Genomic DNA, 72,089 nt, shown 5'->3' with positions numbered 1-72,089 from the left:
TCAATGCTTCTAATACCAAACCTGAGATCCTTCCTATAACATGAAATGTGATATCCAACTCCTTCCCATTCCAATCCTGAGACCCTTCCTATAGCATGAGATGTGATATCTCAATGCTTCTAATACCAAACCTGAGATCCTTCCGATAGCATGAGTTGTGATATCTCAATGCTTCTAATACCAAACCTGAGATCCTTCCTATAACATGAGATGTGATATCCAAATCCTTCCCCTTCCAAACCTGAGACCCATCCTTTAGCATGAGATGTGATATCCAACTCCTTCCCATTCCAATCCTGATACCCTTCTGATAGCATGAGATGTGATATCTCAATGCCTCTAATACCAAACCTGAGATCCTACCTCTAACATGAAATGTGATAGCCCACTCCTTCCCTTTCCAAACCTGAGAGCCTTCCTACAGCATGAGATGTGATATCCAAGTCCTTCCCATTCCAATCCTGAGACCCTTCCTATAACATGAGATGTGATATCCAACTCCTTCCCATTCCAACCTTAGACCCTTCCTATAGCATGAGATGGGATATCCAACTCCTTCCAAATCCAATCCTGATACCCTTCCGATAGCATGAGATGTGATAGCCCAATGCTTCTACAAAACCTGAGACCCATACCATGGCATGAGATGTGATATCAAACTCCTTCCCATTCCAATCCTGAGACTCATCCTGTAGCTTGAGATGTGATATCCAACTCCTTCCCATTCCAATCCTGAGACCCTTCCTATAGCTTGAGATGGGATATCCAACTCCTTCCCATTCCAATTCTGAGGCCCGTCCTATACCATGAGACTTGATATCTCAATGCTTCTAATACCAAACCTGAGACCCTTCCTATAACATGTCGATGTGATATCCAAGTCCTTCCCATTACAATCCTGAGACCCTTCCCATAGCTTGAGATGTGATATCCAACTCCTTCCCATTCCAATTCTGAGACCCGTCCTATACCATGAGACTTGATATCTCAATGCTTCTAATGCCAAACCTGAGACCGGTCCTACACCATGAGATGTGATATACAAATCCTTCCCCTTCCAAACCTTAGACCCTTCCTATAGCATGAGATGTGATATCGCAATGCTTCTAATACCAAACCTGAGACCCTTCTTATAACGAGATGGGATATCCAACTCCTTCCCATTCCAATCCTGAGACCCTTCCTATAGCAGAGATGTGATATCTCAATGCTTATACCAAACCTGAGACCCTTCCTATGGCATGAGATGTCATATACAACTCCTTCCGATTCCAATCCTGAGACCCTTCCTATAGCATGAGATGGGATATCTCAATGCTTATACCAAACCTGAGACCCTTCCTATAGCATGAGATGTGATATCCAACTCCTTCCCGTTCCAAACCTGTTACCCTTCCTATAGCATGAGATGTGATATCCAACTCCTTCCCATCCCAATCCTGAGACACCTCCGATAGCAGAGATGTGATATCTCAATGCTTATACCAAACCTGAGACTCTTCCTATGACATGAGATGTGATATCCAACTCCTTCCCGTTCCAAACCTGATACCCTTCCTATAGCATGAGATGTGATATCCAACTCCTTCCCATTCCAATCCTGAGACCTTTCCGATAGCATGAGATGTGATATCTCAATGCTTCTAATACCAAACCTGTGATCCTTCCTATAACATGAGATGTGATATCCAAATCCTTCCCCTTCCAAACCTGAGACCCTCCCTTTAGCATGAGATGTGATATCCAACTCCTTCCCATTCCAATCCTGAGACCCTTCTGATAGCATGAGATGTGATATCTCAATGCCTCTAATAGCAAACCTGAGATCCTTCCGATAGCATGAGATGTGATATCTCAATGCTTCTAATACCAAACCTGAGATCCTTCCTATAACATGAGATGTGATATCCAAATCCTTCCCCTTCCAAACCTGAGACCCTCCCTTTAGCATGAGATGTGATATCCAACTCCTTCCCATTCCAATCCTGAGACCCTTCTGATAGCATGAGATGTGATATCTCAATGACTCTAATACCAAACCTGAGATCCTTCCGATAGCATGAGATGTGATATCTCAATGCTTCTAATACCAAACCTGAGATCCTTCCTATAACATGAGATGGGATATCCAACTCCTTCCCATTCCAATCCTGAGACCCTTCTGATAGCAGAGATGTGATATCTCAATGCTTATACCAAACCTGAGACCCTTCCTATGGCATGAGATGTCATATACAACTCCTTCCCATTCCAATCCTGAGACCCTTCCTATAGCATGAGATGTGATATACCAATGCTTATACCAAACCTGAGACCATTCCTATAGCATAAGATGTGATATCCAACTCCTTCCCATTACAATCCTGAGACCCTTCCTATAACATGAGATGTGATGTCTCAATGCTTCTAATACCAAACCTGAGATCCTTCCTATGGCATGAGATGTCATATAAAACTCCTTCCCATTCCAAACCTGAGACCCTTCCTACGGCATGAGATGTCATATACAACTCCTTCCCATTCCAATCCTGAGACCCTTTCTATAGCATGAGATGTGATATCTCAATGCTTATACCAAACCTGAGACTCTTCCTATAACATGAGATGTGATATCCAATTCCTTCCAATTCCAAACCTGAGACCCTTCCTATAGCATGAGATGTGATATCCAACTCCTTCCCATTCCAATCCTGAGACCCTTCCTATAGCATGAGATTTGATATCTCAATGCTTCTAAGACCAAACCTGAGATCCTTCCTATAACATGAGATGTGATATCCAAATCCGTCCCCTTCCAAACCTGAGACCCTCTCTTTAGCATGAGATGTGATATCCAACTCCTTCCCATTCCAATCCTGAGACCGTTCTGATAGCATGAGATGTGATATTTCAATGCCTCTAATACCAAACCTGAGATCCTTCCGATAGCATGAGATGTGCTATCTCAATTCTTCTAATACCAAACCTGAGATCATTCCTATAACACGAGATGTGATATCCAAATCCTTCCCCTTCCAAAACTGAGACCCTCCCTTTAGCATGAGATGTGATATCAAACTCCTTCCCATTCCAATCCTGAGACCCTTCTGATAGCATGAGATGTGATATCTCAATGCCTCTAATACCAAACCTGAGATCCTACCTCTAACATGAAATGTGATACCCAACTCCTTCCCCTTCCAAACCTGAGAGCCTTCCTATAGCATGAGATGTGATATCGAAGTATTTCCCATTCCAATCCTGAGACCTTTCCTATAACATGAGATGTGATATCCAACTCCTTCCCATTCCAACCTGAGACCCTTCCTATAGCATGAGATGGGATATCCAACTACTTCCAAATCCAATCCTGATACCCTTCCGATAGCATGAGATGTGATATCTCAATCCCTCTAATACCAAACCTGAGATCCTTCGGATAGCATGAGATGTGATATCTCAATGCTTCTAATACCAAACCTGAGATCCTTCCTATAACATGAGATGTGATATCAAAATTCTTCAACTTCCAAACCTGAGACCCTCCCTTTAGCATGAGATGTGATATCCAAATCCTTCCAATTCCAATCCTGAGACCCTTCTCATAGCATGAGATGTGATATCTCAATGCCTCTAATACCAAACCTGAGATCCTACCTCTAACATGAAATGTGATATCCAACTCCTTCCCTTTCCAAATGTGAGACCCTCCCTATAGCATGAGATGTGATATCCAAGTCCTTCCCATTCCAATCCTGAGACCCTTCCTATAGCATGAGATGTGATATCTCAATGCTTCCAATACCAAACCTGACACCCTTCCTATAACATAAGATGGGATATCCAACTCCTTCCCATTACAATCCTGAGACCCTTCCAATAGCAGAGATGTGATATCTCAATGCTTATACCAAACCTGAGACCCTTCCTGTGGCATGAGATGTCATATACAACTCCTTCCCATTCCAATCCTGAGACCCTTCCTATAGCATGAGATGTGATATCTCAATGCTTATACCAAACCTGAGACCCTTCCTATAGCATGAGATGTGATATCCAACTCCTTCCCATTCCAATCCTGAGACCCTTCCTATAACATGAGATGGTATGTCTCAATGCTTCTAATACGAAACCTGAGATCCTTCCTATGGCATGAGATGTCATATAAAACTCCTTCCCATTCCATTCCTGAGACCCTTCCTATAGCATGAGATGTGATATCCAACTCCTTCCCATTCCAATCCTGAGAACCTTCCTATAGCATAAGATTTGATATCTCAATGCTTCTAAGACCAAACCTGAGATCCTTCCTATAACATGAGATGTGATATCCAAATCCTTCCCCTTCCAAACCTGAGACCCTCCCTTTAGCATGAGATGTGATATCCAACTCCATCCCATTCCAATCCTGAGACCGTTCTGATAGCATGAGATGTGATATTCCAATGCTTCTAATACCAAACCTGAGATCCTTCCGATAGCATGAGATGTGATATCTCAATTCTTCTAATACCAAACTTGAGATCCTTCCTATAACACGAGATGGGATATCCAAATCCTTCCTCTTCCAAACCTGAGACCCTCCCTTTAGCATGAGATGTGATAACCAACTCCTTCCCATTCCAATCCTGAGACCCTTCTGATAGCATGAGATGTTATATCTCAATGCCTCTAATACCAAACCTGAGATCCTACCTCTAACATGAAATGTGATATCCAAATCCTTCCCCTTCCAAACCTGGGAGCGTTCCTATAACATGAGATTTGATATCGAAGTCCTTCCCATTCCAATCCTGAGACCCTTCCTATAACATGAGATGTGATATCCAACTCCTTCCCATTCCAATCCTGAGACCCTTCCTATAGCATGAGATGTGATGTCTCAATGCTTCTAATACCAAATCTGAGATCCTTCCTATAACATGAGATGTGATATCCAACTCCTTCCCATTCCAATCCTGAGACCCTTCCTATAGCATGAGATGTGATATCTCAATGCTTATACCAAACCTGAGACCCTTCCTATTGCATGAGATGTGATATCCAAATCCTTCCCATTCCAATCCTGAGACCCTTACTATAGCATGAGATGTGATATCTCAATGCCTCTAATACCAAACCTGAGATCCTTCCTCTAACATGAAATGTGATATCCAACTCCTTCCCTTTCCAAACCTGAGAGCCTACCTATAACATGAGATGTGATATCCAACTCCTTCCCATTCCAACCTGAGACCCTTCCTATAGCATGAGATGGGATATCCAACTACTTCCAAATCCAATCCTGATACCCTTCCAATAGCATGAGATGTGATATCTCAATCCCTCTAATACCAAACCTGAGATCCTTCGGATAGCATGAGATGCGATATCTCAATGCTTCTAATACCAAACCTGAGATCCTTCCTATAACATGAGATGTGATATCAAAATCCTTCCCCTTCCAAACCTGAGACCCTCCCTTTAGCATGAGATGTGATATCCAACTCCTTCCAATTCCAATCCTGAGACCCTTCTCATAGCATGAGATGTGATATCTCAATGCCTCTAATACCAAACCTGAGATCCTACCTCTAACATGAAATCTGATATCCAACTCCTTCCCTTTCCAAACGTGAGACCCTCCGTATAGCATGAGATGTGATATCCAAGTCCTTCCCATTCCAATCGTGAGACCCTTCCTATAGCATGAGATGTGATATCTCAATGCTTCTAATACCAAACCTGAGACCCTTCCTATAACATAAGATGGGATATCCAACCCATTCCCATTACAATCCTGAGACCCTTCCAATAGCAGAGATGTGATATCCCAATGCTTATACCAAACCTGAGACCTTCCTGTGGCATGAGATGTCATATACAACTCCTTCCCATTCCAATCCTGAGACCCTTCGTATAGCATGAGATGTGATATCTCAATGCTTATACCAAACCTGAGACCCTTCCGATAGCATGAGATGTGATATCCAACTCCTTCCCATTCCAATCCTGAAACCCTTCCTATAACATGAGATGGTATGTCTCAATGCTTCTACTACCAAACCTGAGATCCTCCCTATGGCATGAGATGTCATATAAAACTCCTTCCTATTCCATTCCTGAGACCCTTCCTATAGCATGAGATGTGATATCCAACTCCTTCCCATTCCAATCCTGAGACCCTTCCTATAGCATGAGGTGTGATATCTCAATGCTTCTAAGACCAAACCTGAGTTCCTTCCTATAACATGAGATGTGATATCCAAATCCTTCCCCTTCCAAAACTGAGACCCTCCCTTTACCATGAGATGTGATATCCAACTCCTTCCCATTCCAATCCTGAGACCGTTCTGATAGCATGAGATGTGATATTTCAATGCTTCTAATACCAAACCTGAGATCCTTCCGATAGCATGAGATGTGATATCTCAATTCTTCTAATACCAAGCCTGAGATCCTTCCTATAACACGAGATGTGATATCCAAATCCTTCCCCTTCCAAACCTGAGACCCTCCCTTTAGCATGAGATGTGATATCCAAGTCCTTCCCATTCCAATCCTGAGACCCTTCCTATAGCATGAGATGTGATATCTCAATGCTTCTAATACCAAACCTGAGACCCTTCCTATAACATAAGATGGGATATCCAACTCCTTCCCATTACAATCCTGAGACCCTTCCAATAGCAGAGATGTGATATCTCAATGCTTATACCAAACCTGAGACCCTTCCTATGGCATGAGATGTCATATACAACTCCTTCCCATTCCAATCCTGAGACCCTTCCTATAGCATGAGATGTGATGTCTCAATGCTTATACCAAACCTGAGACCCTTCCTATAGCATGAGATGTGATATCCAACTCCTTCCCATTCCAATCCTGAGACCGCTCTGATAGCATGAGATGTGATATTTCAATGCTTCTAATACCAAACAAGAGACCCTTCCTATACCATGAGATGTGATATCTCAATGCTGCTAATACCAAACCTGGGACCCGTCCTATAACATGAGATATGATATCCAAATCCTTCCCCTTCCAAACCTGAGACCCTTCCTTTAGCATGAGATGTGATATCCAACTCCTTCCCATTCCAATCCTGAGACCCTTCCTATAGCATGAGGTGTGATATCTCAATGCTTCTAAGACCAAACCTGAGATCCTTCATATAACATGAGATGTGATATCCAAATCCTTCCCCTTCCAAACCTGAGACCCTCCCTTTAGCATGAGATGTGATATCCAACTCCATCCCATTCCAATCCTGAGACCGTTCTGATAGCATGAGATGTGATATTTCAATGCTTCTAATACCAAACCTGAGATCCTTCCGATAGCATGAGATGTGATATCTCAATTCTTCTAATACCAAACTTGAGATCCTTCCTATAACACGAGATGGGATATCCAAATCCTTCCTCTTCCAAACCTGAGACCCTCCCTTTAGCATGAGATGTGATAACCAACTCCTTCCCATTCCAATCCTGAGACCCTTCTGATAGCATGAGATGTTATATCTCAATGCCTCTAATACCAAACCTGAGATCCTACCTCTAACATGAAATGTGATATCCAAATCCTTCCCCTTCCAAACCTGGGAGCGTTCCTATAACATGAGATTTGATATCGAAGTCCTTCCCATTCCAATCCTGAGACCCTTCCTATAACATGAGATGTGATATCCAACTCCTTCCCATTCCAATCCTGAGACCCTTCCTATAGCATGAGATGTGATGTCTCAATGCTTCTAATACCAAATCTGAGATCCTTCCTATAACATGAGATGTGATATCCAACTCCTTCCCATTCCAATCCTGAGACCCTTCCTATAGCATGAGATGTGATATCTCAATGCTTATACCAAACCTGAGACCCTTCCTATTGCATGAGATGTGATATCCAAATCCTTCCCATTCCAATCCTGAGACCCTTACTATAGCATGAGATGTGATATCTCAATGCCTCTAATACCAAACCTGAGATCCTTCCTCTAACATGAAATGTGATATCCAACTCCTTCCCTTTCCAAACCTGAGAGCCTACCTATAACATGAGATGTGATATCCAACTCCTTCCCATTCCAACCTGAGACCCTTCCTATAGCATGAGATGGGATATCCAACTACTTCCAAATCCAATCCTGATACCCTTCCAATAGCATGAGATGTGATATCTCAATCCCTCTAATACCAAACCTGAGATCCTTCGGATAGCATGAGATGTGATATCTCAATGCTTCTAATACCAAACCTGAGATCCTTCCTATAACATGAGATGTGATATCAAAATCCTTCCCCTTCCAAACCTGAGACCCTCCCTTTAGCATGAGATGTGATATCCAACTCCTTCCAATTCCAATCCTGAGACCCTTCTCATAGCATGAGATGTGATATCTCAATGCCTCTAATACCAAACCTGAGATCCTACCTCTAACATGAAATCTGATATCCAACTCCTTCCCTTTCCAAACGTGAGACCCTCCGTATAGCATGAGATGTGATATCCAAGTCCTTCCCATTCCAATCGTGAGACCCTTCCTATAGCATGAGATGTGATATCTCAATGCTTCTAATACCAAACCTGAGACCCTTCATATAACATAAGATGGGATATCCAACTCATTCCCATTACAATCCTGAGACCCTTCCAATAGCAGAGATGTGATATCCCAATGCTTATACCAAACCTGAGACCTTCCTGTGGCATGAGATGTCATATACAACTCCTTCCCATTCCAATCCTGAGACCCTTCGTATAGCATGAGATGTGATATCTCAATGCTTATACCAAACCTGAGACCCTTCCGATAGCATGAGATGTGATATCCAACTCCTTCCCATTCCAATCCTGAAACCCTTCCTATAACATGAGATGGTATGTCTCAATGCTTCTACTACCAAACCTGAGATCCTCCCTATGGCATGAGATGTCATATAAAACTCCTTCCCATTCCATTCCTGAGACCCTTCCTATAGCATGAGATGTGATATCCAACTCCTTCCCATTCCAATCCTGAGACCCTTCCTATAGCATGAGGTATGATATCTCAATGCTTCTAAGACCAAACCTGAGATCCTTCCTATAACATGAGATGTGATATCCAAATCCTTCCCCTTCCAAAACTGAGACCCTCCCTTTACCATGAGATGTGATATCCAACTCCTTCCCATTCCAATCCAGAGACCGTTCTGATAGCATGAGATGTGATATTTCAATGCTTCTAATACCAAACCTGAGATCCTTCCGATAGCATGAGATGTGATATCTCAATTCTTCTAATACCAAGCCTGAGATCCTTCCTATAACACGAGATGTGATATCCAAATCCTTCCCCTTCCAAACCTGAGACCCTCCCTTTAGCATGAGATGTGATATCCAAGTCCTTCCCATTCCAATCCTGAGACCCTTCCTATAGCATGAGATGTGATATCTCAATGCTTCTAATACCAAACCTGAGACCCTTCCTATAACATAAGATGGGATATCCAACTCCTTCCCATTACAATCCTGAGACCCTTCCAATAGCAGCGATGTGATATCTCAATGCTTATACCAAACCTGAGACCCTTCCTATGGCATGAGATGTCATATACAACTCCTTCCCATTCCAATCCTGAGACCCTTCCTATAGCATGAGATGTGATGTCTCAATGCTTATACCAAACCTGAGACCCTTCCTATAGCATGAGATGTGATATCCAACTCCTTCCCATTCCAATCCTGAGACCGTTCTGATAGCATGAGATGTGATATTTCAATGCTTCTAATACCAAACCTGAGACCCTTCCTATACCATGAGATGTGATATCTCAATGCTGCTAATACCAAACCTGGGACCCGTCCTATAACATGAGATATGATATCCAAATCCTTCCCCTTCCAAACCTGAGACCCTTCCTTTAGCATGAGATGTGATATCCAACTCCTTCCCATTCCAATCCTGAGACCCTTCCTATAGCATGAGGTGTGATATCTCAATGCTTCTAAGACCAACCCTGAGATCCTTCCTATAACATGAGATGTGATATCCAAATCCTTCCCCTTCCAAACCTGAGACCCTCCCTTTAGCATGAGATGTGATATCCAACTCCTTCCCATTCCAATCCTGAGACCGTTCTGATAGCATGAGATGTGATATTTCAATGCTTCTAATACCAAACCTGAGATCCTTCCGATAGCATGAGATGTGATATCTCAATTCTTCTAATACCAAGCCTGAGATCCTTCCTATAACACGAGATGTGATATCCAAATCCTTCCCCTTCCAAACCTGAGACCCTCCCTTTAGCATGAGATGTGATATCCAAGTCCTTCCCATTCCAATCCTGAGAAACTTCCTATAGCATGAGATGTGATATCTCAATGCTTCTAATACCAAACCTGAGACCCTTCCTATAACATAAGATGGGATATCCAACTCCTTCCCATTCCAATCCTGAGACCCTTCCTATAGCATGAGATGTGATGTCTCAATGCTTATACCAAACCTGAGACCCTTCCTATAGCATGAGATGTGATATCCAACTCCTTCCCATTCCAATCCTGAGACCGTTCTGATAGCATGAGATGTGATATTTCAATGCTTCTAATACCAAACCTGAGATCCTTCTGATAGCATGAGATGTGATATCTCAATTCTTCTAATACCAAACCTGAGATCCTTCCTATAACACGAGATGTGATATCCAAATCCTTCCCCTTCCAAACCTGAGACCCTCCCTTTAGCATGAGATGTGATATCCAACTCCTTCCCATTCCAATCCTGAGACTCTTCTGATAGCATGAGATGTTATATCCCAATGCCTCTAATAACAAACCTGAGATCCTACCTCTAACATGAAATGTGATATCCAACTCCTTCCCCTTCCAAACCTGGGAGCGTTCCTATAACATGAGATTTGATATCGAAGTCCTTCCCATTCCAATCCTGAGACCCTTCCTATAACATGAGATGTGATATCCAACTCCTTCCCATTCCAATCCTGAGACCCTTCCTATAGCATGAGATGTGATATCTCAATGCTTCTAATACCAAACCTGAGACCCGTCCTATAACATGAGATGGGATATCCAACTCCTTCCCGTTCCAAACCTGATACCCTTCCTATAGCATGAGATGTGATATCCAACTCCTTCCCATCCCAATCCTGAGACACCTCCGATAGCAGAGATGTGATATCTCAATGCTTATACCAAACCTGAGACTCTTCCTATGACATGAGATGTGATATCCAACTCCTTCCAGTTCCAAACCTGAGACCCTTCCTATGGCATGAGATGTGATATCCAACTCCTTCCCATTCCAATCCTGAGACCCTTCCGATAGCATGAGATGTGATATCTCAATGCTTCTAATACCAAACCTGAGACCCGTCCTATAACATGAGATGGGATATCCAACTCCTTCCCGTTCCAAACCTGATACCCTTCCTATAGCATGAGATGTGATATCCAACTCCTTCCCATCCCAATCCTGAGACACCTCCGATAGCAGAGGTGTGATATCTCAATGCTTATACCAAACCTGAGACTCTTCCTATGACATGAGATGTGATATCCAACTCCTTCCCGTTCCAAACCTGATACCCTTCCTATAGCATGAGATGTGATATCCAACTCCTTCCCATTCCAATCCCGAGACCCTTCCGATAGCATGAGATGTGATATCTCAATCCTTCTAATACCAAACCTGTGATCCTTCCTATAACATGAGATGTGATATCCAAATCCTTCCCCTTCCAAACCTGAGACCCTCCCTTTAGCATGAGATGTGATATCCAACTCCTTCCCATTCCAATCCTGAGACCCTTCTGATAGCATGAGATGTGATATCTCAATGCCTCTAATACCAAACCTGAGATCCTACCTCTAACATGAAATGTGATATCCAACTCCTTCCCTTTCCAAACGTGAGACCCTCCCTATAGCATGAGATGTGATATCCAAGTCCTTCCCATTCCAGTCCTGAGACCCTTCCTATAACATGAGATGTGATATCTCAATGCTTCTAATATCAAACCTGAGACCCTTCCTATAACATAAGATGGGATATCCAACTCCTTCCCATTCCAATCCTGAGACCCTTCTGATAGCATAGATGTGATATCTCAATGCTTATACCAAACCTGAGACCCTTCCTATGGCATGAGATGTCATATACAACTCCTTCCCATTCCAATCCTGAGACCCTTCCTATAGCATGAGATCTGATATATCAATGCTTATACCAAACCTGAGACCATTCCTATAGCATAAGATGTGATATCCAACTCCTTCCCATTCCAATCCTGAGACCCTTCCTATAACATGAGATGTGATGTCTCAATGCTTCTAATACCAAACCTGAGATCCTTCCTATGGCATGAGATGTCATATAAAACTCCTTCCCATTCCAAACCTGAGACCCTTCCTACGGCATGAGATGTCATATACAACTCCTTCCCATTCCAATCCTGAGACCCTTTATATAGCATGAGATGTGATATCTCAGTGCTTATACCAAACCTGAGACTCTTCCTATAACATGAGATGTGATATCCAACTCCTTCCAGTTCCAAACCTGAGACCCTCCCTTTAGCATGAGATGTATTATCCAACTCCTTCCCATTCCAATCCTGAGACCGTTCTGATAGCATGAGATGTGATATTTCAATGCTTCTAATACCAAACCTGAGATCCTTCCGATAGCATGAGATGTGATATCTCAATTCTTCTAATACCAAACCTGAGATCCTTCCTATAACACGAGATGTGATATCCAAATCCTTCCCCTTCCAAACCTGAGACCCTCCCTTTAGCATGAGATGTGATATCCAACTCCTTCCCATTCCAATCCTGAGACTCTTCTGATAGCATGAGATGTTATATCCCAATGCCTCTAATAACAAACCTGAGATCCTACCTCTAACATGAAATGTGATATCCAACTCCTTCCCCTTCCAAACCTGGGGGCGTTCCTATAACATGAGATTTGATATCGAAGTCCTTCCCATTCCAATCATGAGACCCTTCCTATAACATGAGATGTGATATCCAACTCCTTCCCATTCCAATCCTGAGACCCTTCCTATAGCATGAGATGTGATATCTCAATGCTTCTAATACCAAACCTGAGACCCGTCCTATAACATGAGATGGGATATCCAACTCCTTCCCGTTCCAAACCTGATACCCTTCCTATAGCATGAGATGTGATATCCAACTCCTTCCCATCCCAATCCTGAGACACCTCCGATAGCAGAGATGTGATATCTCAATGCTTATACCAAACCTGAGACTCTTCCTATGACATGAGATGTGATATCCAACTCCTTCCAGTTCCAAACCTGAGACCCTTCCTATGGCATGAGATGTGATATCCAACTCCTTCCCATTCCAATCCTGAGACCCTTCCGATAGCATGAGATGTGATATCTCAATGCTTCTAATACCAAACCTGAGACCCGTCCTATAACATGAGATGGGATATCCAACTCCTTCCCGTTCCAAACCTGATACCCTTCCTATAGCATGAGATGTGATATCCAACTCCTTCCCATCCCAATCCTGAGACACCTCCGATAGCAGAGGTGTGATATCTCAATGCTTATACCAAACCTGAGACTCTTCCTATGACATGAGATGTGATATCCAACTCCTTCCCGTTCCAAACCTGATACCCTTCCTATAGCATGAGATGTGATATCCAACTCCTTCCCATTCCAATCCTGAGACCCTTCCGATAGCATGAGATGTGATATCTCAATCCTTCTAATACCAAACCTGTGATCCTTCCTATAACATGAGATGTGATATCCAAATCCTTCCCCTTCCAAACCTGAGACACTCCCTTTAGCATGAGATGTGATATCCAACTCCTTCCCATTCCAATCCTGAGACCCTTCTGATAGCATGAGATGTGATATCTCAATGCCTCTAATACCAAACCTGAGATCCTTCCGATAGCATGAGATGTGATATCTCAATGCTTCTAATACCAAACCTGAGATCCTTCCTATAACATGAGATGTGATATCCAAATCCTTCCCCTTCCAAACCTGAGACCCTCCCTTTAGCATGAGATGTGATATCCAACTCCTTCCCATTCCAATCCTGAGACCCTTCTGATAGCATGAGATGTGATATCTCAATGCCTCTAATACCAAACCTGAGATCCTACCTCTAACATGAAATGTGATATCCAACTCCTTCCCTTTCCAAACGTGAGACCCTCCTTATAGCATGAGATGTGATATCCAAGTCCTTCCCATTCCAGTCCTGAGACCCTTCCTATAACATGAGATGTGATATCTCAATGCTTCTAATATCAAACCTGAGACCCTTCCTATAACATAAGATGGGATATCCAACTCCTTCCCATTCCAATCCTGAGACCCTTCTGATAGCATAGATGTGATATCTCAATGCTTATAATAAACCTGAGACCCTTCCTATGGCATGAGATGTCATATACAACTCCTTCCCATTCCAATCCTGAGACCCTTCCTATAGCATGAGATCTGATATATCAATGCTTATACCAAACCTGAGACCATTCCTATAGCATAAGATGTGATATCCAACTCCTTCCCATTCCAATCCTGAGACCCTTCCTATAACATGAGATGTGATGTCTCAATGCTTCTAATACCAAACCTGAGATCCTTCCTATGGCATGAGATGTCATATAAAACTCCTTCCCATTCCAAACCTGAGACCCTTCCTACGGCATGAGATGTCATATACAACTCCTTCCCATTCCAATCCTGAGACCCTTTATATAGCATGAGATGTGATATCTCAGTGCTTATACCAAACCTGAGACTCTTCCTATGACATGAGATGTGATATCCAACTCCTTCCAGTTCCAAACCTGAGACCCTTCCTATAGCATGAGATGTGATATCCAACTCCTTCCCATTCCAATCCTGAGACCCTTCCGATAGCATGAGATGTGATATCTCAATGCTTCTAATACCAAACCTGTGATCCTTCCTATAACATGAGATGTGATATCCAAATCCTTCCCCTTGCAAACCTGAGACCCTCCATTTAGCATGAGATGTGATATCCAACTCCTTCCCATTCCAATCCTGAGACCCTTCTGATAGCATGAGATGTGATATCTCAATGCCTCTAATACCAAACCTGAGATCCTTCCGATAGCATGAGATGTGATATCTCAATGCTTCTAATACCGAACCTGAGATCCTTCCTATAACACGAGATGTGATATCCAAATCCTTCCCCTTCCAAACCTGAGACCCTCCCTTTAGCATGATATGTGATATCCAACTCCTTCCCATTCCAATCCTGAGACTCTTCTGATAGCATGAGATGTTATATCCCAATGCCTCTAACAACAAACCTGAGATCCTACCTCTAACATGAAATGTGATATCCTACTCCTTCCCCTTCCAAACCTGGGAGCGTTCCTATAACATGAGATTTGATATCGAAGTCCGTCCCATTCCAATCCTGAGACCCTTCCTATAACATGAGATGTGATATCCAACTCCTTCCCATTCCAATCCTGAGACCCTTCCTATAGCATGAGATGTGATATCTCAATGCTTCTAATACCAAACCTGAGACGGTCCTATAACATGAGATGGGATATCCAACTCCTTCCCGTTCCAAACCTGATACCCTTCCTATAGCATGAGATGTGATATCCAACTCCTTCCCATCCCAATCCTGAGACACCTCCGATAGCAGAGATGTGATATCTCAATGCTTATACCAAACCTGAGACTCTTCGTATGACATGAGATGTGATATCAAACTCCTTCCAGTTCCAAACCTGAGACCCTTCCTATAGCATGAGATGTGATATCCAACTCCTTCCCATTCCAATCCTGAGACCCTTCCGATAGAATGAGATGTGATATCTCAATGCTTCTAATACCAAACCTGAGACCCGTCCTATAACATGAGATGGGATATCCAACTCCTTCCCGTTCCAAACCTGATACCCTTCCTATAGCATGAGATGTGATATCCAACTCCTTCCCATCCCAATCCTGAGACACCTCCGATAGCAGAGATGTGATATCTCAATGCTTATACCAAACCTGAGACTCTTCCTATGACATGAGATGTGATATCCAACTCCTTCCCGTTCCAAACCTGATACCCTTCCTATAGCATGAGATGTGATATCCAACTCCTTCCCATTCCAATCCTGAGACCCTTCCGATAGCATGAGATGTGATATCTCAATGCTTCTAATACCAAACCTGTGATCCTTCCTATAACATGAGATGTGATATCCAAATCCTTCCCCTTCCAAACCTGAGACCCTCCCTTTAGCATGAGATGTGATATCCAACTCCTTCCCATTCCAATCCTCAGACCCTTCTGATAGCATGAGATGTGATATCTCAATGCCTCTAATACCAAACCTAAGATCCTTCCAATAGCATGAGATGTGATATCTCAATGCTTCTAATACCAAACCTGAGATCCTACCTCTAACATGAAATGTGATATCCAACTCCTTCCCTTTCCAAACGTGAGACCCTCCCTATAGCATGAAATGTGATATCCAAGTCCTTCCCATTCCAGTCCTGAGACCCTTCCTATAACATGAGATGTGATATCTCAATGCTTCTAATATTAAACCTGAGACCCTTCCTATAACATAAGATGGGATATCCAACTCCTTCCCATTCCAATCCTGAGACCCTTCTGATAGCAGAGATGTGATATCTCAATGCTTATACCAAACCTGAGACCCTTCCTATGGCATGAGATGTCATATACAACTCCTTCCCATTCCAATCCTGAGACCCTTCCTATAGCATGAGATCTGATATATCAATGCTTATACCAAACCTGAGACCATTCCTATAGCATAAGATGTGATATCCAACTCCTTCCCATTCCAATCCTGAGACCCTTCCTATAACATGAGATGTGATGTCTCAATGCTTCTAATACCAAACCTGAGATCCTTCCTATGGCATGAGATGTCATATAAAACTCCTTCCCATTCCAAACCTGAGACCCTTCCTACGGCATGAGATGTCATATACAACTCCTTCCCATTCCAATCCTGAGACCCTTTCTATAGCATGAGATGTGATATCTCAATGCTTATACCAAACCTGAGACTCTTCCTATAACATGAGATGTGATATCCAACTCCTTCCAGTTCCAAACCTGAGACCCTTCCTATAGCATGAGATGTGATATCCAACTCCTTCCCATTCCAATCCTGAGACCCTTCCGATAGCATGAGATGTGATATCTCAATGCTTCTAATACCAAACCTGTGATCCTTCCTATAACATGAGATGTGATATCCAAATCCTTCCCCTTCCAAACCTGAGACCCTCCCTTTAGCATGAGATGTGATATCCAACTCCTTCCCATTCCAATCCTGAGACCCTTCTGATAGCATGAGATGTGATATCTCAATGCCTCTAATACCAAACCTGAGATCCTACCTCTAACATGAATTGTGATACCCAACTCCTTCCCTTTCCAAACGTTAGACCCTCCCTATAGCATGAGATGTGATATCTAAGTCCTTCCCATTCCAGTCCTGAGACCCTTCCTATAACATGAGATGTGATATCTCAATGCTTCTAATATCAAACCTGAGACCCTTCCTATAACATAAGATGGGATATCCATCTCCTTCCCATTCCAATCCTGAGACCCTTCCGATAGCAGAGATGTGATATCTCAATGCTTATACCAAACCTGAGACCCTTCCTATGGCATGATATGTCATATAAAACTCCTTCCCATTCCAATCCTGAGACCCTTCCTATAGCATGAGATGTGATATATCAATGCTTATACCAAACCTGAGACCATTCCTATAGCATAAGATGTGATATCCAACTCCTTCCCATTCCAATCCTGAGACCCTTCCTATAACATGAGATGTGATGTCTCAGTGCTTCTAATACCAAACCTGAGATCCTTCCTATGGCATGAGATGTCATATAAAACTCCTTCCCATTCCAATCCTGAGACCGTTCTGATAGCATGAGATGTGATATTTCAATGCTTCTAATACCAAACCTGAGATCCTTCCGATAGCATGAGATGTGATATCTCAATTCTTCTAATACCAAACCTGAGATCATTCCTATAACACGAGATGTGATATCCAAATCCTTCCCCTTCCAAAACTGAGACCCTCCCTTTAGCATGAGATGTGATATCAAACTCCTTCCCATTCCAATCCTGAGACCCTTCTGATAGCATGAGATGTGATATCTCAATGCCTCTAATACCAAACCTGAGATCCTACCTCTAACATGAAATGTGATACCCAACTCCTTCCCCTTCCAAACCTGAGAGCCTTCCTATAGCATGAGATATGATATCGAAGTATTTTTCCATTCCAATCCTGAGACCTTTCCTATAACATGAGATGTGATATCCAACTCCTTCCCATTCCAACCTGAGACCCTTCCTATAGCATGAGATGGGATATCCAACTACTTCCAAATCCAATCCTGATAGCCTTCCGATAGCATGAGATGTGATATCTCAATCCCTCTAATACCAAACCTGAGATCCTTCGGATAGCATGAGATGTGATATCTCAATGCTTCTAATACCAAACCTGAGATCCTTCCTATAACATGAGATGTGATATCAAAATCATCCCCCTTCCAAACCTGAGACCCTCCCTTTAGCATGAGATGTGATATCCAAATCCTTCCTATTCCAATCCTGAGACCCTTCTCATAGCATGAGATGTGATATCTCAATGCCTCTAATACCAAACCTGAGATCCTACCTCTAACATGAAATGTGATATCCAACTCCTTCCCTTTCCAAATGTGAGACCCTCCCTATAGCATGAGATGTGATATCCAAGTCCTTCCCATTCCAATCCTGAGACCCTTCCTATAGCATGAGATGTGATATCTTAATGCTTCTAATGCCAAACCTGACACCCTTCCTATAACATAAGATGGGATATCCAACTCCTTCCCATTACAATCCTGAGACCCTTCCTATAACATGAGATGGTATGTCTCAATGCTTCTAATACCAAACCTGAGACCCTTCCTATGGCATGAGATGTCATATACAACTCCTTCCCATTCCAATCCTGAGACCCTTCCTATAGCATGAGATGTGATATCTCAATGCTTATACCAAACCTGAGACTCTTCCTATAACATGAGATGTGATATCCAACTCCTTCCAGTTCCAAACCTGAGACCCTTCCTATAGCATGAGATGTGATATCCAACTCCTTCCCATTCCAATCCTGAGACCCTTCCGATAGCATGAGATGTGATATCTCAATGCTTCTAATACCAAACCTGTGATCCTTCCTATAACATGAGATGTGATATCCAAATCCTTCCCCTTCCAAACCTGAGACCCTACCTTTAGCATGAGATGTGATATCCAACTCCTTCCCATTCCAATCCTGAGACCCTTCTGATAGCATGAGATGTGATATCTCAATGCCTCTAATACCAAACCTGAGATCCTTCCGATAGCATGAGATGTGATATCTCAATGCTTCTAATACCGAACCTGAGATCCTTCCTATAACATGAGATGTGATATCCAAATCCTTCACCTTCCAAACCTGAGACCCTCCCTTTAGCATGAGATGTGATATCCAAGTCCTTCCCATTCCAGTCCTGAGACCCTTCCTATAGCATGAGATGTGATATCTCAATGCTTATACCAAACCTGAGACTCTTCCTATAACATGAGATGTGATATCCAACTCCTTCCAGTTCCAAACCTGAGACCCTTCCTATAGTATGAGATGTGATATCCAACTCCTTCCCATTCCAATCCTGAGACCCTTCCGATAGCATGAGATGTGATATCTCAATGCTTCTAATACCAAACCTGTGATCGTTCCTATAACATGAGATGTGATATCCAAATCCTTCCCCTTCCAAACCTGAGACCCTCCCTTTAGCATGGGATGTGATATCCAACTCCTTCCCATTCCAATCCTGAGACCCTTCTGATAGCATGAGATGTGATATCTCAATGCCTCTAATACCAAACCTGAGATCCTTCCGATAGCATGAGATGTGATATCTCAATGCTTCTAATACCGAACCTGAGATCCTTCCTATAACATGAGATGTGATATCCAAATCCTTCACCTTCCAAACCTGAGACCCTCCCTTTAGCATGAGATGTGATATCCAAGTCCTTCCCATTCCAGTCCTGAGACCCTTCCTATAACATGAGATGTGATATCTCAATGCTTCTAATATCAAAACTGAGACCCTTCCTATAACATAAGATGGGATATCCAACTCCTTCCCATTTCAATCCTGAGACCCTTCCGATAGCAGAGATGTGATATGTCAATGCTTATACCAAACCTGAGACCCTTCCTATGGCATGAGATGTCATATAGAACTCCTTCCCATTCCAATCCTGAGACCCTTCCTATAGCATGAGATGTGATATATCAATGCTTATACCAAACCTGAGACCATTCCTATAGCATAAGATGTGATAATCAACTTCTTCCCATTCCAATCCTGAGACCCTTCCTATAACATGAGATGTGATGTCTCAATGCTTCTAATACCAAACCTGAGATCCTTCCTATGGCATGAAATGTCATATAAAACTCCTTCCCATTCCAATCCTGAGACCGTTCTGATAGCATGAGATGTGATATTTCAATGCTTCTAATACCAAACCTGAGATCCTTCCGATAGCATGAGATGTGATATCTCAATTCTTCTAATACCAAACCTGAGATCATTCCTATAACACGAGATGTGATATCCAAATCCTTCCCCTTCCAAAACTGAGACCCTCTCTTTAGCATGAGACGTGATATCAAACTCCTTCCCATTCCAATCCTGAGACCCTTCTGATAGCATGAGATGTGATATCTCAATGCCTCTAATACCAAACCTGAGATCCTACCTCTAACATGAAATGTGATACCCAACTCCTTCCCCTTCCAAACCTGAGAGCCTTCCTATAGCATGAGATGTGATATCGAAGTATTTCCCATTCCAATCCTGAGACCTTTCCTATAACATGAGATGTGATATCCAACTCCTTCCCATTCCAACCTGAGACCCTTCCTATAGCATGAGATGGGATATCCAACTACTTCCAAATCCAATCCTGATACCCTTCCGATAGCATGAGATGTGATATCTCAATCCCTCTAATACCAAACCTGAGATCCTTCGGATAGCATGAGATGTGATATCTCAATGCTTCTAATACCAAACCTGAGATCCTTCCTATAACATGAGATGCAATATCAAAATCCTTCCCCTTCCAACCCTGAGACCCTCCCATTAGCATGAGATGTGATATCCAAATCCTTCCAATTCCAATCCTGAGACCCTTCTCATAGCATGAGATGTGATATCTCAATGCCTCTAATACCAAACCTAAGATCCTACCTCTAACATGAAATGTGATATCCAACTCCTTCCCTTTCCAAACGTGAGACCCTCCCTATAGCATGAGATGTGATATCCAAGTCCTTCCCATTCCAATCCTGAGACCCTTCCGATAGCAGAGATGTGATATCTCAATGCTTCTAATACCAAACCTGACACCCTTCCTATAACATAAGATGGGATATCCAACTCCTTCCCATTACAATCCTGAGACCCTTCCAATAGCAGAGATGTGATATCTCAATGCTTATACCAAACCCGAGACCCTTTCTATGGCATGAGATGTCATATACAACTCCTTCCCATTCCAATCCTGAGACCCTTCCTATAGCATGAGATGTGATATCTCAATGCTTATACCAAACCTGAGACCCTTCCTATAGCATGAGATTTGATATCCAACTCCTTCCCATTCCAATCCTGAGACCCTTCCTATAACATGAGATGGTATGTCTCAATGCTTTTAATACCAAACCTGAGATTCTTCCTATGGCATGAGATGTCATATAAAACTCCTTCCCATTCCATTCCTGAGACCCTTCCTATAGCATGAGATGTGATATCCAACTCCTTCCCATTCCAATCCTGAGAACCTTCCTATAGCATGAGATGTGATATCTCAATGCTTCTAAGACCAAACCTGAGATCCTTCCTATAACATGAGATGTGATATCCAAATCCTTCCCCTTCCAACCCTGAGACCCTTCCTATACCATGAGATGTGATATCTCAATGCTTCTAATACCAAACCTGGGACCCGTCCTATAACATGAGATATGATATCCAAATCCTTCCCCTTCCAAACCTGAGACCCTTCCTTTAGCATGAGATGTGATATCCAAATCCTTCCCATTCCAATCCTAAAACCCTTCCTATAGCATGAGATGTGATATCTCAATGTTTCTAATAAAAAACCTTAGACCCTTCCTATAGCAAGAGATGTGATATCCAAATCCTTCCCATTCCAATCCTGAGACCCTTCCTATAACATGAGATGTGATATCCAACTCCTTCCCATTCCAATCCTGAGACCCTTCTGATAGCATGAGATGTGATATCTCAATGCCTCTAATACCAAACCTGAGATCCTTCCGATAGCATGAGATGTGATATCTCAATGCTTCTAATACCGAACCTGAGAACCTTCCTATAACATGAGATGTGATATCCAAATCCTTCACCTTCCAAACCTGAGACCCTCCCTTTAGCATGAGATGTGATATCCAAGTCCTTCCCATTCCAGTCCTGAGACCCTTCCTATAACATGAGATGTGATATCTCAATGCTTCTAATATCAAAACTGAGACCCTTCCTATAACATAAGATGGGATATCCAACTCCTTCCCATTTCAATCCTGAGACCCTTCCGATAGCAGAGATGTGATATCTCAATGCTTATACCAAACCTGAGACCCTTCCTATGGCATGAGATGTCATATACAACTCCTTCCCATTCCAATCCTGAGACCCTTCCTATAGCATGAGATGTGATATATCAATGCTTATACCAAACCTGAGACCATTCCTATAGCATAAGATGTGATAATCAACTTCTTCCCATTCCAATCCTGAGACCCTTCCTATAACATGAGATGTGATGTCTCAATGCTTCTAATACCAAACCTGAGATCCTTCCTATGGCATGAAATGTCATATAAAACTCCTTCCCATTCCAATCCTGAGACCGTTCTGATAGCATGAGATGTGATATTTCAATGCTTCTAATACCAAACCTGAGATCCTTCCGATAGCATGAGATGTGATATCTCAATTCTTCTAATACCAAACCTGAGATCATTCCTATAACACGAGATGTGATATCCAAATCCTTACCCTTCCAAAACTGAGACCCTCTCTTTAGCATGAGACGTGATATCAAACTCCTTCCCATTCCAATCCTGAGACCCTTCTGATAGCATGAGATGTGATATCTCAATGCCTCTAATACCAAACCTGAGATCCTACCTCTCACATGAAATGTGATACCCAACTCCTTCCCCTTCCAAACCTGAGAGCCTTCCTATAGCATGAGATGTGATATCGAAGTATTTCCCATTCCAATCCTGAGACCTTTCCTATAACATGAGATGTGATATCCAACTCCTTCCCTTTCCAACCTGAGACCCTTCCTATAGCATGAGATGGGATATCCAACTACTTCCAAATCCAATCCTGATACCCTTCCGATAGCATGAGATGTGATATCTCAATCCCTCTAATACCAAACCTGAGATCCTTCGGATAGCATGAGATGTGATATCTCAATGCTTCTAATACCAAACCTGAGATCCTTCCTATAACATGAGATGCAATATCAAAATCCTTCCCCTTCCAACCCTGAGACCCTCCCATTAGCATGAGATGTGATATCCAAATCCTTCCAATTCCAATCCTGAGACCCTTCTCATAGCATGAGATGTGATATCTCAATGCCTCTAATACCAAACCTAAGATCCTACCTCTAACATGAAATGTGATATCCAACTCCTTCCCTTTCCAAACGTGAGACCCTCCCTATAGCATGAGATGTGATATCCAAGTCCTTCCCATTCCAATCCTGAGACCCTTCCGATAGCAGAGATGTGATATCTCAATGCTTCTAATACCAAACCTGACACCCTTCCTATAACATAAGATGGGATATCCAACTCCTTCCCATTACAATCCTGAGACCCTTCCAATAGCAGAGATGTGATATCTCAATGCTTATACCAAACCTGAGACCCTTCCTATGGCATGAGATGTCATATACAACTCCTTCCCATTCCAATCCTGAGACCCTTCCTATAGCATGAGATGTGATATCTCAATGCTTATACCAAACCTGAGACCCTTCCTATAGCATGAGATTTGATATCCAACTCCTTCCCATTCCAATCCTGAGACCCTTCCTATAACATGAGATGGTATGTCTCAATGCTTCTAATACCAAACCTGAGATTCTTCCTATGGCATGAGATGTCATATAAAACTCCTTCCCATTCCATTCCTGAGACCCTTCCTATAGCATGAGATGTGATATCCAACTCCTTCCCATTCCAATCCTGAGAACCTTCCTATAGCATGAGATGTGATATCTCAATGCTTCTAAGACCAAACCTGAGATCCTTCCTATAACATGAGGTGTGATATCCAAATCCTTCCCCTTCCAACCCTGAGACCCTTCCTATACCATGAGATGTGATATCTCAATGCTTCTAATACCAAACCTGGGACCCGTCCTATAACATGAGATATGATATCCAAATCCTTCCCCTTCCAAACCTGAGACCCTTCCTTTAGCATGAGATGTGATATCCAAATCCTTCCCATTCCAATCCTAAAACCCTTCCTATAGCATGAGATGTGATATCTCAATGTTTCTAATAAAAAACCTTAGACCCTTCCTATAGCAAGAGATGTGATATCCAAATCCTTCCCATTCCAATCCTGAGACCCTTCCTATAACATGAGATGTGATATCCAACTCCTTCCCATTCCAATCCTGAGACCCTTCCGATAGCAGAGATGTGATATCTCAATGCTTATACCAAACCTGAGACCCTTCCTATGGCATGAGATGTGATATCCAAATCCTTCACATTCCAATCCTGAGACCCTTCCTATAGCATAAGATGTGATATCTCAATGCTTCAAAAACCAAACATGAGAACCATCCTATAACATGAGATGTGAAATCCAAATCCTTCCCTTCCCAAACCTGAGACTCTTCCTATAGCATGAGATGTGATATCTCAATGCTTCTACCAAACCTGAAACCCTTCCTATAGCATGAGATGTGATATCCAACTCCTTCCCATTCCAATCCTGACACACTTCTTATAGCATGAGATGTGATATCTCAATGCTTCTAATACCAAACCTGAGACCCGTCCTATAACATGAGATGTGATATCCAGCTCCTCCCATTCCAATCCTGAGACCCTTCCTTTAGCATGAGATGTGATATCCAGCTCCTCCCATTCCAATCCTGAGACCCTTCCGATAGCATGAGATGTGATATCTCAATGCTTCTAATATCAAAACTGAGACCCTCCATATAGCATGAGATGTGATATCTAAGTCCTTCCCATTCCAATCCTGAGACCCTTCCGATAGCAGAGATGTGATATCTCAATGCTTATACCAAACCTGAGACCCTTCCTATAGCATGAGATGTGATATCCAACTCCTTCCCATTCCAATCCTGAGACCCTTCCTATAGCATGAGATGTGATATCTCAATGCTTCTACCAAAACCGAGACCCTTCCTATAGCATGAGATGTGATATCCAACTCCTTCCCATTCCAATCCTGAGACCCTTCCGATAGCATGAGATGTGATATCTCAATGCTTCTAATACCAAACCTGAGACCCGTCCTATAACATGAAATGGGATATCCAACTCCTTCCCGTTCCAAACCTGATACCCTTCCTATAGCATGAGATGTGATATCCAACTCCTTCCCATGCCAATCCTGAGACACCTCCGATAGCAGAGATGTGATGTCTCAATGCTTATACCAAACCTGAGACTCTTCCTATGACATGAGATGTGATATCCAACTCCTTCCCGTTCCAAACCTGATACCCTTCCTATAGCATGAGATGTGATATCCAACTCCTTCCCATTCCAATCCTGAGACCCTTCCGATAGCATGAGATGTGATATCTCAATGCTTCTAATACCAAACCTGAGATCCTTCCGATAGCATGAGATGTGATATCTCAATGCATCTAATACCAAACCTGAGATCCTACCTCTAACATGAAATGTGATATCCAACTCCTTCCCTTTCCAAACGTGAGACCCTCCCTATAGCATGAGATGTGATATCCAAGTCCTTCCCATTCCAGTCCTGAGACCCTTCCTATAACATGAGATGTGAAATCTCAATGCTTCTAATATCAAACCTGAGACCCTTCCTATAACATAAGATGGCATATCCAACTCCTTCCCATTCCAATCGTGAGACCCTTCTGATAGCAGAGATGTGATATCTCAATGCTTATACCAAACCTGAGACCCTTCCTATGGCATGAGATGTCATATCCAACTCCTTCCCATTCCAATCCTGAGACCCTTCCTATAACATGAAATGTGATGTCTCAATGCTTCTAATACCAAACCTGAGATCCTTCCTATGGCATGAGATGTCATATAAAACTCCTTCCCATTCCAAACCTGAGACCCGTCCTACGGCATGAGATGTCATATACAACTCCTTCCCATTCCAATCCTGAGACCCTTTCTATAGCATGAGATGTGATATCTCAATGCTTATACCAAACCTGAGACTCTTCCTATAACATGAGATGTGATATCCAACTCCTTCCAGTTCCAAACCTGAGACCCTTCTTATAGCATGAGATGTGATATCCAACTCCTTCCCATTCCAATCCTGAGACCCTTCCGATAGCATGAGATGTGATATCTCAATGCTTCTAATACCAAACCTGTGATCCTTCCTATAACATGAGATGTGATATCCAAATCCTTCCCCTTCCAAACCTGAGACCCTCCCTTTAGCATGAGATGTGATATCCAACTCCTTCCCATTCCAATCCTGAGACCCTTCTGATAGCATGAGATGTGATATCTCAATGCCTCTAATACCAAACCTGAGAACCTTCCTATAGCATAAGATGTGATATCTCCATGCTTCTAATACCAAACCTGAGATCCTTCCTATAACATGAGATGTGATATCCAACTACTTCCCATTCCAAACCTGAGACCCTTCCGATAGCATGAGATGTGATATCTCAATGCTTCAAAAACCAAACATGAGAACCATCCTATAACATGAGATGTGAAATCCAAATCCTTCCCTTCCCAAACCTGAGACTCTTCCTATAGCATGAGATGTGATATCTCAATGCTTCTACCAAACCTGAAACCCTTCCTATAGCATGAGATGTGATATCCAACTCCTTCCCATTCCAATCCTGACACACTTCTTATAGCATGAGATGTGATATCTCAATGCTTCTAATACCAAACCTGAGACCCGTCCTATAACATGAGATGTGATATCCAAATCCTTCCCTTTCCAAACCTGAGACCCTTCCTTTAGCATGAGATGTGATATCCAGCTCCTCCCATTCCAATCCTGAGACCCTTCCGATAGCATGAGATGTGATATCTCAATGCTTCTAATATCAAAACTGAGACCCTCCATATAGCATGAGATGTGATATCTAAGTCCTTCCCATTCCAATCCTGAGACCCTTCCGATAGCAGAGATGTGATATCTCAATGCTTATACCAAACCTGAGACCCTTCCTATAGCATGAGATGTGATATCCAACTCCTTCCCATTCCAATCCTGAGACCCTTCCTATAGCATGAGATGTGATATCTCAATGCTTCTACCAAAACTGAGACCCTTCCTATAGCATCAGATGTGATATCCAACTCCTTCCCATTCCAATCCTGAGACCCTTCCGATAGCATGAGATGTGATATCTCAATGCTTCTAATACCAAACCTGAGACCCGTCCTATAACATGAGATGGGATATCCAACTCCTTCCCGTTCCAAACCTGATACCCTTCCTATAGCATGAGATGTGATATCCAACTCCTTCCCATGCCAATCCTGAGACACCTCCGATAGCAGAGATGTGATATCTCAATGCTTATACCAAACCTGAGACTCTTCCTATGACATGAGATGTGATATCCAACTCCTTCCCGTTCCAAACCTGATACCCTTCCTATAGCATGAGATGTGATATCCAACTCCTTCCCATTCCAATCCTGAGACCCTTCCGATAGCATGAGATGTGATATCTCAATGCTTCTATTACCAAACCTGAGATCCTACCTCTAACATGAAATGTGATATCCAACTCCTTCCCTTTCCAAACGTGAGACCCTCCCTATAGCATGAGATGTGATATCCAAGTCCTTCCCATTCCAGTCCTGAGACCCTTCCTATAACATAAGATGTGAAATCTCAATGCTTCTAATATCAAACCTGAGACCCTTCCTATAACATAAGATGGCATATCCAACTCCTTCCCATTCCAATCGTGAGACCCTTCTGATAGCAGAGATGTGATATCTCAATGCTTATACCAAACCTGAGACCCTTCCTATGGCATGAGATGTCATATACAACTCCTTCCCATTCCAATCCTGAGACCCTTCCTATAACATGAGATGTGATGTCTCAATGCTTCTAATACCAAACCTGAGATCCTTCCTATGGCATGAGATGTCATATAAAACTCCTTCCCATTCCAAACCTGAGACCCTTCCTACGGCATGAGATGTCATATACAACTCCTTCCCATTCCAATCCTGAGACCCTTTCTATAGCATGAGATGTGATATCTCAATGCTTATACCAAACCTGAGACTCTTCCTATAACATGAGATGTGATATCCAACGCCTTCCAGTTCCAAACCTGAGACCCTTCCTATAGCATGAGATGTGATATCCAACTCCTTCCCATTCCAATCCTGAGACCCTTCCGATAGCATGAGATGTGATATCTCAATGCTTCTAATACCAAACCTGTGATCCTTCCTATAACATGAGATGTGATATCCAAATCCTTCCCCTTCCAAACCTGAGACCCTCCCTTTAGCATGAGATGTGATATCCAACTCCTTCCCATTCCAATCCTGAGACCCTTCTGATAGCATGAGATGTGATATCTCAATGCCTCTAATACCAAACCTGAGATCCTTCCGATAGCATGAGATGTGATATCTCAATGCTTCTAATACCGAACCTGAGATCCTTCCTATAACATGAGATGTGATATCCAAATCCTTCCCCTTCCAAACCTGAGACCCTCCCTTTAGCATGAGATGTGATATCCAACTCCTTCCCATTCCAATCCTGAGACCCTTCTGATAGCATGAGATGTGATATCTCAGTGCCTCTAATACCAAACCTGATATCCTACCTCTAACATGAAATGTGATATCCAACTCCTTACCTTTCCAAACGTTAGACCCTCCCTATAGCATGAGATGTGATATCCAAGTCCTTCCCATTCCAGTCCTGAGACCCTTCCTATAACATGAGATGTGATATCTCAATGCTTCTAATACCAAACCTGGGACCCTTCCTATAACATAAGATGGGATATCCAACTCCTTCCCATTCCAATCCTGAGACCCTTCCGATAGCAGAGATGTGATATCTCAATGCTTATACCAAACCTGAGACCCTTCCTATGGCATGAGATGTCATATAAAACTCCTTCCCATTCCAATCCTGAGACCCTTCCTATAACATGAGATGTGATGTCTCAGTGCATCTAATACCAAACCTGAGATCCTTCCTATGGCATGAGATGTCATATAAAACTCCTTCCCATTCCAATCCTGAGACCGTTCTGATAGCATGAGATGTGATATTTCAATGCATCTAATACCAAACCTGAGATCCTTCCGATAGCATGAGATGTGATATCTCAATTCTTCTAATACCAAACCTGAGATCATTCCTATAACACGAGATGTGATATCCAAATCCTTCCCCTTCCAAAACTGAGACCCTCCCTTTAGCATGAGATGTGATATCAAACTCCTTCCCATTCCAATCCTGAGACCCTTCTGATAGCATGAGATGTGATATCTCAATGCCTCTAATACCAAACCTGAGATCCTACCTCTAACATGAAATGTGATACCCAACTCCTTCCCCTTCCAAACCTGAGAGCCTTCCTATAGCATGAGATGTGATATCGAAGTATTTCCCATTCCAATCCTGAGACCTTTCCTATAACATGAGATGTGACATCCAACTCCTTCCCATTCCAACCTGAGACCCTTCCTATAGCATGAGATGGGATATCCAACTACTTTCAAATCCAATCCTGATACCCTTCCGATCGCATGAGATGTGATATCTCAATCCCTCTAATACCAAACCTGAGATCCTTGGGATAGCATGAGATGTGATATCTCAATGCTTCTAATACCAAACCTGAGATCCTTCCTATAACATGAGATGTGATATCAAAATCCTTCCCCTTCCAAACATGAGACCCTCCCTTTAGCATGAGATGTGATATCCAAATCCTTCCAATTCCAATCCTGAGACCCTTCTCATAGCATGAGATGTGATATCTCAATGCCTCTAATACCAAACCTGAGATCCTACCTCTAACATGAAATGTGATATCCAACTCCTTCCCTTCCCAAACGTGAGACCCTCCCTATAGCATGAGATGTGATATCCAAGTCCTTCCCATTCCAATCCTGAGACCCTTCCTATAGCATGAGATGTGATATCTCAATGCTTCTAATACCAAACCTGACACCCTTCCTATAACATAAGATGGGATATCCAACTCCTTCCCATTACAACCCTGAGACCCTTCCAATAGCAGAGATGTGATATCTCAATGCTTATACCAAACCTGAGACCCTTCCTATGGCATGAGATGTCATATACAACTCCTTCCCATTCCAATCCTGAGACCCTTCCTATAGCATGAGATGTGATATCTCAATGCTTATACCAAACCTGAGACCCTTCCTATAGCATAAGATGTGATATCCAACTCCTTCCCATTCCAATCTTGATACCCTTCCTATAACATGAGATGGTATGTCTCAATGCTTCTAATACCAAACCTGAGACCCTTCCTATGGCATGAGATGTCATATACAACTCCTTCCCATTCCAATCCTGAGACCCTTCCTATAGCATGAGATGTGATATCTCAATGCTTATACCAAACCTGAGACTCTTCCTATAACATGAGATATGATATCCAACTCCTTCCAGTTCCAAACCTGAGACCCTTCCTATAGCATGAGATGTGATATCCAACTACTTCCCATTCCAATCCTGAGACCCTTCATATAGCATGAGATGTGATATCTCAATGCTTCTAATACCGAACCTGAGATCCTTCCTATAACATGAGATGTTATATCCAAATCTTTCACCTTCCAAACCTGAGACCCTCCCTTTAGCATGAGATGTGATATCCAAGTCCTTCCCATTCCAGTCCTGAGACCCTTCCTATAACATGAGATGGTATGTCTCAATGCTTCTAATACCAAACCTGAGACCCTTCCTATGGCATGAGATGTCATATACAACTCCTTCCCATTCCAATCCTGAGACCCTTCCTATAGCATGAGATGTGATATCTCAATGCTTATACCAAACCTGAGACTCTTCCTATAACATGAGATGTGATATCCAACTCCTTCCAGTTCCAAACCTGAGACCCTTCCTATAGCATGAGATGTGATATCCAACTCCTTCCCATTCCAATCCTGAGGGACTTCCGATAGCATGAGATGTGATATCTCAATGCTTCTAATACCAAACCTGTGATCCTTCCTATAACATGAGATGTGATATCCAAATCCTTCCCCTTCCAAACCTGAGACCCTCCCTTTAGCATGAGATGTGATATCCAACTCCTTCCCATTCCAATCCTGAGACCCTTCTGATAGCATGAGATGTGATATCTCAATGCCTCTAATACCAAACCTGAGATCCTTCCGATAGCATGAGATGTGATATCTCAATGCTTCTAATACCGAACCTGAGATCCTTCCTATAACATGAGATGTGATATCCAAATCCTTCACCTTCCAAACCTGAGACCCTCCCTTTAGCATGAGATGTGATATCCAAGTCCTTCCCATTCCAGTCCTGAGACCCTTCCTATAGCATGAGATGTGATATCTCAATGCTTATACCAAACCTGAGACTCTTCCTATAACATGAGATGTGATATCCAACTCCTTCCAGTTCCAAACCTGAGACCCTTCCTATAGTATGAGATGTGATATCCAACTCCTTCCCATTCCAATCCTGAGACCCTTCCGATAGCATGAGATGTGATATCTCAATGCTTCTAATACCAAACCTGTGATCCTTCCTATAACATGAGATGTGATATCCAAATCCTTCCCCTTCCAAACCTGAGACCCTCCCTTAAGCATGGGATGTGATATCCAACTCCTTCCCATTCCAATCCTGAGACCCTTCTGATAGCATGAGATGTGATATCTCAATGCCTCTAATACCAAACCTGAGATCCTTCCGATAGCATGAGATGTGATATCTCAATGCTTCTAATACCGAACCTGAGATCCTTCCTATAACATGAGATGTGATATCCAAATCCTTCACCTTCCAAACCTGAGACCCTCCCTTTAGCATGAGATGTGATATCCAAGACCTTCCCATTCCAGTCCTGAGACCCTTCCTATAACATGAGATGTGATATCTCAATGCTTCTAATATCAAAACTGAGACCCTTCCTATAACATAAGATGGGATATCCAACTCCTTCCCATTCCAATCCTGAGACCCTTCCGATAGCAGAGATGTGATATCTCAATGCTTATACCAAACCTGAGACCCTTCCTATGGCATGAGATGTCATATACAACTCCTTCCCATTCCAATCCTGAGACCCTTCTGATAGCATGAGATGTGATATCTCAATGCCTCTAATACCAAACCTGAGATCCTACCTCTGACATGAAATGTGATATCCAACTCCTTCCCTTTCCAAACGTGAGACCCTCCCTATAGCATGAGATGTGATATCCAAGTCTTTACCATTCCAGTCCTGAGACCCTTCCTATAACATGAGATGTGATATCTCAATGCTTCTAATATCAAACCTGAGACCCTTCCTATAACATAAGATGGGATATCCAACTCCTTCCCATTCCAATCCTGAGACCCTTCCGATAGCAGAGATGTGATGTCTCAATGCTTATACCAAACCTGAGACCCTTCCTATGGCATGAGATGTCATATACAACTCCTTCCCATTCCAATCCTGAGACCCTTCCTATAGCATGAGATGTGATATGTCAATGCTTATACCAAACCTGAGACCCTTCCTATAGCATGAGATTTGATATCCAACTCCTTCCCATTCCAATCCTGAGACCCTTCATATAACATGAGATGGTATGTCTCAATGCTTCTAATACCAAACCTGAGATTCTTCCTATGGCATGAGATGTCATATAAAACTCCTTCCCATTCCATTCCTGAGACCCTTCCTATAGCATGAGATGTGATATCCAAATCCTTCCCATTCCAATCCTGAGACCCTTCCTATAACATGAGATGTGATGTCTCAATGCTTCTAATACCAAACCTGAGATCCTTCCTATGGCATGAGATGTCATATAAAACTCCTTCCCATTCCCATCATGAGACCGTTCTGATAGCATGAGATGTGATATTTCAATGCTTCTAATACCAAACCTGAGATCCTTCCGATAGCATGAGATGTGATATCTCAATTCTTCTAATACCAAACCTGAGATCATTCCTATAACACGAGATGTGATATCCAAATCCTTCCCCTTCCAAAACTGAGACCCTCTCTTTAGCATGAGACGTGATATCAAACTCCTTCCCATTCCAATCCTGAGACCCTTCTGATAGCATGAGATGTGATATCTCAATGCCTCTAATACCAAACCTGAGATCCTACCTCTAACATGAAATGTGATACCCAACTCCTTCCCCTTCCAAACCTGAGAGCCTTCCTATAGCATGAGATGTGATATCGAAGTATTTCCCATTCCAATCCTGAGACCTTTCCTATAACATGAGATGTGATATCCAACTCCTTCCCATTCCAACCTGAGACCCTTCCTATAGCATGAGATGGGATATCCAACTACTTCCAAATCCAATCCTGATACCCTTCCGATAGCATGAGATGTGATATCTCAATCCCTCTAATACCAAACCTGAGATCCTTCGGATAGCATGAGATGTGATATCTCAATGCTTCTAATACCAAACCTGAGATCCTTCCTATAACATGAGATGCAATATCAAAATCCTTCCCCTTCCAAACCTGAGACCCTCCCTTTAGCATGAGATGTGATATCCAAATCCTTCCAATTCCAATCCTGAGACCCTTCTCATAGCATGAGATGTGATATCTCAATGCCTCTAATACCAAACCTAAGATCCTACCTCTAACATGAAATGTGATATCCAACTCCTTCCCTTTCCAAACGTGAGACCCTCCCTATAGCATGAGATGTGATATCCAAGTCCTTCCCATTCCAATCCTGAGACCCTTCCGATAGCAGAGATGTGATATCTCAATGCTTCTAATACCAAACCTGACACCCTTCCTATAACATAAGATGGGATATCCAACTCCTTCCCATTACAATCCTGAGACCCTTCCAATAGCAGAGATGTGATATCTCAATGCGTATACCAATCCTGAGACCCTTCCTATAGCATGAGATGTGATATCTCAATGCTTATACCAAACCTGAGACCCTTCCTATAGCATGAGATTTGATATCCAACTCCTTCCCATTCCAATCCTGAGACCCTTCATATAACATGAGATGGTATGTCTCAATGCTTCTAATACCAAACCTGAGATTCTTCCTATGGCATGAGATGTCATATAAAACTCCTTCCCATTCCATTCCTGAGACCCTTCCTATAGCATGAGATGTGATATCCAAATCCTTCCCATTCCAATCCTGAGAACCTTCCTATAGCATGAGATGTGATATCTCAATGCTTCTAAGACCAAATCTGAGATCCTTCCTATAACATGAGATGTTATATCCAAATCTTTCACCTTCCAAACCTGAGACCCTCCCTTTAGCATGAGATGTGATATCCAAGTCCTTCCCATTCCAGTCCTGAGACCCTTCCTATAACATGAGATGGTATGTCTCAATGCTTCTAATACCAAACCTGAGACCCTTCCTATGGCATGAGATGTCATATACAACTCCTTCCCATTCCAATCCTGAGACCCTTCCTATAGCATGAGATGTGATATCTCAATGCTTATACCAAACCTGAGACTCTTCCTATAACATGAGATGTGATATCCAACTCCTTCCAGTTCCAAACCTGAGACCCTTCCTATAGCATGAGATGTGATATCCAACTCCTTCCCATTCCAATCCTGAGGGACTTCCGATAGCATGAGATGTGATATCTCAATGCTTCTAATACCAAACCTGTGATCCTTCCTATAACATGAGATGTGATATCCAACTCCTTCCCATTCCAATCCTGAGACCCTTCTGATAGCATGAGATGTGATATCTCAATGCCTCTAATACCAAACCTGAGATCCTTCCGATAGCATGAGATGTGATATCTCAATGCTTCTAATACCGAACCTGAGATCCTTCCTATAACATGAGATGTGATATCCAAATCCTTCACCTTCCAAACCTGAGACCCTCCCTTTAGCATGAGATGTGATATCCAAGTCCTTCCCATTCCAGTCCTGAGACCCTTCCTATAGCATGAGATGTGATATCTCAATGCTTATACCAAACCTGAGACTCTTCCTATAACATGAGATGTGATATCCAACTCCTTCCAGTTCCAAACCTGAGACCCTTCCTATAGTATGAGATGTGATATCCAACTCCTTCCCATTCCAATCCTGAGACCCTTCCGATAGCATGAGATGTGATATCTCAATGCTTCTAATACCAAACCTGTGATCCTTCCTATAACATGAGATGTGATATCCAAATCCTTCCCCTTCCAAACCTGAGACCCTCCCTTTAGCATGGGATGTGATATCCAACTCCTTCCCATTCCAATCCTGAGACCCTTCTGATAGCATGAGATATGATATCTCAATGCCTCTAATACCAAACCTGAGATCCTTCCGATAGCATGAGATGTGATATCTCAATGCTTCTAATACCGAACCTGAGATCCTTCCTATAACATGAGATGTGATATCCAAATCCTTCACCTTCCAAACCTGAGACCCTCCCTTTAGCATGAGATGTGATATCCAAGACCTTCCCATTCCAGTCCTGAGACCCTTCCTATAACATGAGATGTGATATCTCAATGCTTCTAATATCAAAACTGAGACCCTTCCTATAACATAAGATGGGATATCCAACTCCTTCCCATTCCAATCCTGAGACCCTTCCGATAGCAGAGATGTGATATCTCAATGCTTATACCAAACCTGAGACCCTTCCTATGGCATGAGATGTCATATACAACTCCTTCCCATTCCAATCCTGAGACCCTTCTGATAGCATGAGATGTGATATCTCAATGCCTCTAATACCAAACCTGAGATCCTACCTCTGACATGAAATGTGATATCCAACTCCTTCCCTTTCCAAACGTGAGACCCTCCCTATAGCATGAGATGTGATATCCAAGTCCTTACCATTCCAGTCCTGAGACCCTTCCTATAACATGAGATGTGATATCTCAATGCTTCTAATATCAAACCTGAGACCCTTCCTATAACATAAGATGGGATATCCAACTCCTTCCCATTCCAATCCTGAGACCCTTCCGATAGCAGAGATGTGATGTCTCAATGCTTATACCAAACCTGAGACCCTTCCTATGGCATGAGATGTCATATACAACTCCTTCCCATTCCAATCCTGAGACCCTTCCTATAGCATGAGATGTGATATGTCAATGCTTATACCAAACCTGAGACCCTTCCTATAGCATGAGATTTGATATCCAACTCCTTCCCATTCCAATCCTGAGACCCTTCATATAACATGAGATGGTATGTCTCAATGCTTCTAATACCAAACCTGAGATTCTTCCTATGGCATGAGATGTCATATAAAACTCCTTCCCATTCCATTCCTGAGACCCTTCCTATAGCATGAGATGTGATATCCAAATCCTTCCCATTCCAATCCTGAGACCCTTCCTATAACATGAGATGTGATGTCTCAATGCTTCTAATACCAAACCTGAGATCCTTCCTATGGCATGAGATGTCATATAAAACTCCTTCCCATTCCCATCCTGAGACCCTTCCTATAACATGAGATGTGATATTTCAATGCTTCTAATACCAAACCTGAGATCCTTCCGATAGCATGAGATGTGATATCTCAATTCTTCTAATACCAAACCTGAGATCATTCCTATAACACGAGATGTGATATCCAAATCCTTCCCCTTCCAAAACTGAGACCCTCTCTTTAGCATGAGACGTGATATCAAACTCCTTCCCATTCCAATCCTGAGACCCTTCTGATAGCATGAGATGTGATATCTCAATGCCTCTAATACCAAACCTGAGATCCTACCTCTAACATGAAATGTGATACCCAACTCCTTCCCCTTCCAAACCTGAGAGCCTTCCTATAGCATGAGATGTGATATCGAAGTATTTCCCATTCCAATCCTGAGACCTTTCCTATAACATGAGATGTGATATCCAACTCCTTCCCATTCCAACCTGAAACCCTTCCTATAGCATGAGATGGGATATCCAACTACTTCCAAATCCAATCCTGATACCCTTCCGATAGCATGAGATGTGATATCTCAATCCCTCTAATACCAAACCTGAGATCCTTCGGATAGCATGAGATGTGATATCTCAATGCTTCTAATACCAAACCTGAGATCCTTCCTATAACATGAGATGCAATATCAAAATCCTTCCCCTTCCAAACCTGAGACCCTCCCTTTAGCATGAGATGTGATATCCAAATCCTTCCAATTCCAATCCTGAGACCCTTCTCATAGCATGAGATGTGATATCTCAATGCCTCTAATACCAAACCTAAGATCCTACCTCTAACATGAAATGTGATATCCAACTCCTTCCCTTTCCAAACGTGAGACCCTCCCTATAGCATGAGATGTGATATCCAAGTCCTTCCCATTCCAATCCTGAGACCCTTCCGATAGCAGAGATGTGATATCTCAATGCTTCTAATACCAAACCTGACACCCTTCCTATAACATAAGATGGGATATCCAACTCCTTCCCATTACAATCCTGAGACCCTTCCAATAGCAGAGATGTGATATCTCAATGCTTATACCAATCCTGAGACCCTTCCTATAGCATGAGATGTGATATCTCAATGCTTATACCAAACCTGAGACCCTTCCTATAGCATGAGATTTGATATCCAACTCCTTCCCATTCCAATCCTGAGACCCTTCATATAACATGAGATGGTATGTCTCAATGCTTCTAATACCAAACCTGAGATTCTTCCTATGGCATGAGATGTCATATAAAACTCCTTCCCATTCCATTCCTGAGACCCTTCCTATAGCATGAGATGTGATATCCAAATCCTTCCCATTCCAATCCTGAGAACCTTCCTATAGCATGAGATGTGATATCTCAATGCTTCTAAGACCAAATCTGAGATCCTTCCTATAACATGAGATGTGATATCCAAATCCTTCCCCTTCCAACCCTGAGACCCTTCCTATACCATGAGATGTGATATCTCATTGCTTCTAATACCAAACCTGGGACCCGTCCTATAACATGAGATATGATATCCAAATCCTTCCCCTTCCAAACCTGAGACCCTTCCTTTAGCATGAGATGTGATATCCAAATCCATCCCATTCCAATCCTAAAACCCTTCCTATAGCATGAGATGTGATATCTCAATGTTTCTAATAAAAAACCTTAGACCCTTCCTATAGCAAGAGATGTGATATCCAAATCCTTCCCATTCCAATCCTGAGACCCTTCCTATAACATGAGATGTGATATCCAACTCCTTCCCATTCCAATCCTGAGACCCTTCCGATAGCAGAGATGTGATATCTCAATGCTTATACCAAACCTGAGACCCTTCCTATGGCATGAGATGTGATTTCCAAATCCTTCACATTCTAATCCTGAGACCCTTCCGAAAGCATAAGATGTGATATCTCATTGCTTCTAATACCAAACCTGAGATCCTTCCTATAACATGAGATGTGATATCCAACTACTTCCCATTCCAAACCTGAGACCCTTCCGATAGCATGAGATGTGATATCTCAATGCTTCAAAAACCAAACATGAGAACCATCCTATAACATGAGATGTGAAATCCAAATCCTTCCCTTCCCAAACCTGAGACTCTTCCTATAGCATGAGATGTGATATCTCAATGCTTCTACCAAACCTGAAACCCTTCCTATAGCATGAGATGTGATATCCAACTCCTTCCCATTCCAATCCTGACACACTTCTTATAGCATGAGATGTGATATCTCAATGCTTCTAATACCAAACCTGAGACCCGTCCTATAACATGAGATGTGATATCCAAATCCTTCCCCTTCCAAACCTGAGACCCTTCCTTTAGCATGAGATGTGATATCCAGCTCCTCCCATTCCAATCCTGAGACCCTTCCGATAGCATGAGATGTGATATCTCAATGCTTCTAATATCAAAACTGAGACCCTCCATATAGCATGAGATGTGATATCTAAGTCCTTCCCATTCCAATCCTGAGACCCTTCCGATAGCAGAGATGTGATATCTCAATGCTTATAGCAAACCTGAGACCCTTCCTATAGCATGAGATGTGATATCCAACTCCTTCCCATTCCAATCCTGAGACCCTTCCTATAGCATGAGATGTGATATCTCAATGCTTCTACCAAAACTGAGACCCTTCCTTTAGCATGAGATGTGATATCCAACTCCTTCCCATTCCAATCCTGAGACCCTTCCGATAGCATGAGATGTGATATCTCAATGCTTCTAATACCAAACCTGAGACCCGTCCTATAACATGAGATGGGATATCCAACTCCTTCCCGTTCCAAACCTGATACCCTTCCTATAGCATGAGATGTGATATCCAACTCCTTCCCATGCCAATCCTGAGACACCTCCGATAGCAGAGATGTGATATCTCAATGCTTATACCAAACCTGAGACTCTTCCTATGACATGAGATGTGATATCCAACTCCTTCCCGTTCCAAACCTGATACCCTTCCTATAGCATGAGATGTGATATCCAACTCCTTCCCATTCCAATCCTGAGACCCTTCCGATAGCATGAGATGTGATATCTCAATGCTTCTAATACCAAACCTGAGATCCTTCCGATAGCATGAGATGTGATATCTCAATGCTTCTAATACCAAACCTGAGATCCTACCTCTAACATGAAATGTGATATCCAACTCCTTCCCTTTCCAAACGTGAGACCCTCCCTATAGCATGAGATGTGATATCCAAGTCCTTCCCATTCCAGTCCTGAGACCCTTCCTATAACATGAGATGTGAAATCTCAATGCTTCTAATATCAAACCTGAGACCCTTCCTATAACATAAGATGGCATATCCAACTCCTTCCCATTCCAATCGTGAGACCCTTCTGATAGCAGAGATGTGATATCTCAATGCTTATACCAAACCTGAGACCCTTCCTATGGCATGAGATGTCATATCCAACTCCTTCCAATTCCAATCCTGAGACCCTTCCTATAACATGAGATGTGATGTCTCAATGCTTCTAATACCAAACCTGAGATCCTTCCTATGGCATGAGATGTCATATAAAACTCCTTCCCATTCCAAACCTGAGACCCTTCCTACGGCATGAGATGTCATATACAACTCCTTCCCATTCCAATCCTGAGACCCTTTCTATAGCATGAGATGTGATATCTCAATGCTTATACCAAACCTGAGACTCTTCCTATAACATGAGATGTGATATCCAACTCCTTCCAGTTCCAAACCTGAGACCCTTCCTATAGCATGAGATGTGATATCCAACTCCTTCCCATTCCAATCCTGAGACCCTTCCGATAGCATGAGATGTGATATCTCAATGCTTCTAATACCAAACCTGTGATCCTTCCTATAACATGAGATGTGATATCCAAATCCTTCCCCTTCCAAACCTGAGACCCTCCCTTTAGCATGAGATGTGATATCCAACTCCTTCCCATTCCAATCCTGAGACCCTTCTGATAGCATGAGATGTGATATCTCAATGCCTCTAAAACCAAACCTGAGATCCTTCCGATAGCATGAGATGTGATATCTCAATGCTTCTAATACCGAACCTGAGATCCTTCCTATAACATGAGATGTGATATCCAAATCCTTCCCCTTCCAAACCTGAGACCCTCCCTTTAGCATGAGATGTGATATCCAACTCCTTCCCATTCCAATCCTGAGACCCTTCTGATAGCATGAGATGTGATATCTCAATGCCTCTAATACCAAACCTGATATCCTACCTCTAACATGAAATGTGATATCCAACTCCTTCCCTTTCCAAACGTTAGACCCTCCCTATAGCATGAGATGTGATATCCAAGTCCTTCCCATTCCAGTCCTGAGACCCTTCCTATAACATGAGATGTGATATCTCAATGCTTCTAATATCAAACCTGAGACCCTTCCTATAACATAAGATGGGATATCCAACTCCTTCCCATTCCAATCCTGAGACCCTTCCGATAGCAGAGATGTGATATCTCAATGCTTATACCAAACTTGAGACCCTTCCTATGGCATGAGATGTCATATAAAACTCCTTCCCATTCCAATCCTGAGACCCTTCCTATAACATGAGATGTGATGTCTCAGTGCTTCTAATACCAAACCTGAGATCCTTCCTATGGCATGAGATGTCATATAAAACTCCTTCCCATTCCAATCCTGAGACCGTTCTGATAGCATGAGATGTGATATTTCAATGCTTCTAATACCAAACCTGAGATCCTTCCGATAGCATGAGATGTGATATCTCAATTCTTCTAATACCAAACCTGAGATCATTCCTATAACACGAGATGTGATATCCAAATCCTTCCCCTTCCAAAACTGAGACCCTCCCTTTAGCATGAGATGTGATATCAAACTCCTTCCCATTCCAATCCTGAGACCCTTCTGATAGCATGAGATGTGATATCTCAATGCCTCTAATACCAAACCTGTGATCCTACCTCTAACATGAAATGTGATACCCAACTCCTTCCCCTTCCAAACCTGAGAGCCTTCCTATAGCATGAGATGTGATATCGAAGTATTTCCCATTCCAATCCTGAGACCTTTCCTATAACATGAGATGTGATATCCAACTCCTTCCCATTCCAACCTGAGACCCTTCCTATAGCATGAGATGGGATATCCAACTACTTTTAAATCCAATCCTCATACCCTTCCGATCGCATGAGATGTGATATCTCAATCCCTCTAATACCAAACCTGAGATCCTTCGGATAGCATGAGATGTGATATCTCAATGCTTCTAATACCAAACCTGAGATCCTTCCTATAACATGAGATGTGATATCAAAATCCTTCCCCTTCCAAACCTGAGACCCTTCCTTTAGCATGAGATGTGATATCCAAATCCTTCCAATTCCAATCCTGAGACCCTTCTCATAGCATGAGATGTGATATCTCAATGCCTCTAATACCAAACCTGAGATCCTACCTCTAACATGAAATGTGATATCCAACTCCTTCCCTTTCCAAATGTGAGACCCTCCCTATAGCATGAGATGTGATATCCAAGTCCTTCCCATTCCAATCCTGAGACCCTTCCTATAGCATGAGATGTGATATCTCAATGCTTCTAATACCAAACCTGACACCCTTCCTATAACATAAGATGGGATATCCAACTCCTTCCCATTACAACCCTGAGACCCTTCCAATAGCAGAGATGTGATATCTCAATGCTTATACCAAACCTGAGACCCTTCCTATGGCATGAGATGTCATATACAACTCCTTCCCATTCCAATCCTGAGACCCTTCCTATAGCATGAGATGTGATATCTCAATGCTTATACCAAACCTGAGACCCTTCCTATAGCATAAGATGTGATATCCAACTCCTTCCCATTCCAATCTTGATACCCTTCCTATAACATGAGATGGTATGTCTCAATGCTTCTAATACCAAACCTGAGACCCTTCCTATGGCATGAGATGTCATATACAACTCCTTCCCATTCCAATCCTGAGACCCTTCCTATAGCATGAGATGTGATATCTCAATGCTTATACCAAACCTGAGACTCTTCCTATAACATGAGATATGATATCCAACTCCTTCCAGTTCCAAACCTGAGACCCTTCCTATAGCATGAGATGTGATATCCAACTACTTCCCATTCCAATCCTGAGACCCTTCATATAGCATGAGATGTGATATCTCAATGCTTCTAATACCGAACCTGAGATCCTTCCTATAACATGAGATGTTATATCCAAATCTTTCACCTTCCAAACCTGAGACCCTCCCTTTAGCATGAGATGTGATATCCAAGTCCTTCCCATTCCAGTCCTGAGACCCTTCCTATAACATGAGATGGTATGTCTCAATGCTTCTAATACCAAACCTGAGACCCTTCCTATGGCATGAGATGTCATATACAACTCCTTCCCATTCCAATCCTGAGACCCTTCCTATAGCATGAGATGTGATATCTCAATGCTTATACCAAACCTGAGACTCTTCCTATAACATGAGATGTGATATCCAACTCCTTCCAGTTCCAAACCTGAGACCCTTCCTATAGCATGAGATGTGATATCCAACTCCTTCCCATTCCAATCCTGAGGGACTTCCGATAGCATGAGATGTGATATCTCAATGCTTCTAATACCAAACCTGTGATCCTTCCTATAACATGAGATGTGATATCCAAATCCTTCCCCTTCCAAACCTGAGACCCTCCCTTTAGCATGAGATGTGATATCCAACTCCTTCCCATTCCAATCCTGAGACCCTTCTGATAGCATGAGATGTGATATCTCAATGCCTCTAATACCAAACCTGAGATCCTTCCGATAGCATGAGATGTGATATCTCAATGCTTCTAATACCGAACCTGAGATCCTTCCTATAACATGAGATGTGATATCCAAATCCTTCACCTTCCAAACCTGAGACCCTCCCTTTAGCATGAGATGTGATATCCAAGTCCTTCCCATTCCAGTCCTGAGACCCTTCCTATAGCATGAGATGTGATATCTCAATGCTTATACCAAACCTGAGACTCTTCCTATAACATGAGATGTGATATCCAACTCCTTCCAGTTCCAAACCTGAGACCCTTCCTATAGTATGAGATGTGATATCCAACTCCTTCCCATTCCAATCCTGAGACCCTTCCGATAGCATGAGATGTGATATCTCAATGCTTCTAATACCAAACCTGTGATCCTTCCTATAACATGAGATGTGATATCCAAATCCTTCCCCTTCCAAACCTGAGACCCTCCCTTAAGCATGGGATGTGATATCCAACTCCTTCCCATTCCAATCCTGAGACCCTTCTGATAGCATGAGATGTGATATCTCAATGCCTCTAATACCAAACCTGAGATCCTTCCGATAGCATGAGATGTGATATCTCAATGCTTCTAATACCGAACCTGAGATCCTTCCTATAACATGAGATGTGATATCCAAATCCTTCACCTTCCAAACCTGAGACCCTCCCTTTAGCATGAGATGTGATATCCAAGACCTTCCCATTCCAGTCCTGAGACCCTTCCTATAACATGAGATGTGATATCTCAATGCTTCTAATATCAAAACTGAGACCCTTCCTATAACATAAGATGGGATATCCAACTCCTTCCCATTCCAATCCTGAGACCCTTCCGATAGCAGAGATGTGATATCTCAATGCTTATACCAAACCTGAGACCCTTCCTATGGCATGAGATGTCATATACAACTCCTTCCCATTCCAATCCTGAGACCCTTCTGATAGCATGAGATGTGATATCTCAATGCCTCTAATACCAAACCTGAGATCCTACCTCTGACATGAAATGTGATATCCAACTCCTTCCCTTTCCAAACGTGAGACCCTCCCTATAGCATGAGATGTGATATCCAAGTCTTTACCATTCCAGTCCTGAGACCCTTCCTATAACATGAGATGTGATATCTCAATGCTTCTAATATCAAACCTGAGACCCTTCCTATAACATAAGATGGGATATCCAACTCCTTCCCATTCCAATCCTGAGACCCTTCCGATAGCAGAGATGTGATGTCTCAATGCTTATACCAAACCTGAGACCCTTCCTATGGCATGAGATGTCATATACAACTCCTTCCCATTCCAATCCTGAGACCCTTCCTATAGCATGAGATGTGATATGTCAATGCTTATACCAAACCTGAGACCCTTCCTATAGCATGAGATTTGATATCCAACTCCTTCCCATTCCAATCCTGAGACCCTTCATATAACATGAGATGGTATGTCTCAATGCTTCTAATACCAAACCTGAGATTCTTCCTATGGCATGAGATGTCATATAAAACTCCTTCCCATTCCATTCCTGAGACCCTTCCTATAGCATGAGATGTGATATCCAAATCCTTCCCATTCCAATCCTGAGACCCTTCCTATAACATGAGATGTGATGTCTCAATGCTTCTAATACCAAACCTGAGATCCTTCCTATGGCATGAGATGTCATATAAAACTCCTTCCCATTCCCATCATGAGACCGTTCTGATAGCATGAGATGTGATATTTCAATGCTTCTAATACCAAACCTGAGATCCTTCCGATAGCATGAGATGTGATATCTCAATTCTTCTAATACCAAACCTGAGATCATTCCTATAACACGAGATGTGATATCCAAATCCTTCCCCTTCCAAAACTGAGACCCTCTCTTTAGCATGAGACGTGATATCAAACTCCTTCCCATTCCAATCCTGAGACCCTTCTGATAGCATGAGATGTGATATCTCAATGCCTCTAATACCAAACCTGAGATCCTACCTCTAACATGAAATGTGATACCCAACTCCTTCCCCTTCCAAACCTGAGAGCCTTCCTATAGCATGAGATGTGATATCGAAGTATTTCCCATTCCAATCCTGAGACCTTTCCTATAACATGAGATGTGATATCCAACTCCTTCCCATTCCAACCTGAGACCCTTCCTATAGCATGAGATGGGATATCCAACTACTTCCAAATCCAATCCTGATACCCTTCCGATAGCATGAGATGTGATATCTCAATCCCTCTAATACCAAACCTGAGATCCTTCGGATAGCATGAGATGTGATATCTCAATGCTTCTAATACCAAACCTGAGATCCTTCCTATAACATGAGATGCAATATCAAAATCCTTCCCCTTCCAAACCTGAGACCCTCCCTTTAGCATGAGATGTGATATCCAAATCCTTCCAATTCCAATCCTGAGACCCTTCTCATAGCATGAGATGTGATATCTCAATGCCTCTAATACCAAACCTAAGATCCTACCTCTAACATGAAATGTGATATCCAACTCCTTCCCTTTCCAAACGTGAGACCCTCCCTATAGCATGAGATGTGATATCCAAGTCCTTCCCATTCCAATCCTGAGACCCTTCCGATAGCAGAGATGTGATATCTCAATGCTTCTAATACCAAACCTGACACCCTTCCTATAACATAAGATGGGATATCCAACTCCTTCCCATTACAATCCTGAGACCCTTCCAATAGCAGAGATGTGATATCTCAATGCGTATACCAATCCTGAGACCCTTCCTATAGCATGAGATGTGATATCTCAATGCTTATACCAAACCTGAGACCCTTCCTATAGCATGAGATTTGATATCCAACTCCTTCCCATTCCAATCCTGAGACCCTTCATATAACATGAGATGGTATGTCTCAATGCTTCTAATACCAAACCTGAGATTCTTCCTATGGCATGAGATGTCATATAAAACTCCTTCCCATTCCATTCCTGAGACCCTTCCTATAGCATGAGATGTGATATCCAAATCCTTCCCATTCCAATCCTGAGAACCTTCCTATAGCATGAGATGTGATATCTCAATGCTTCTAAGACCAAATCTGAGATCCTTCCTATAACATGAGATGTTATATCCAAATCTTTCACCTTCCAAACCTGAGACCCTCCCTTTAGCATGAGATGTGATATCCAAGTCCTTCCCATTCCAGTCCTGAGACCCTTCCTATAACATGAGATGGTATGTCTCAATGCTTCTAATACCAAACCTGAGACCCTTCCTATGGCATGAGATGTCATATACAACTCCTTCCCATTCCAATCCTGAGACCCTTCCTATAGCATGAGATGTGATATCTCAATGCTTATACCAAACCTGAGACTCTTCCTATAACATGAGATGTGATATCCAACTCCTTCCAGTTCCAAACCTGAGACCCTTCCTATAGCATGAGATGTGATATCCAACTCCTTCCCATTCCAATCCTGAGGGACTTCCGATAGCATGAGATGTGATATCTCAATGCTTCTAATACCAAACCTGTGATCCTTCCTATAACATGAGATGTGATATCCAACTCCTTCCCATTCCAATCCTGAGACCCTTCTGATAGCATGAGATGTGATATCTCAATGCCTCTAATACCAAACCTGAGATCCTTCCGATAGCATGAGATGTGATATCTCAATGCTTCTAATACCGAACCTGAGATCCTTCCTATAACATGAGATGTGATATCCAAATCCTTCACCTTCCAAACCTGAGACCCTCCCTTTAGCATGAGATGTGATATCCAAGTCCTTCCCATTCCAGTCCTGAGACCCTTCCTATAGCATGAGATGTGATATCTCAATGCTTATACCAAACCTGAGACTCTTCCTATAACATGAGATGTGATATCCAACTCCTTCCAGTTCCAAACCTGAGACCCTTCCTATAGTATGAGATGTGATATCCAACTCCTTCCCATTCCAATCCTGAGACCCTTCCGATAGCATGAGATGTGATATCTCAATGCTTCTAATACCAAACCTGTGATCCTTCCTATAACATGAGATGTGATATCCAAATCCTTCCCCTTCCAAACCTGAGACCCTCCCTTTAGCATGGGATGTGATATCCAACTCCTTCCCATTCCAATCCTGAGACCCTTCTGATAGCATGAGATATGATATCTCAATGCCTCTAATACCAAACCTGAGATCCTTCCGATAGCATGAGATGTGATATCTCAATGCTTCTAATACCGAACCTGAGATCCTTCCTATAACATGAGATGTGATATCCAAATCCTTCACCTTCCAAACCTGAGACCCTCCCTTTAGCATGAGATGTGATATCCAAGACCTTCCCATTCCAGTCCTGAGACCCTTCCTATAACATGAGATGTGATATCTCAATGCTTCTAATATCAAAACTGAGACCCTTCCTATAACATAAGATGGGATATCCAACTCCTTCCCATTCCAATCCTGAGACCCTTCCGATAGCAGAGATGTGATATCTCAATGCTTATACCAAACCTGAGACCCTTCCTATGGCATGAGATGTCATATACAACTCCTTCCCATTCCAATCCTGAGACCCTTCTGATAGCATGAGATGTGATATCTCAATGCCTCTAATACCAAACCTGAGATCCTACCTCTGACATGAAATGTGATATCCAACTCCTTCCCTTTCCAAACGTGAGACCCTCCCTATAGCATGAGATGTGATATCCAAGTCCTTACCATTCCAGTCCTGAGACCCTTCCTATAACATGAGATGTGATATCTCAATGCTTCTAATATCAAACCTGAGACCCTTCCTATAACATAAGATGGGATATCCAACTCCTTCCCATTCCAATCCTGAGACCCTTCCGATAGCAGAGATGTGATGTCTCAATGCTTATACCAAACCTGAGACCCTTCCTATGGCATGAGATGTCATATACAACTCCTTCCCATTCCAATCCTGAGACCCTTCCTATAGCATGAGATGTGATATGTCAATGCTTATACCAAACCTGAGACCCTTCCTATAGCATGAGATTTGATATCCAACTCCTTCCCATTCCAATCCTGAGACCCTTCATATAACATGAGATGGTATGTCTCAATGCTTCTAATACCAAACCTGAGATTCTTCCTATGGCATGAGATGTCATATAAAACTCCTTCCCATTCCATTCCTGAGACCCTTCCTATAGCATGAGATGTGATATCCAAATCCTTCCCATTCCAATCCTGAGACCCTTCCTATAACATGAGATGTGATGTCTCAATGCTTCTAATACCAAACCTGAGATCCTTCCTATGGCATGAGATGTCATATAAAACTCCTTCCCATTCCCATCCTGAGACCCTTCCTATAACATGAGATGTGATATTTCAATGCTTCTAATACCAAACCTGAGATCCTTCCGATAGCATGAGATGTGATATCTCAATTCTTCTAATACCAAACCTGAGATCATTCCTATAACACGAGATGTGATATCCAAATCCTTCCCCTTCCAAAACTGAGACCCTCTCTTTAGCATGAGACGTGATATCAAACTCCTTCCCATTCCAATCCTGAGACCCTTCTGATAGCATGAGATGTGATATCTCAATGCCTCTAATACCAAACCTGAGATCCTACCTCTAACATGAAATGTGATACCCAACTCCTTCCCCTTCCAAACCTGAGAGCCTTCCTATAGCATGAGATGTGATATCGAAGTATTTCCCATTCCAATCCTGAGACCTTTCCTATAACATGAGATGTGATATCCAACTCCTTCCCATTCCAACCTGAAACCCTTCCTATAGCATGAGATGGGATATCCAACTACTTCCAAATCCAATCCTGATACCCTTCCGATAGCATGAGATGTGATATCTCAATCCCTCTAATACCAAACCTGAGATCCTTCGGATAGCATGAGATGTGATATCTCAATGCTTCTAATACCAAACCTGAGATCCTTCCTATAACATGAGATGCAATATCAAAATCCTTCCCCTTCCAAACCTGAGACCCTCCCTTTAGCATGAGATGTGATATCCAAATCCTTCCAATTCCAATCCTGAGACCCTTCTCATAGCATGAGATGTGATATCTCAATGCCTCTAATACCAAACCTAAGATCCTACCTCTAACATGAAATGTGATATCCAACTCCTTCCCTTTCCAAACGTGAGACCCTCCCTATAGCATGAGATGTGATATCCAAGTCCTTCCCATTCCAATCCTGAGACCCTTCCGATAGCAGAGATGTGATATCTCAATGCTTCTAATACCAAACCTGACACCCTTCCTATAACATAAGATGGGATATCCAACTCCTTCCCATTACAATCCTGAGACCCTTCCAATAGCAGAGATGTGATATCTCAATGCTTATACCAATCCTGAGACCCTTCCTATAGCATGAGATGTGATATCTCAATGCTTATACCAAACCTGAGACGCTTCCTATAGCATGAGATTTGATATCCAACTCCTTCCCATTCCAATCCTGAGACCCTTCATATAACATGAGATGGTATGTCTCAATGCTTCTAATACCAAACCTGAGATTCTTCCTATGGCATGAGATGTCATATAAAACTCCTTCCCATTCCATTCCTGAGACCCTTCCTATAGCATGAGATGTGATATCCAAATCCTTCCCATTCCAATCCTGAGAACCTTCCTATAGCATGAGATGTGATATCTCAATGCTTCTAAGACCAAATCTGAGATCCTTCCTATAACATGAGATGTGATATCCAAATCCTTCCCCTTCCAACCCTGAGACCCTTCCTATACCATGAGATGTGATATCTCATTGCTTCTAATACCAAACCTGGGACCCGTCCTATAACATGAGATATGATATCCAAATCCTTCCCCTTCCAAACCTGAGACCCTTCCTTTAGCATGAGATGTGATATCCAAATCCATCCCATTCCAATCCTAAAACCCTTCCTATAGCATGAGATGTGATATCTCAATGTTTCTAATAAAAAACCTTAGACCCTTCCTATAGCAAGAGATGTGATATCCAAATCCTTCCCATTCCAATCCTGAGACCCTTCCTATAACATGAGATGTGATATCCAACTCCTTCCCATTCCAATCCTGAGACCCTTCCGATAGCAGAGATGTGATATCTCAATGCTTATACCAAACCTGAGACCCTTCCTATGGCATGAGATGTGATTTCCAAATCCTTCACATTCTAATCCTGAGACCCTTCCGAAAGCATAAGATGTGATATCTCATTGCTTCTAATACCAAACCTGAGATCCTTCCTATAACATGAGATGTGATATCCAACTACTTCCCATTCCAAACCTGAGACCCTTCCGATAGCATGAGATGTGATATCTCAATGCTTCAAAAACCAAACATGAGAACCATCCTATAACATGAGATGTGAAATCCAAATCCTTCCCTTCCCAAACCTGAGACTCTTCCTATAGCATGAGATGTGATATCTCAATGCTTCTACCAAACCTGAAACCCTTCCTATAGCATGAGATGTGATATCCAACTCCTTCCCATTCCAATCCTGACACACTTCTTATAGCATGAGATGTGATATCTCAATGCTTCTAATACCAAACCTGAGACCCGTCCTATAACATGAGATGTGATATCCAAATCCTTCCCCTTCCAAACCTGAGACCCTTCCTTTAGCATGAGATGTGATATCCAGCTCCTCCCATTCCAATCCTGAGACCCTTCCGATAGCATGAGATGTGATATCTCAATGCTTCTAATATCAAAACTGAGACCCTCCATATAGCATGAGATGTGATATCTAAGTCCTTCCCATTCCAATCCTGAGACCCTTCCGATAGCAGAGATGTGATATCTCAATGCTTATAGCAAACCTGAGACCCTTCCTATAGCATGAGATGTGATATCCAACTCCTTCCCATTCCAATCCTGAGACCCTTCCTATAGCATGAGATGTGATATCTCAATGCTTCTACCAAAACTGAGACCCTTCCTTTAGCATGAGATGTGATATCCAACTCCTTCCCATTCCAATCCTGAGACCCTTCCGATAGCATGAGATGTGATATCTCAATGCTTCTAATACCAAACCTGAGACCCGTCCTATAACATGAGATGGGATATCCAACTCCTTCCCGTTCCAAACCTGATACCCTTCCTATAGCATGAGATGTGATATCCAACTCCTTCCCATGCCAATCCTGAGACACCTCCGATAGCAGAGATGTGATATCTCAATGCTTATACCAAACCTGAGACTCTTCCTATGACATGAGATGTGATATCCAACTCCTTCCCGTTCCAAACCTGATACCCTTCCTATAGCATGAGATGTGATATCCAACTCCTTCCCATTCCAATCCTGAGACCCTTCCGATAGCATGAGATGTGATATCTCAATGCTTCTAATACCAAACCTGAGATCCTTCCGATAGCATGAGATGTGATATCTCAATGCTTCTAATACCAAACCTGAGATCCTACCTCTAACATGAAATGTGATATCCAACTCCTTCCCTTTCCAAACGTGAGACCCTCCCTATAGCATGAGATGTGATATCCAAGTCCTTCCCATTCCAGTCCTGAGACCCTTCCTATAACATGAGATGTGAAATCTCAATGCTTCTAATATCAAACCTGAGACCCTTCCTATAACATAAGATGGCATATCCAACTCCTTCCCATTCCAATCGTGAGACCCTTCTGATAGCAGAGATGTGATATCTCAATGCTTATACCAAACCTGAGACCCTTCCTATGGCATGAGATGTCATATCCAACTCCTTCCAATTCCAATCCTGAGACCCTTCCTATAACATGAGATGTGATGTCTCAATGCTTCTAATACCAAACCTGAGATCCTTCCTATGGCATGAGATGTCATATAAAACTCCTTCCCATTCCAAACCTGAGACCCTTCCTACGGCATGAGATGTCATATACAACTCCTTCCCATTCCAATCCTGAGACCCTTTCTATAGCATGAGATGTGATATCTCAATGCTTATACCAAACCTGAGACTCTTCCTATAACATGAGATGTGATATCCAACTCCTTCCAGTTCCAAACCTGAGACCCTTCCTATAGCATGAGATGTGATATCCAACTCCTTCCCATTCCAATCCTGAGACCCTTCCGATAGCATGAGATGTGATATCTCAATGCTTCTAATACCAAACCTGTGATCCTTCCTATAACATGAGATGTGATATCCAAATCCTTCCCCTTCCAAACCTGAGACCCTCCCTTTAGCATGAGATGTGATATCCAACTCCTTCCCATTCCAATCCTGAGACCCTTCTGATAGCATGAGATGTGATATCTCAATGCCTCTAAAACCAAACCTGAGATCCTTCCGATAGCATGAGATGTGATATCTCAATGCTTCTAATACCGAACCTGAGATCCTTCCTATAACATGAGATGTGATATCCAAATCCTTCCCCTTCCAAACCTGAGACCCTCCCTTTAGCATGAGATGTGATATCCAACTCCTTCCCATTCCAATCCTGAGACCCTTCTGATAGCATGAGATGTGATATCTCAATGCCTCTAATACCAAACCTGATATCCTACCTCTAACATGAAATGTGATATCCAACTCCTTCCCTTTCCAAACGTTAGACCCTCCCTATAGCATGAGATGTGATATCCAAGTCCTTCCCATTCCAGTCCTGAGACCCTTCCTATAACATGAGATGTGATATCTCAATGCTTCTAATATCAAACCTGAGACCCTTCCTATAACATAAGATGGGATATCCAACTCCTTCCCATTCCAATCCTGAGACCCTTCCGATAGCAGAGATGTGATATCTCAATGCTTATACCAAACTTGAGACCCTTCCTATGGCATGAGATGTCATATAAAACTCCTTCCCATTCCAATCCTGAGACCCTTCCTATAACATGAGATGTGATGTCTCAGTGCTTCTAATACCAAACCTGAGATCCTTCCTATGGCATGAGATGTCATATAAAACTCCTTCCCATTCCAATCCTGAGACCGTTCTGATAGCATGAGATGTGATATTTCAATGCTTCTAATACCAAACCTGAGATCCTTCCGATAGCATGAGATGTGATATCTCAATTCTTCTAATACCAAACCTGAGATCATTCCTATAACACGAGATGTGATATCCAAATCCTTCCCCTTCCAAAACTGAGACCCTCCCTTTAGCATGAGATGTGATATCAAACTCCTTCCCATTCCAATCCTGAGACCCTTCTGATAGCATGAGATGTGATATCTCAATGCCTCTAATACCAAACCTGTGATCCTACCTCTAACATGAAATGTGATACCCAACTCCTTCCCCTTCCAAACCTGAGAGCCTTCCTATAGCATGAGATGTGATATCGAAGTATTTCCCATTCCAATCCTGAGACCTTTCCTATAACATGAGATGTGATATCCAACTCCTTCCCATTCCAACCTGAGACCCTTCCTATAGCATGAGATGGGATATCCAACTACTTTTAAATCCAATCCTCATACCCTTCCGATCGCATGAGATGTGATATCTCAATCCCTCTAATACCAAACCTGAGATCCTTCGGATAGCATGAGATGTGATATCTCAATGCTTCTAATACCAAACCTGAGATCCTTCCTATAACATGAGATGTGATATCAAAATCCTTCCCCTTCCAAACCTGAGACCCTTCCTTTAGCATGAGATGTGATATCCAAATCCTTCCAATTCCAATCCTGAGACCCTTCTCATAGCATGAGATGTGATATCTCAATGCCTCTAATACCAAACCTGAGATCCTACCTCTAACATGAAATGTGATATCCAACTCCTTCCCTTTCCAAATGTGAGACCCTCCCTATAGCATGAGATGTGATATCCAAGTCCTTCCCATTCCAATCCTGAGACCCTTCCTATAGCATGAGATGTGATATCTCAATGCTTCTAATACCAAACCTGACACCCTTCCTATAACATAAGATGGGATATCCAACTCCTTCCCATTACAACCCTGAGACCCTTCCAATAGCAGAGATGTGATATCTCAATGCTTATACCAAACCTGAGACCCTTCCTATGGCATGAGATGTCATATACAACTCCTTCCCATTCCAATCCTGAGACCCTTCCTATAGCATGAGATGTGATATCTCAATGCTTATACCAAACCTGAGACCCTTCCTATAGCATAAGATGTGATATCCAACTCCTTCCCATTCCAATCCTGAGACCCTTCCTATAACATGAGATGGTATGTCTCAATGCTTCTAATACCAAACCTGAGACCCTTCCTATGGCATGAGATGTCATATACAACTCCTTCCCATTCCAATCCTGAGACCCTTCCTATAGCATGAGATGTGATATCTCAATGCTTATACCAAACCAGAGACTCTTCCTATAACATGAGATGTGATATCCAACTCCTTCCAGTTCCAAACCTGAGACCCTTCCTATAGCATGAGATGTGATATCCAACTACTTCCCATTCCAATCCTGAGACCCTTCATATAGCATGAGATGTGATATCTCAATGCTTCTAATACCGAACCTGAGATCCTTCCTATAACATGAGATGTGATATCCAAATCCTTCACCTTCCAAACCTGAGACCCTCCCTTTAGCATGAGATGTGATATCCAAGTCCTTCCCATTCCAGTCCTGAGACCCTTCCTATAACATGAGATGGTATGTCTCAATGCTTCTAATACCAAACCTGAGACCCTTCCTATGGCATGAGATGTCATATACAACTCCTTCCCATTCCAATCCTGAGACCCTTCCTATAGCATGAGATGTGATATCTCAATGCTTATACCAAACCCGAGACTCTTCCTATAACATGAGATGTGATATACAACTCCTTCCAGTTCCAAACCTGAGACCCTTCCTATAGCATGAGATGTGATATCCAACTCCTTCCCATTCCAATCCTGAGGGACTTCCGATAGCATGAGATGTGATATCTCAATGCATCTAATACCAAACCTGTGATCCTTCCTATAACATGAGATGTGATATCCAAATCCTTCCCCTTCCAAACCTGAGACCCTCCCTTTAGCATGAGATGTGATATCCAACTCCTTCCCATTCCAATCCTGAGACCCTTCTGATAGCATGAGATGTGATATCTCAATGCTTCTAATACCGAACCTGAGATCCTTCCTATAACATGAGATGTGGTATCCAAATCCTTCACCTTCCAAACCTGAGACCCTCCCTTTAGCATGAGATGTGATATCCAAGTCCTTCCCATTCCAGTCCTGAGACCCTTCCTATAACATGAGATGTGATATCTCCATGCTTCTAATATCAAACCTGAGACCCTTCCTATAACATAAGATGGTATATCCAACTCCTTTCCATTCCAATCCTGAGACCCTTCCGATAGCAGAGATGTGATATCTCAATGCTTATACCAAACCTGAGACCCTTCCTATGGCATGAGATGTCATATACAACTCCTTCCCATTCCAATCCTGAGACCCTTCTGATAGCATGAGATGTGATATCTCAATGCCTCTAATACCAAACCTGAGATCCTACCTCTGACATGAAATGTGATATCCAACTCCTTCCCTTTCCAAACGTGAGACCCTCCCTATAGCATGAGATGTGATATCCAAGTCCTTCCCATTCCAGTCCTGAGACCCTTCCTATAACATGAGATGTGATATCTCAATGCTTCTAATATCAAACCTGAGACCCTTCCTATAACATAAGATGGGATATCCAACTCCTTCCCATTCCAATCCTGAGACCCTTCCGATAGCAGAGATGTGATATCTCAATGCTTATACCAAACCTGAGACACTTGCTATGGCATGAGATGTCATATACAACTCTTTCCCATTCCAATCCTGAGACCCTTCCTATAGCATGAGATGTGATATATCAATGCTTATACCAAACCTGAGACCATTCCTATAGCATAAGATGTGATATCCAACTCCTTCCCATTCCAATCCTGAGACCCTTCCTATAACATGAGATGTGATGTCTCAATGCTTCTAATACCAAACCTGAGATCCTTCCTATGGCATGAGATGTCATATAAAACTCATTCCCATTCCAATCCTGAGACCGTTCTGATAGCATGAGATGTGATATTTCAATGCTTCTAATACCAAACCTGAGATCCTTCCGATAGCATGAGATGTGATATCTCAATTCTTCTAATACCAAACCTGAGATCATTCCTATAACACGAGATGTGATATCCAAATCTTTCCCCTTCCAAAACTGAGACCCTCTCTTTAGCATGAGATGTGATATCAAACTCCTTCCCATTCCAATCCTGAGACCCTTCTGATAGCATGAGATGTGATATCTCAATGCCTCTAATACCAAACCTGAGATCCTACCTCTAACATGAAATGTGATACCCAACTCCTTCCCCTTCCAAACCTGAGAGCCTTCCTATAGCATGAGATGTGATATCGAAGTATTTCCCATTCCAATCCTGAGACCTTTCCTATAACATGAGATGTGATATCCAACTCCTTCCCATTCCAACCTGAGACCCTTCCTATAGCATGAGATGGGATATCCAACTACTTCCAAATCCAATCCTGATACCCTTCCGATAGCATGAGATGTGATATCTCAATCCCTCTAATACCAAACCTGAGATCCTTCGGATAGCATGAGATGTGATATCTCAATGCTTCTAATACCAAACCTGAGATCCTTCCTATAACATGAGATGCGATATCAAAATCCTTCCCCTTCCAAACCTGAGACCCTCCCTTTAGCATGAGATGTGATATCCAAATCCTTCCAATTCCAATCCTGAGACCCTTCTCATAGCATGAGATGTGATATCTCAATGCCTCTAATACCAAACCTGAGATCCTACCTCTAACATGAAATGTGATATCCAACTCCTTCCCTTTCCAAACGTGAGACCCTCCCTATAGCATGAGATGTGATATCCAAGTCCTTCCCATTCCAATCCTGAGACCCTTCCTATAGCATGAGATGTGATATCTCAATGCTTCTAATACCAAACCTGACACCCTTCCTATAACATATGATGGGATATCCAACTCCTTCCCATTACAATCCTGAGACCCTTCCAATAGCAGAGATGTGATATCTCAATGCTTACACCAAACCTGAGACCCTGCCTATGGCATGAGATGTGATATCTCAATGCTTATACCAAACCTGAGACCCTTCCTATAACATGAGATGTGATATCCAACTCCTTCCCATTCCATTCCTAAGACCCTTCCTATAGCATGAGATGTGATATCCAACTCCTTCCCATTCCAATCCTGAGAACCTTCCTATAGCATGAGATGTGATATCTCAATGCTTCTAAGACCAAACCTGAGATCCTTCCTATAACATGAGATGTGATATCCAAATCCTTCCCCTTCCAACCCTGAGACCCTTCCTATACCATGAGATGTGATATCTCAATGCTTCTAATACCAAACCTGGGACCCGTCCTATAACATGAGATATGATATCCAAATCCTTCCCCTTCCAAACCTGAGACCCTTCCTTTAGCATGAGATGTGATATCCAAATCCTTCCCATTCCAATCCTAAAACCCTTCCTATAGCATGAGATGTGATATCTCAATGTTTCTAATAAAAAACCTTAGACCCTTCCTAGAGCAAGAGATGTGATATCCAAATCCTTCCCATTCCAATCCTGAGACCCTTCCTATAACATGAGATGTGATTTCCAACTCCTTCCCATTCCAACCTGAGACCCTATAGTATGAGAAGGGATATCCAACTCCTTCCCAATCCAATCCTGAGACCCTTCCGATAGCAGAGATGTGATATCTCAATGCTTATACCAAACCTGAGACCCTTCCTATGGCATTAGATGTGATATCCAAATCCTTCACATTCCAATCCTGAGACCCTTCCTATAGCATAAGATGTGATATCTCAATGCTTCTAATACCAAACCTGAGATCCTTCCTATAACATGAGATGTGATATCCAACTACTTCCCATTCCAAACCTGAGACCCTTCCGATAGCATGAGATGTGATATCTCAATGCTTCAAAAACCAAACATGAGAACCATCCTATAACATGAGATGTGAAATCCAAATCCTTCCCTTCCCAAACCTGAGACTCTTCCTATAGCATGAGATGTGATATCTCAATGCTTCTACCAAACCTGAAACCCTTCCTATAGCATGAGATGTGATATCCAACTCCTTCCCATTCCAATCCTGACACACTTCCTATAGCATGAGATGTGATATCTCAATGCTTCTAATACCAAACCTGAGACCCGTCCTATAACATGAGATGTGATATCCAAATCCTTCCCCTTCCAAACCTGAGACCCTTCCTTTAGCATGAGATGTGATATCCAGCTCCTCCCATTCCAATCCTGAGACCCTTCCGATAGCATGAGATGTGATATCTCAATGCTTCTAATATCAAAACTGAGACCCTCCCTATAGCATGAGATGTGATATCTAAGTCCTTCCCATTCCAATCCTGAGACCCTTCCGATAGCAGAGATGTGATATCTCAATGCTTATACCAAACCTGAGACCCTTCCTATAGCATGAGATGTGATATCTCAATGCCTCTAATACCAAACCTGAGATCCTACCTCTAACATGAAATGTGATACCCAACTCCTTCCCCTTCCAAACCTGAGAGCCTTCCTATAGCATGAGATGTGATATCGAAGTATTTCCCATTCCAATCCTGAGACCTTTCCTATAACATGAGATGTGATATCCAACTCCTTCCCATTCCAACCTGAGACCCTTCCTATAGCATGAGATGGGATATCCAACTACTTCCAAATCCAATCCTGATACCCTTCCGATAGCATGAGATGTGATATCTCAATCCCTCTAATACCAAACCTGAGATCCTTCGGATAGCATGAGATGTGCTTTCTCAATGCTTCTAATACCAAACCTGAGATCCTTCCTATAACATGAGATGCGATATCAAAATCCTTCCCCTTCCAAACCTGAGACCCTCCCTTTAGCATGAGATGTGATATCCAAATCCTTCCAATTCCAATCCTGAGACCCTTCTCATAGCATGAGATGTGATATCTCAATGCCTCTAATACCAAACCTGAGATCCTACCTCTAACATGAAATGTGATATCCAACTCCTTCCCTTTCCAAACGTGAGACCCTCCCTATAGCATGAGATGTGATATCCAAGTCCTTCCCATTCCAATCCTGAGACCCTTCCTATAGCATGAGATGTGATATCTCAATGCTTCTAATACCAAACCTGACACCCTTCCTATAACATATGATGGGATATCCAACTCCTTCCCATTACAATCCTGAGACCCTTCCAATAGCAGAGATGTGATATCTCAATGCTTATACCAAACCTGAGACCCTGCCTATGGCATGAGATGTGATATCTCAATGCTTATACCAAACCTGAGACCCTTCCTATAGCATGAGATGTGATATCCAACTCCTTCCCATTCCATTCCTGAGACCCTTCCTATAGCATGAGATGTGATATCCAACTCCTTCCCATTCCAATCCTGAGAACCTTCCTATAGCATGAGATGTGATATCTCAATGCTTCTAAGACCAAACCTGAGATCCTTCCTATAACATGAGATGTGATATTCAAATCCTTCCCCTTCCAACCCTGAGACCCTTCCTATACCATGAGATGTGATATCTCAATGCTTCTAATACCAAACCTGGGACCCGTCCTATAACATGAGATATGATATCCAAATCCTTCCCCTTCCAAACCTGAGACCCTTCCTTTAGCATGAGATGTGATATCCAAATCCTTCCCATTCCAATCCTAAAACCCTTCCTATAGCATGAGATGTGATATCTCAATGTTTCTAATAAAAAACCTTAGACCCTTCCTAGAGCAAGAGATGTGATATCCAAATCCTTCCCATTCCAATCCTGAGACCCTTCCTATAACATGAGATGTGATTTCCAACTCCTTCCCATTCCAACCTGAGACCCTATAGTATGAGAAGGGATATCCAACTCCTTCCCAATCCAATCCTGAGACCCTTCCGATAGCAGAGATGTGATATCTCAATGCTTATACCAAACCTGAGACCCTTCCTATGGCATTAGATGTGATATCCAAATCCTTCACATTCCAATCCTGAGACCCTTCCTATAGCATAAGATGTGATATCTCAATGCTTCTAATACCAAACCTGAGATCCTTCCTATAACATGAGATGTGATATCCAACTACTTCCCATTCCAAACCTGAGACCCTTCCGATAGCATGAGATGCGATATCTCAATGCTTCAAAAACCAAACATGAGAACCATCCTATAACATGAGATGTGAAATCCAAATCCTTCCCTTCCCAAACCTGAGACTCTTCCTATAGCATGAGATGTGATATCTCAATGCTTCTACCAAACCTGAAACCCTTCCTATAGCATGAGATGTGATATCCAACTCCTTCCCATTCCAATCCTGACACACTTGCTATAGCATGAGATGTGATATCTCAATGCTTCTAATACCAAACCTGAGACCCGTCCTATAACATGAGATGTGATATCCAAATCCTTCCCCTTCCAAACCTGAGACCCTTCCTTTAGCATGAGATGTGATATCCAGCTCCTCCCATTCCAATCCTGAGACCCTTCCGATAGCATGAGATGTGATATCTCAATGCTTCTAATATCAAAACTGAGACCCTCCCTATAGCATGAGATGTGATATCTAAGTCCTTCCCATTCCAATCCTGAGACCCTTCCGATAGCAGAGATGTGATATCTCAATGCTTATACCAAACCTGAGACCCTTCCTATAGCATGAGATGTGATATCCAACTCCTTCCCATTCCAATCCTGAGACCCTTCCTATAGCATGAGATGTGATATCTCAATGCTTCTACCAAAACTGAGAACCTTCCTATAGCATGAGATGTGATATCCAACTCCTTCCCATTCCAATCCTGAGACCCTTCCGATAGCATGAGATGTGATATCTCAATGCTTCTAATACCAAACCTGAGATCCTTCCTATAACATGAGATGTTATATCCAAATCCTTCCCATTCCAATCCTGAGACCCTTCCTATAACATGAGATGTGATTTCCAACTCCTTCCCATTCCAACCTGAGACCCTATAGTATGAGAAGGGATATCCAACTCCTTCCCAATCCAATCCTGAGACCCTTCCGATAGCAGAGATGTGATATCTCAATGCTTATACCAAACCTGAGACCCTTCCTATGGCATGAGATGTGATATCCAAATCCTTCACATTCCAATCCTGAGACCCTTCCTATAGCATAAGATGTGATATCTCAATGCTTCTAATACCAAACCTGAGATCCTTCCTATAACATGAGATGTTATATCCAACTGCTTCCCATTCCAAACCTGAGACCCTTCCGATAGCATGAGATGTGATATCTCAATGCTTATACCAAACCTGAGACCCTTCCTATGGCATGAGATGTGATATCCAAATCCTTCACATTCCAATCCTGAGACCCTTCCTATAGCATAAGATGTGATATCTCAATGCTTCTAATACCAAACCTGAGATCCTTCCTATAACATGAGATGTGATATCCAACTACTTCCCATTCCAAACCTGAGACCCTTCGATAGCATGAGATGTGAAATCTCAATGCTTCAAAAACCAAACATGAGAACCATCCTATAACATGAGATGTGAAATCCAAATCCTTCCCTTCCCAAACCTGAGACTCTTCCTATAGCATGAGATGTGATATATCAATGCTTCTACCAAACCTGAAACCCTTCCTATAGCATGTGATGTGATATCCAACTCCTTCCCATTCCAATCCTGACACACTTCCTATAGCATGAGATGTGATATCTCAATGCTTCTAATACCAAACCTGAGACCCGTCCTATAACATGAGATGTGATATCCAAATCCTTCCCCTTCCAAACCTGAGACCCTTCCTTTAGCATGAGATGTGATATCCAGCTCCTTCCATTCCAATCCTGAGACCCTTCCGATAGCATGAGATGTGATATCTCAATGCTTCTAATATCAAAACTGAGACCCTCCCTATAGCATGAGATGTGATATCTAAGTCCTTCCCATTCCAATCCTGAGACCCTTCCGATAGCAGAGATGTGATATCTCAATGCTTATACCAAACCTGAGACCCTTCCTATAGCATGAGATGTGATATCCAACTCCTTCCCATTCCAATCCTGAGACCCTTCCTATAGCATGAGATGTGATATCTCAATGCTTCTACCAAAACTGAGACCCTTCCTATAGCATGATATGTGATATCCAACTCCTTCCCATTCCAATCCTGAGACCACTCCGATAGCATGAGATGTGATATCTCAATGCTTCTAATACCAAACCTGAGACCCGTCCTATAACATGAGATGGGATATCCAACTCCTTCCCGTTCCAAACCTGATACCCTTCCTATAGCATGAGATGTGATATCCAACTCCTTCCCATGCCAATCCTGAGACACCTCCGATAGCAGAGATGTGATATCTCAATGCTTATACCAAACCTAAGACTCTTCCTATGACATGAGATGTGATATCCAACTCCTTCCCGTTCTAGTCCTGAGACCCTTCCTATAGCATGAGATGTGATATCCAACTCGTTCCCATTCCAATCCTGAGACCCTTCCTATAACATGAGATGGTATGTCTCAATGCTTCTAATACCAATTCTGAGATTCTTCCTATGGCATGAGATGTCATATAAAACACCTTCCCATTCCATTCCTGAGACCCTTCCTATAGCATGAGATGTGATATCCAACTCCTTCCCATTCCAATCCTGAGAACCTTCCTATAGCATGAGATGTGATATCTCAATGCTTCTAAGACCAAACCTGAGATCCTTCCTATAACATGAGATGTGATATCCAAATCCTTCCCCTTCCAACCCTGAGATCCTTCCTATACCATGAGATGTGATATCTCAATGCTTCTAATACCAAACATGGGACCCGTCCTATAACATGAGATATGATATCCAAATCCTTCCCCTTCCAAACCTGAGACCCTTCCTTTAGCATGAGATGTGATATCCAAATACTTCCCATTCCAATCCTAAAACCCTTCCTATAGCATGAGATGTGATATCTCAATGTTTCTAATAAAAAACCTTAGACCCTTCCTATAGCAAGAGATGTGATATCCAAATCCTTCCCATTCCAATCCTGAGACCCTTCCTATAACATGAGATGTGATTTCCAACTCCTTCCCATTCCAACCTGAGACCCTATAGTATGAGAAGGGATATCCAACTCCTTCCCAATCCAATCCTGAGACCCTTCCGATAGCAGAGATGTGATATCTCAATGCTTATACCAAACCTGAGACCCTTCCTATGGCATGAGATGTGATATCCAAATCCTTCACATTCCAATCCTGAGACCCTTCCTATAGCATAAGATGTGATATCTCAATGCTTCTAATACCAAACCTGAGATCCTTCCTATAACATGAGATGTTATATCCAACTACTTCCCATTCCAAACCTGAGACCCTTCCGATAGCATGAGATGTGATATCTCAATGCTTCAAAAACCAAACATGAGAACCATCCTATAACATGAGATGTGAAATCCAAATCCTTCCCTTCCCAAACCTGAGACTCTTCCTATAGCATGAGATGTGATATCTCAATGCTTCTACCAAACCTGAAACCCTTCCTATAGCATGAGATGTGATATCCAACTCCTTCCCATTCCAATCCTGACACACTTCCTATAGCATGAGATGTGATATCTCAATGCTTCTAATACCAAACCTGAGACCCGTCCTATAACATGAGATGTGATATCCAAATCCTTCCCCTTCCAAACCTGAGACCCTTCCTTTAGCATGAGATGTGATATCCAGCTCCTCCCATTCCAATCCTGAGACCCTTCCGATAGCATGAGATGTGATATCTCAATGCTTCTAATATCAAAACTGAGACCCTCCCTATAGCATGAGATGTGATATCTAAGTCCTTCCCATTCCAATCCTGAGACCCTTCCGATAGCAGAGATGTGATATCTCAATGCGTATACCAAACCTGAGACCCTTCCTATAGCATGAGATGTGATATCCAACTCCTTCCCATTCCAATCCTGAGACCCTTCCTATAGCATGAGATGTGATATCTCAATGCTTCTACCAAAACTGAGACCCTTCCTATAGCATGATATGTGATATCCAACTCCTTCCCATTCCAATCCTGAGACCCTTGCGATAGCATGAGATGTGATATCTCAATGCTTCTAATACCAAACCTGAGACCCGTCCTATAACATGAGATGGGATATCCAACTCCTTCCCGTTCCAAACCTGATACCCTTCCTATAGCATGAGATGTGATATCCAACTCCTTCCCATGTCAATCCTGAGACACCTCCGATAGCAGAGATGTGATATCTCAATGCTTATACCAAACCTAAGACTCTTCCTATGACATGAGATGTGATATCCAACTCCTTCCCGTTCCAGTCCTGAGACCCTTCCTATAACATGAGATGTGATATCTCAATGCTTCTAATATCAAACTTGAGTCCCTTCCTATAACATAAGATGGCATATCCAACTCCTTCCCATTCCAATCCTGAGACCCTTCTGATAGCAGAGATGTGATATCTCAATGCTTATACCAAATCTGAGACCCTTCCTATGGCATGAGATGTCATATACAACTCCTTCCCATTCCAATCCTGAGACCCTTCCTATAGCATGAGATCTGATATATCAATGCTTATACCAAACCTGAGACCATTCCTATAGCATAAGATGTGATATCCAACTCCTTCCCATTCCAATCCTGAGACCCTTCCTATAACATGAGATGTGATGTCTGAATGCTTCTAATACCAAACCTGAGATCCTTCCTATGGCATGAGATGTCATATAAAACTCCTTCCCATTCCAAACCTGAGACCCTTCCTACGGCATGAGATGTCATATACAACTCCTTCCCATTCCAATCCTGAGACCCTTCCGATAGCATGAGATGTGATATCTCAATGCTTCTAATACCAAACCTGTGATCCTTCCTATAACATGAGATGTGATATCCAACTCCTTCCAGTTCCAAACCTGAGACCCTTCCTATATCATGAGATGTGATATCCAAGTCCTTCCCATTCCAGTCCTGAGACCCTTCCTATAACATGAGATGTGATATCTCAATGCTTCTAATATCAAACTTGAGTCCCTTCCTATAACATAAGATGGCATATCCAACTCCTTCCCATTCCAATCCTGAGACCCTTCCGATAGCATGAGATGTGATATCTCAATGCTTCTAATACCAAACCTGAGATCCTTCCGATAGCATGAGATGTGATATCTCAATGCTTCTAATACCAAACCTGAGATCCTACCTCTAACATGAAATGTGATATCCAACTCCTTCCCTTTCCAAACGTGAGACCCTCCCTATAGCATGAGATGTGATATCCAAGTCCTTCCCATTCCAGTCCTGAGACCCTTCCTATAACATGAGATGTGATATCTCAATGCTTCTAATATCAAACTTGAGTACCTTCCTATAACATAAGATGGCATATCCAACTCCTTCCCATTCCAATCCTGAGACCCTTCTGATAGCAGAGATGTGATATCTCAATGCTTATACCAAACCTGAGACCCTTCCTATGGCATGAGTTGTCATATACAACTCCTTCCCATTCCAATCCTGAGACCCTTCCTATAGCATGAGATCTGATATATCAATGCTTATACCAAACCTGAGACCATTCCTATAGCATAAGATGTGATATCCAACTCCTTCCCATTCCAATCCTGAGACCCTTCCTATAACATGAGATGTGATGTCTCAATGCTTCTAATACCAAACCTGAGATCCTTCCTATGGCATGAGATGTCATATAAATCTCCTTCCCATTCCAAACCTGAGACCCTTCCTACGGCATGAGATGTCATATACAACTCCTTCCCATTCCAATCCTGAGACCCTTCCGATAGCATGAGATGTGATATCTCAATGCTTCTAATACCAAACCTGTGATCCTTCCTATAACATGAGATGTGATATCCAACTCCTTCCAGTTTCAAACCTTAGACCCTTCCTATAGCATGAGATGTGATATCCAACTCCTTCCCATTCCAATCAATAGACCCTTCCGATAGCATGAGATGTGATATCTCAATGCTTCTAATACCAAACCTGTGATCCTTCCTATAACATGAGATGTGATATCCAAATCCTTCCCCTTCCAAACCTGAGACCCTCCCTTTAGCATGAGATGTGATATCCAACTCCTTCCCATTCCAATCCTGAGACCCTTCTGATAGCATGAGATGTGATATCTCAATGCCTCTAATACCAAACCTGAGATCCTTCCGATAGCATGAGATGTGATATCTCAATGCTTCTAATACCGAACCTGAGATCCTTCCTATAACATGAGATGTGATATCCAAATCCTTCCCCTTCCAAACCTGAGACCCTCCCTTTAGCATGAGATGTGATATCCAACTCCTTCCCATTCCAATCCTGAGACCCTTCTGATAGCATGAGATGTGATATCTCAATGCCTCTAATACCAAACCTGAGATCCTACCTCTAACATGAAATGTGATATCCAACTCCTTCCCTTTCCAAACGTTAGACCCTCCCTATAGCATGAGATGTGATATCCAAGTCCTTCCCATTCCAGTCCTGAGACCCTTCCTATAACATGAGATGTGATATCTCAATGCTTCTAATATCAAACCTGAGACCCTTCCTATAACATAAAATGGGATATCCAACTCCTTCCCATTCCAATCCTGAGACCCTTCCGATAGCAGAGATGTGATATCTCAATGCTTATACCGAACCTGAGATCCTTCCTATAACATGAGATGTGATATCCAAATCCTTCACCTTCCAAACCTGAGACCCTCCCTTTAGCATGAGATGTGATATCCAAGTCCTTCCCACTCCCGTCCTGAGACCCTTCCTATAACATGAGATGTGACATCCCCATGCTTCTAATATCAAACCTGAGACCCTTCCTATAACATAAGATGGGATATCCAACTCCTTCCCATTCCAATCCTGAGACCCTTCCGATAGCAGAGATGTGATATCTCAATGCTTATACCAAACCTGAGACCCTTCCTATGGCATGAGATGTCATATACAACTCCTTCCCATTCCAATCCTGAGACCCTTCTGATAGCATGAGATGTGATAGCTCAATGCCTCTAATACCAAACTTGAGATCCTACCTCTGACATGAAATGTGATATCCAACTCCTTCCCTTTCCAAACGTGAGACCCTCCCTATAGCATGAGATGTGATATCCAAGTCCTTCCCATTCCAGTCCTGAGATCCTTCCTATAACATGAGATGTGATATCTCAATGCTTCTAATATCAAACCTGAGACCCTTCCTATAACATAAGATGTGATATCCAACTCCTTCTCATTCCAATCCTGAGACCCTTCCGATAGCAGAGATGTGATATCTCAATGCTTATACCAAACCTGAGACCCTTCCTATGGCATGAGATGTCATATAAAACTCCTTCCCATTCCAATCCTGAGACCCTTCCTATAGCATGAGATGTGATATATCAATGCTTATACCAAACCTGAGACCATTCCTATAGCATAAGATGTGATATCCAACTCCTTCCCATTCCAATCCTGAGACCCTTCCTATAACATGAGATGTGATGTCTCAGTGCTTCTAATACCAAACCTGAGATCCTTCCTATGGCATGAGATGTCATATAAAACTCCTTCCCATTCCAATCCTGAGACCGTTCTGATAGCATGAGATGTGATATCTCAATGCCTCTAATGCCAAACCTGAGATCCTACCTCTAACATGAAATGTGATACCCAACTCCTTCCCCTTCCAAACCTGAGAGCCTTCCTATAGCATGAGATGTGATATCGAAGTATTTCCCATTCCAATCCTGAGACCTTTCCTATGACATGAGATGTGATATCCAACTCCTTCCCATTCCAACCTGAGACCCTTCCTATAGCATGAGATGGGATATCCAACTACTTCCAAATCCAATCCTGATACCCTTCCGATAGCATGAGATGTGATATCTCAATCCCTCTAATACCAAACCTGAGATCCTTCGGATAGCATGAGATGTGATATCTCAATGCTTCTAATACCAAACCTGAGATCCTTCCTATAACATGAGATGTGATATCAAAATCCTTCCCCTTCCAAACCTGAGACCCTCCCTTTAGCATGAGATGTGATATCCAAATCCTTCCAATTCCAATCCTGAGACCCTTCTCATAGCATGAGATGTGATATCTCAATGCCTCTAATACCAAACCTGAGATCCTACCTCTAACATGAAATGTGATATCCAACTCCTTCCCTTTCCAAACGTGAGACCCTCCCTATAGCATGAGATGTGATATCCAAGTCCTTCCCATTCCAATCCTGAGACCCTTCCTATAGCATGAGATGTGTTGTCTCAGTGCTTCTAATACCAAACCTGAGATCCTTCCTATGGCATGAGATGTCATATAAAACTCCTTCCCATTCCAATCCTGAGACCGTTCTGATAGCATTAGATGTGATATTTCAATGCTTCTAATACCAAACCTGAGATCCTTCCGATAGCATGAGATGTGATATCTCAATTCTTCTAATACCAAACCTGAGATCATTCCTATAACACGAGATGTGATATCCAAATCCTTCCCCTTCCAAAACTGAGACCCTCCCTTTAGCATGAGATGTGATATCAAACTCCTTCCCATTCCAATCCTGAGACCCTTCTGATAGCATGAGATGTGATATCTCAATGCCTCTAATACCAAACCTGAGATCCTACCTCTAACATGAAATGTGATACCCAACTCCTTCCCCTTCCAAACCTGAGAGCCTTCCTATAGCATGAGATGTGATATCGAAGTATTTCCCATTCCAATCCTGAGACCTTTCCTATAACATGAGATGTGATATCCAACTACTTCCCATTCCAAACCTGAGACCCTTCCGATAGCATGAGATGTGATATCTCAATGCTTCAAAAACCAAACATGAGAACCATCCTATAACATGAGATGTGAAATCCAAATCCTTCCCTTCCCAAACCTGAGACTCTTCCTATAGCATGAGATGTGATATCTCAATGCTTCTACCAAACCTGAAACCCTTCCTATAGCATGAGATGTGATATCCAACTCCTTCCCATTCCAATCCTGACACACTTCTTATAGCATGAGATGTGATATCTCAATGCTTCTAATACCAAACCTGAGACCCTTCCTTTAGCATGAGATGTGATATCCAGCTCCTCCCATTCCAATCCTGAGACCCTTCCGATAGCATGAGATGTGATATCTCAATGCTTCTAATATCAAAACTGAGACCCTCCATATAGCATGAGATGTGATATCTAAGTCCTTCCCATTCCAATCCTGAGACCCTTCCGATAGCAGAGATGTGATATCTCAATGCTTATAGCAAACCTGAGACCCTTCCTATAGCATGAGATGTGATATCCAACTCCTTCCCATTCCAATCCTGAGACCCTTCCTATAGCATGAGATGTGATATCTCAATGCTTCTACCAAAACTGAGACCCTTCCTATAGCATGAGATGTGATATCCAACTCCTTCCCATTCCAATCCTGAGACCCTTCCGATAGCATGAGATGTGATATCTCAATGCTTCTAATACCAAACCTGAGACCCGTCCTATAACATGAGATGGGATATCCAACTCCTTCCCGTTCCAAACCTGATACCCTTCCTATAGCATGAGATGTGATATCCAACTCCTTCCCATGCCAATCCTGAGACACCTCCGATAGCAGAGATGTGATATCTCAATGCTTATACCAAACCTGAGACTCTTCCTATGACATGAGATGTGATATCCAACTCCTTCCCGTTCCAAACCTGATACCCTTCCTATAGCATGAGATGTGATATCCAACTCCTTCCCATTCCAATCCTGAGACCCTTCCGATAGCATGAGATGTGATATCTCAATGCTTCTAATACCAAACCTGAGATCCTTCCGATAGCATGTGATGTGATATCTCAATGCTTCTAATACCAAACCTGAGATCCTACCTCTAACATGAAATGTGATATCCAACTCCTTCCCTTTCCAAACGTGAGACCCTCCCTATAGCATGAGATGTGATATCCAAGTCCTTCCCATTCCAGTCCTGAGACCCTTCCTATAACATGAGATGTGAAATCTCAATGCTTCTAATATCAAACCTGAGACCCTTCCTATAACATAAGATGGCATATCCAACTCGTTCCCATTCAAATCGTGAGACCCTTCTGATAGCAGAGATGTGATATCTCAATGCTTATACCAAACCTGAGACCCTTCCTATGGCATGAGATGTCATATCCAACTCCTTCCAATTCCAATCCTGAGACCCTTCCTATAACATGAGATGTGATGTCTCAATGCTTCTAATACCAAACCTGAGATCCTTCCTATGGCATGAGATGTCATATAAAACTCCTTCCCATTCCAAACCTGAGACCCTTCCTACGGCATGAGATGTCATATACAACTGCTTCCCATTCCAATCCTGAGACCCTTTCTATAGCATGAGATGTGATATCTCAATGCTTATACCAAACCTGAGACTCTTCCTATAACATGAGATGTGATATCCAACTCCTTCCAGTTCCAAACCTGAGACCCTTCCTATAGCATGAGATGTGATATCCAACTCCTTCCCATTCCAATCCTGAGACCCTTCCGATAGCATGAGATGTGATATCTCAATGCTTCTAATACCAAACCTGTGATCCTTCCTATAACATGAGATGTGATATCCAAATCCTTCCCCTTCCAAACCTGAGACCCTCCCTTTAACATGAGATGTGATATCCAACTCCTTCCCATTCCAATCCTGAGACCCTTCTGATAGCATGAGATGTGATATCTCAATGCCTCTAATACCAAACCTGAGATCCTTCCGATAGCATGAGATGTGATATCTCAATGCTTCTAATACCGAACCTGAGATCCTTCCTATAACATGAGATGTGATATCCAAATCCTTCCCCTTCCAAACCTGAGACCCTCCCTTTAGCATGAGATGTGATATCCAACTCCTTCCCATTCCAATCCTGAGACCCTTCTGATAGCATGAGATGTGATATCTCAATGGCTCTAATACCAAACCTGATATCCTACCTCTAACATGAAATGTGATATCCAACTCCTTCCCTTTCCAAACGTTAGACCCTCCCTATAGCATGAGATGTGATATCCAAGTCCTTCCCATTCCAGTCCTGAGACCCTTCCTATAACATGAGATGTGATATCTCAATGCTTCTAATATCAAACCTGAGACCCTTCCTATAACATAAGATGGGATATCCAACTCCTTCCCATTCCAATCCTGAGACCC

Source organism: Ambystoma mexicanum, chromosome 9, assembly GCF_040938575.1.
Source record: "Ambystoma mexicanum isolate Mex_15411 chromosome 9, UKY_AmexF1_1, whole genome shotgun sequence".
Classification (NCBI taxonomy): Eukaryota; Metazoa; Chordata; class Amphibia; order Caudata; family Ambystomatidae; genus Ambystoma; species Ambystoma mexicanum.
The sequence above is the reverse complement of the archived record's forward strand: the minus strand, read 5'-3'. Positions refer to the sequence as shown.